Source organism: Gopherus evgoodei, chromosome 2 (genome assembly GCF_007399415.2).
Source record: "Gopherus evgoodei ecotype Sinaloan lineage chromosome 2, rGopEvg1_v1.p, whole genome shotgun sequence".
Lineage (NCBI taxonomy): Eukaryota > Metazoa > Chordata > Testudines > Testudinidae > Gopherus > Gopherus evgoodei.
The window spans coordinates 171669224-171741017 of record NC_044323.1 but is presented as its reverse complement, the minus strand read 5'-3'; the positions used below and the strand labels follow the sequence as shown (position 1 = coordinate 171741017).

The 71794-nt window shown below is 42.8% G+C and overlaps 2 protein-coding genes across 3 annotated transcripts; both read right to left on the bottom strand.

Annotated features, from left to right (window-relative positions):
- Positions 1 to 668: 668 nt before the first annotated feature.
- On the bottom strand, positions 669 to 21031 carry LOC115646446 (leukocyte elastase inhibitor-like). Its single transcript, XM_030552275.1, has 8 exons — positions 20990 to 21031; positions 12565 to 12749; positions 9118 to 9249; positions 8396 to 8539; positions 7733 to 7850; positions 6364 to 6506; positions 1223 to 1378; positions 669 to 1074 (listed from the first exon to the last, which is right to left on the bottom strand). The coding sequence occupies exons 1-8, from the start codon at positions 21027 to 21029 to the stop codon at positions 670 to 672; spliced, it is 1323 nt and encodes a 440-aa protein (XP_030408135.1). The 5' UTR covers positions 21030 to 21031; the 3' UTR covers position 669.
- Positions 21032 to 30269: 9238 nt separating this feature from the next.
- On the bottom strand, positions 30270 to 57386 carry SERPINB5 (serpin family B member 5). Of its 2 annotated transcripts, none has more exons than XM_030549531.1 (7): positions 57316 to 57386; positions 47910 to 48087; positions 42315 to 42452; positions 38539 to 38656; positions 36891 to 37033; positions 34484 to 34651; positions 30270 to 32011 (listed from the first exon to the last, which is right to left on the bottom strand). In XM_030549531.1, exons 2-7 carry the CDS (start codon positions 48081 to 48083, stop codon positions 31619 to 31621), a joined length of 1134 nt encoding a protein of 377 aa, XP_030405391.1. In that variant the 5' UTR covers positions 48084 to 48087; positions 57316 to 57386; the 3' UTR covers positions 30270 to 31618. The 2 variants fall into 2 exon arrangements, with proteins under 2 accessions (XP_030405391.1, XP_030405390.1); XM_030549530.1 differs by lacking the exon at positions 57316 to 57386 and adding an exon at positions 57203 to 57288.
- Between the last annotated feature and the right edge of the window lie 14408 nt (positions 57387 to 71794).

The window sequence follows — 71794 nt, the reverse complement described above, 5'->3', positions numbered from 1 at the left end:
ACTCTTCCCCCCTCATGAGGTCCCACAGCTTGGTCTCCCGCCCAAGCCTAAAAATCTACACAGCAGTTTTAGAGTCCTGCGAAGCTGTGTCAGCTGATTCGGGCCAGACTTGAGTGTTTAATTGCTGTGTAGACGTACCCTATGTGGACAAGGGAGGGAGAAGGTGACATAGGGCCAGATACCTACCAACAGGAGTCCTTGGCTATGCTTTCACAGCAACCGTGTGGCTGCTTTGCAATTGAGTGTTCTTAGCTGGGACCAAGAATGTGACTGACGATGTTAAAGACCTAGTTCAAAGATGGCACATGGCAACTGGGTAGTATGTAGGTTGGTTAAAAGTATAGTAACAGAGCAAGACTCCATTATAACTAACTGATCAGAAGCATGAAGGTGCTATGCCAAGTACTTCTTGAGTTTGAGCTCAGGCTGAACTGCTGACCTATGTTAGTGAAAGGGATTCTGCTTTGTGGGAGTGGTCTGTGCCCCTGATATGGACCCTAATTCTCTCCTTTCTAGGGAAAGAGTCTAAAAAGCTATCACCAAAATTCCTAGCTTGTTATTTCAAAGGATTATAAAAGCACTATGAAAAGAAACCTGTCCTAGTATTTCAGGGTAGAAGAATATAAAATAATCTGTCTGTGCTTGCTGAGGTAGAAAATTGCCTCGATTTCAAGGGGAGCAGAGTTTTCCAAGGAAGAGTATGGTATTGGTGGGATTGTGCTGGATAAAGAAAAGGAAAGGATGGTCAGCCATAAACAGACCACCAGATAGATGGGATCTGTTAACAACAACACTTCCTGTAGCAGCTGCTGCCAAAGTGCCTTCCTCATTAACTTCCACGTAGGCCTTGTGGACAACCTTTGACAGAAACAGCTTCCTTGAGGGAGCCATTCCAGAGAGATCAGCTTTTGATTCCTCAAAGACATCAATCATCCCCATCTCTTGTAAAGGTAAGTTGAGCTCAAAGGTGTCTTCAAGCTTGAACCGGGGCAAATACACCTCCACTTCTCTATCTCTCATACTTTCCAGGGAAGTCCAGCATATTAATTTCTCATAAGTCATTGCCCTTTCAATCTATAGGGTCCAAAAGAGAGACCAAGATAAATGACAAAGGAACTGAGAAGTTCTGAAAATTCAGATCTTTATCCAAACTTAATTCAGATGAAAAGGAGAGCCAAAGTTCAGGCTACTTCACAGATATTCAGTAGTATAATGTCTTTACCTGTTCCAGACCAGTGATGTCATCGGGTAGCAGTATGATCATACTCAGGGATTTTCCAGCATATGGTATCATAAGTATCTGAGCATTCATCTCCTGTATATGGGCAATTTTAAATCTGTCTTTTTGATACATCATCTGCACAGATTTGCTTTCATTCTATTTAAAAGAAAATGATACATAAATACAACTGACAGTGCCCTCCTGCATTTGAACAAAAGACAATGTGAAGTGTTCACAGGAACACTGATTGCAAATAGGATAAATATTTTATGTCACTTATATTAGTAAATGAGAAACTATAAATTAAAGCATATCAGAGTTTTGCTCAAGCTAGTATTTAAAATGGGATTATCATTTGAAAAACAGAAGGTGCTGAAAACTGAACAAAGTGAGGGAATGTAGTAGATTAATACCAGGGACATTCACACCTGAAGATCTGGGGCCTGAAGTAGATCTCAAACACTGCTGTAAATCAGGATAGACTCTAGTGAAGTCAGTACTGATCTGGTGTGAGAGTCAACTCACAAAAAATCAGGCAGCTGAGTTCCAGTGCATAGGCCAAACTCTGCTTTTAGTGCATTGATGTAATTCCACTTGTAATTGAGTTCAGTGGAATTACTCCAGATTTTAAGTGGTGTAATGGAGAGAAGTTGGACCTAATATAGATCACAGACAAGTGGTCTGGCAGTGTTAACTTAGGGTAAAATGTTCAAAAGCTGCTAAGTGACTTAGGCTCCTAAGTCCCATTTTCAAGCATTATTAAGGCATTTAGGAGCCTATATATCATTGAAAGTCAGTGGGACTATTGAATTGATATCAATGACTGAAAGAGAAAAATCTTTATTAACTCTTTCACTGTTCAACAGTGATACGTCATTTTCTGCAGATGCCTTGGATTTACTCTGTTCCTCGACAATCACCCAAAAACATTCATTCTAAAGTTGAAAGTTTATTGATTAAACACCAGAAGGAATGCGACATTAAAATAAGCAATTATAGTGAAACTGGAATTGAGTGTTTATGCAAAACAAACTTAATTAAAACCTATTAAAATTTGTTTCCTTTTGCAGGAGGCGAAATATCAGTTTCTCATATTTCAGCAACTGTTCTTTGATGAAAAGAAAGGGTATGTGAAGGCTATTCACTTCTTTTTTTTAACAGTTCTCTTCACTTCTCTCTTCACTTCACTCTTATTCACTTCTCTTTTTTTTATTCACTTCTCTTCTTTATAATAAACACACAAAGTGGAGGAGAAACAGGATGGAAATGATTGGGGAAACACAGGCTCTTACTTTCTTCTCCACCCTCACTCTCCCCCAAGGTCCCATCCCACTCTGCAGGACCAGCTCTAAGCACCAGCAAAGCAAGCTTGTGCTTGGGGCAGCACAAATTCAGGGGTGGCATTCTGGCCTTTTTTTTCTTTTTTTTTTTTTTTTGCTTGGGCAGGGCAGTTGAGCTCTCAAAGCTTGGGGCAGCAAAAAACCTGGAGCCGGCCCTGCCACTCTGTCCTTACCCCCAAGCCCCCACCCTTGGTCCACCTCTTCTCAACCCAGCTCTGTCCCCTCTCCCCTCCCCAGCATCTCCTGCCCACCACCAAACAGCTGATCAGCAGGTAGTTGGTGGGTGCTCAGCACCCACTATTTTGTTTCCATGGGTGCTCCAGCTCCAGAGCACCCACGGAGTTGATGCCTATGGTGCGGAATACAGCTTTTGTTGATGTTTTTGGAGCACTGGATGGCTGTTCAGTTACAAATAGATGCTTTGGCTGGCAAGTTGACCATGACACCTGTTGCTTGGACTCTGAGTCACATTCCAGTCAGGGACATTGTCTGATTGGGCCTTAGACAGGGCAGGATTGTGGTCATGTTATCAACTGCACTGCATCAGCACCTGGAGATTTCAGAATTTGATGAAAAGCTGAGAGCATGAGAGAGAGGAAGGAAGCGAGGCAGAAAATAACACACAAGGAAAAAGAGGCAGAAGAGGATCTTATGTGCCTCTGTGGTGCTGGTAACTAAGTACCCCATCAATGGACTGAGGACTGGCAGTCATTTGTTTTTCAGGAACAAGCAAAAAACAAAGTTTGCTGAACAAGAGCAAGGTCTACTGGTCTTCTTCTTGGGATGAAAATCTTTCAAGCTGGTCTGTTCCTTCTTTTTTGGGTCAAGGGTGATGAGATGGGGCAAGGTGGGATGCAAGGTAGGAAGGGAGATAAGATTTTTTTCCAAAAAGTCTCCTTTTAAGAACCACAAAAAAGGGAAAAGTTGGCAGCATAGCTTATCCCCTCATTTTTTGTCCAGCAATTAGACCTAATATCCACCATGCCAATTCTGCTTCATTAACTTCTGGCTCCATGTCATCTATTTCATGATTTCAACAGTCTTTGAACCATATCAGCAGGCCTTTTGGTTTGGACTAATCCAGTTTCTCTGTCTTGTTCTCTTGCATGTGTTCGTAACATTCATTGTTGAAAACAATTTGATGTATTTTCCATGGTTAATTTCCTAGCAGGCAAAAAATTATAAGGTATTGCGACATCTTATGAACTTTCTTATACTCTTTACAATTGACCTCACAATAGGGGTAAATTTCAGGCATGATAATCACAACAGGACGAAAGCTTCAAAATCACTGGAGTGCTTTTACCTAGGGATAATGAACACAATCCTTCTCTTATTGGCGTAAATCAAGAAACACTCTATTGAGGTCAGTGAGCCTGGTTCTGTTCTTTCTTACACTGGTGTAAGTAGGAGTAACAACACTGAAGTCAGTTTAAAACTGGTGTAAGTGGGAGGAGAATCAGGTCTACTGGAGTTATGCTGGTATAAAACCAGCATATATGTGATCAGTCCTCAAGTGACAAGATCAAGGAAAATACACACATTCCTACTGGTTAGGTTCACCTTTCTGCTACCTTTCAAACATTTTATGTCATTGGAACTACTTGGCATGAATAAAACAACACAGGAGAGGTGAAAATCACTGCTAACCAGTCATTTAAATAACGTCTCTATGGCACTGTTAGGTAAAGGAGAATTGTAGTGTTGCTGAAAGCCGTACAATAGAAGCTTTTTGGAAGGGAGACTTCCCCCCTACCCATTCTGCCTGTGACACAGCTTCTTCAGAGGCTCCATACAGGAAGAGATCTGGGATGACCTAGGCTGGAAAAAAATGCTGATGTCTGACAAACCGTACAAGTGTAGCCTTCCTGTTTTTATGAACCGTGCAACCAAATCATAGTTTGTCTCCTAGAATCATGAGCACTTCAACTCTGGAAGCTCCCCCTGTTTGTTTGTACCTTGCCCTGTACAAAGACAGAGCTTAATAACAATTATTTATTATTCCTCTTCCCCCTGCGTGAAGAAGATATGGCTTTAAACTGCTAACCCCCTCTGAAGTTCACTGCTTATGCAAATAGAGTAGGTCATTTTAACAAATGGGATTTCAATACCTTGCTGACTTTTGTTTTCCAACATTTGTTGGGAATTCACTTTCACAATTTCTCCCCATCTCTATGGGCTTCTGTATGATGTAGCAATTCAGCACCCATGTCCAGACTACAATCATATCTAGGTTTCCTGGCAGTCATCCATTCATATCGCTCATCTTTGAGAAATTAACATCTTTATTGGGCATCTCATCCTTTTCAATATCTTCGTTTAAGTTGTTGCTCAAGTCTTATTTTAGGTGTAACCAATTTGCTCAGCACGGAATCTTTAAGGTGACACCCTTTTTTACTGTTCAATAAAATTCCCCTCTCTGCTAATCTTTATTAAAATAAAAAGGTGTAGCCAAGATTTGTATGCGATATGGTGCTCACATATGCACTGACTGTTCTCAGCTGTATAACAGACTCTTTTTCCATATTCTGAAGAAAATAGTAAAAGCTTTAGATATAAATGAACCCATTAGATATTGTAGCAACATCATCTTGCTAGTCTCTTAACCCTGCAAAGGAGAGGATGGGGATATAGGTTGCTGACCTTTTTGTTTTTAATTAGTGAAAAACGAGACTCTCAACAAAAATCTGCATGTTTTATTACTGTAGAAATTCAGGTCTCATCTTATGTATTTTGTTTTTCCTAAAAGAACTCATGGATGAGAACTGCTAAGATGCTGGCACAATAGATAGCAAGCAAGCAAAATTGAATTAAGTGAGAGAAATGACTGTTTATTTCTGATAACATCAGTTGGACTCAAATACTGGAAAAATATTTTTGTAAAGATTCAATATGTCCCAACTCTTTTGAACTGGCACCTGAGGCCTCTAAGAACTCAGCTAAAGAGAGAAAGCCAACTTTGACATTCCCTGAAGTCCTATGGCAAACAAAGAAAAAAAGTTACATTTTTCAGACATGATAAAAAAGCAAACACAAACCTGTTTTTTTGTTTTGTTTTGTTTTTTCCTTCACTGTTTGCCTTTGAATGTGATGTATAATAGGCATTTTGTTGCAATTTCATTTTTAAATTCCCAAAACTTACACTTTTCATTAAAGTATAATGATCATTTAATAAAATCTAACACAATTGCCTTAACGTTGTGAGAAATCTGAACTTCAGACTTTCTTGTTTCTCTGACAGATGTGTGTGACATCACTAGTATCATAAACAAATTCATGTCTAAACCCCAACCTTCCTTCCCTAGGTTTCTGACACTTATCTGGTATTACGAGCACCTGCAGGACTGGGCTTAAGATTCTGAAGTAGAAGCTCAAATTTTCTGCATATGCTCAACTTTAGTCACATGAGTCAACGGACCTATGCTGAAATTACTTACATGTTTAAGTCGTTCTAGGATCATGGCCTAAGGGAAGCGGTGTTGTAGATTAAAGAAAAGAAATCTGTATCCTAGTGTTTATACCATGTTCCAAGTATGTATCGTACTAAGCATCTAATCTTGCTACAGTTTTGCTCGTTTTCTTCATTCACTTTGAGATCACTGGTCACTATTGAAAAACAGCCCTGACATCTTTCATACAGTAGAAGAGTCAGGTTATGTTTAATATATACCCACATTTTGCTTGTAAGGTTGATAGGATGCCAATGTCTATAGGTCCATACCTAAGTTGTGTCCCACAGTGACTTTATTGAAGGTGTCTAAGATAAAACAAAGCTAAAAATATAGAATGCTGCTATAGTACCTGGTTTATCCTAAAGTCTTTTGGCATTGTGTATTTTTCTTCAAACGTGTATTCCCAGGTTGCTTTGAAGTAGATTGCATTCACTAGCACCAGCACAGCGGTTGGATCAATAACACCAGAAACAAAGAGTTCCCTGATTTTACCTTAAAAACAGTCAGAGAAAAACAAGCTACATGCAAATTATCATTAGAGACAGATGGATCTAGCTGAACTTTCATATATCAATATTTATTTGCAAGGTTAATTTAACATGGGGAAAATCTAGTGCTTGGCTCTGCAGATTAAATCTTTCTGTTTACCCGAAGAACGGTGATGAAATAGCCAGCTGCACTGTAAGCTTCTCTATGCACTGCTACTAATATGGCTCAGCCCTGATCTAGAACGATTAAGTAGATACTTCACTAAACACATCACATTCAATGAGGGTATAGACATTCACCACTGTGCAGGAGACCAGCACCATTTCAGTTGCATTTTTTAAGTCAAATATGGACAGAATGGCTCCAGTGATTGGTAATAATCTGTGTCATTTTTTACTTCCATTCTGAGGCCTGAAGTTGGAGTTAGCTGATGCACAGCCCTTGGGCTGGTTCTCTGTACAATTATGCATTTCCAGCATTGTGAGGCTGCTTTTGAAATGTGGGCCTCAGGTTCTGATACCAGGAACCTGACTGAAAACAACAACTCTTTCCACATGGGTCATTGGACAGTCATCAGCTGATAACTTCTTATTCACAACTGACTTGTTTACAGAGACAAAGACAAATCTATGACTCAGAGAAAAGCTCCACCACTCAAAACCGGTCCTCTGTGCCATTCTGTCCACATTCAGCTTGAAATTTCAAAGCTTGATTATCTTTGGCTAGGTGAGACTGCAGCCTAGGCAATGGGAATGTGCCATATATTTTGCTCAAGCCAGTGTGCAAGAGATCATTTACTCATGTTTGGGTCCTTAAAGGAGATGGTAACAGAAAATGTATTACTCATGATGGGACTGACCCTCCCTGGCAGTTAGGACATCATCCACACCTTGGGCATTGCTCTGTAATCTCTGCTTCCCACACGATCAGACTCTTGATCTGTCTTCTCCCGTTCTCTAGCTTTGCTCCACCTCACAGCTAGTTCCACAACTTCTGTTGCCCCCATTTATTGCCCCAGCACTGTGGACCCATATTCTTGCTATCAACCAGGATATGAAGGCAATATTATAAAAATGAGGATATGATAGCAAATTCATATTTTTAATGTAAAAATATTTTAGACAAGGACTCACACCCACAGGTGGAAAACCTTTTGCTTTCAAATCCTGGTTCTTGTTTTGTTGAAACAGTGAGAAAAACCAATGACAATCGGACCTATGCTTTCTTACCTTGTGTCTTGCTTTCAACCCAGGAATTTATTTTCTGTCTGGCTGCTTCTGTAGCATTTTCAAAATCAACTGTTTGCAGCATTGCTCCATATAATTCCTTAGTGCATTCTAAATATTGCTGTACAGTAAAATAAAGATCATTAATTAATGTTAGAATCCATAAATCAGATCCTCCGTAAGAAATTGGGTGACTCAAGCCAATTAGAAAAAAAGCCATGCTCTTTTACAATTTGTTCAGGACTGAATTTGATGAGGAAACTAAACTTTAGCCCTGACATCAAGTACTAGAAGTTTATTCATTGAGCAATTGGACATAGCTAATTGCCTTATAGTACAATCATGAACTGGACCCTTATTACATTGGTGATTTTTCATGGAGAATTACTTACCTACAATAAGTGTAAAAATAAGGATTAGATAAGACATAGAAAGTTACTGTTGTTGTTACTTATGTTGAGCATCTGGTGCATTCATCCCACTAACATGTAGTTGAACAAAAAGAGAAAAGTCTCCAGACCATGAAGGAAGATTTCCAAAGGCCACAAAGAGGAGTTAGGCAGCCAGCTCCCACCAAAAAATCTTGTTGAGTTGGCAACCCTGAATCTGTGGTATAAAGGTGAGTTTTGACTCAATTCTCACATGTAACAAACACTGGTAACTTACCTGGTGAAAATTATATCCTTTTTGTGCAAACAGACTGTTGGCCAGACTCAATACATAGCTCTTGTTGAGTTTTTTCAGTTGGGAAAGGAGTGTCTGGAACTCTGTGTGGATTCCTCCAACCAAGTCACATTGTGAAAGAGAAGGCTTCAAACAAGGTAGAAATAAAGACGCTTCATTTTCTCTTTGTTAAATTTGTATAAAAGTTAAAAAAACAGGACCAATACTCAAACATCCGTATAATGTAACTATCTCTATCAGTGTGAGGTAGCATGAATATAAATAGCAGCATAACCATGGTAGCACAGCTAGTGGCAACAAGTACAAGCCTGCCTGAAACTGGTGGGCTTGTATTCAGCATGGCTCAGCAGTGCCTCCACTGCCTATACCTCTGCTCCTGCGGCTACACTGCTAGTTATACTCATGCTAGCTCCACTGAGAGCTAGCATGAGTAATTGTACACAAGCAGGGGAATTGATCCTCCGGCTCTTAGTATAGAGTGTGTGCCCGTGGGGGTGTGTGTGCATGTCCATTGATTTCTCCAGGATTGGGCCTTTAATCAATCAATCAATCAAGTATTTTCCAGATCAAGTATTTTCTAGTACACTAGAATGGCCTCCTGCCTGTGATCATGACTCCTCTAATGGCTGTCACTGACCATTATACAGTCTGCAGCTCCCCTTACAGCTATGAAAACACTACTCAGTCTTGTTCAGAAGAGGTACCTTTGGGAAGTGAGAAAGTTGATGATATTGCCCTTCATTGGGATATTCTGGCTCAGCTTCTGTCGTCCCACTTTCAGAGACAAACCCAGTTTCGAGATTTGCACTTCTTGCAGCTCTATTCAAATGAAGAACCTGTGGTTGAAATTGTAATATTTCTGCAGCTGTAAGTGGCATAAATGCATTCCACAGAAAGGTTTTTTCTTATCTTAAGATGTTCGTTACACTAGATACTAATTACAGCGCAGCAGGAAACAATTTTCCTGTCCTGACAAAATACTTGAGATTTTGAGATGTTTTCCAGTCCCAAATTGGGATAAAATGTCTAAATCTAAAATTTTTGAACCCACAAGCAAATAATAATAATAATAATAATAATAATAATAATGTTGGGTCAATCAAAACATTTTGTTCTGATGATTTTTGAAACACTTCAATTTCTACTTTACATTTTTAAACTATAAGTAGATTGTTTCTAATGTAAGCAGTCAGGATGAGCTCTGGCATCTGGTGGTGAGTTGTGGAAAAGACCTTCATGGGCTGGCCTTGTTTGCAAAGGCACACCCACCCTGCCTAGCAAGAGCCCGCAGCTGCCCAAATGGGCACTTTGTCTGCTGTGATCCCCAGTTTCTCTGTTATTGGGGCAGGAAGAATAAAGCATTGTTACGCTCATTATGTGAATCAAGGACAGTGGAACTGTTTTGTGACAGAAGGACTCACCATCAACTAAGTAGCACTCACTAGATAAGGGACATGGGTTCCAAAACCCAGTGAACTGAGAGAGGCTGGGGGTAAGCATGTGATGCTTGGTGGTATGGGCTTCTTTTGAGGGCCTGAAATATCAGTTGCACCTTCTTCTCTCTCCACTATTGAATAGTAGAACTGATTTTGATTCCCTTAAGAGTCTAGTTACAGTCTGCTGAGCTGAATTCACTTTGGGCCAATGGTGCAGCAGCACTGGGGCTCCCCTACTACAAGCTGAAATTGCTAAAGAGCTAAAATTACCAAGAGCTGAGATCACTGAGTGCTGTGTTAATTAGTGGGGAAGCCTGAAGATATCTTGCTAGGCAGCTGGCAGAGCAGAGCAGTTTGTGGGATGATTGGAGCAGCCCATGGGATGGCAAGTGGAGTGAAGCAGAGTGGAGGTGAGCAGTTTGTGGGATGGTTGGAGCAGCCCACGGGATGGCGAGTGGAGCGGAGCTGAGTGCAGCAGTTTGTGGGATGTTGGAGCAGCTCATGGGATGGCTGGTGAAGTAGAGTGGCTCGTGGTGAAGGCTGCAGCCGAACCCCACGGAGAGGTGGAGCAGTTGGCCTCAGACCACGTAAGGTGCTCAGCCCGTGCACCCCTTTTCCCTCATTTCCACCCAGGGTGGGTAAAACTTTGCAGATAAACTTTTGAACTCTGGGGCTGCACTGACCAGGGACACAGACTTTTGGGATGTTGGACTTTTGGGATTTTGGGTGATTTTTTTGGGTTGCTGGACTTAAGACCCTGAGGGCAAAAGGATACTGCCAAACTTACTTGGGGGTGGGAGGGTGTCTTTTGCTCATGTTGTGTTATGAATGCTGTTTGTGGTGTTTCTCCAACATAATGCCGCATTGTTTCCCTCCCTTATTAAAAGGATTTTGCTACACTCAGACTCCGTGCTTGCGAGAGGGGAAGTATTGCCTCTTAGAGGAGCCTGGGGCGTGGTATGTAATTGTCCCAGGTCACTGGGTGGGGGCTCAAGCCGGTTTTGCATTGCGTTATTGAAACAGAACCCCTGGATACTGAACCTGGCCCTTGTTGCTGCCAACTCAGATGGGCAGAAGGGTTACACTAAATTAGTCATTTTGAACAGGAAAACAACATTTTCATTTTGAAAATGTTTAAGGGGTGAATCTCAGTTTGAGACTGACACTTGAATTCAGAAAGAAGAGACGGTATTAGCCCCTTTCTGGGGAAGATTGGAACTCCATCCCTGTTTTAACATAAGCATATTCAGTATAGCTGTCATGGCCATTGGGTGGGTGAAAAGGGAGCAAGCTCTGTCCTGAGCTTATTCGTACAGCAGTCAGGTTCTACACATGGTAACCTAAGAATACCAATCATAGGGTACGTCTACACAGCAGGATAAATTTGAATTAGCTTAAACCGATTTTATAAAACAGATATTATAAAGTCGATTGTGCGCGTCCACACTAGGCACATTAATTCAGTGGTGTGCGTCCGTGGTCCGAGGCTAGCGTCGATTTCTGGAGCGGTGCACTGTGGGTAGCTACTGTAAAAGAATGAGGCCAATAATGTCGATTTGCGTCCACACTAACACTAAATCGATCTAGTAATATCGATTTTAGCGTTACTCCTCTCGTTTTGTAGGAGTACAGAAATCGATTTAAAGAGCCCTTTAAATCGATATAAAGAGCAGTGTAGTGTGGACGGGTGCAGCATTAAATCAATTTAACGCTGTTAAAATCGGTTTAACAGCGTAGTGTGGACCAGGCCATAGAAATGTAGGGCTGGAAGGGACCTCAAGAGGTCATCTAGTCCAGTGTTTCTCAACAACCTATCCATGGATTGGCATCAGTCCTTGAAATCTCCGTGACACAATTTAGGAAGGCAGCAAGCTGATCCATGGTATCAAAAAGGTTGAGAAACACTGATCTTGTCCAGCCTTTTGTCCAGTCTTTCAGAAGATTTTGACCAACTTTTTTTGTTTTTTCAGCAGCTTTTTGCCAAAACATTTTGGTTTTTGGATGAAAAGGAAAACTTTTTTGACAGAGGAAAAAAATCCTGATTTCTGACCAGCTCTTACAACTTTGCTAGTGGACAGGAAGTTCAAAGGACATTCTGAGAGGATGAGTCATACGCAGTGTTCAAACTTGGGAAAAATAAAGCTGCAGTGGCAAACTAAACTCTGACTTTCTGATGAGCAGTGAAAAAGTAAGGTTTATATTCAAAGGCCTGATTTTCAGAGAAGTAGACCTTCTGCAGCTCCCTTTGACTTCAAAAGGAGCTGTGGGGCTCAGCACTTCAGAAAATTAGACTCCAAAATGTCAACATTGCACAGCTGAGATAACACCTCATTAAAATGAACAGGACAGTTCACACCTCTCAGAACAATTGCTCCAGGCTTTCTGCAGACATCTCTGCACTGCTTATATTTCCAGTTTCAAGGATTTCTTGACAAACATAACTACTAGAAAAATTATTTTTAAAATGGAGCACAAGATGGCGGTAAGGGAATGGTGGCAGACTGCCATGCCACCATGTGACTTAAGTCCTGCCTCTATGCCGCTGAATCCTGAATCCTTAGACAGACACTACATGCAGGTGATAGAAATCATGATGCAGCAAATGCACTTTTAAATAAAATTATCACATAGTTTGTTATTACTTTTAATGTTTGCCTTAACAAAAAAAAGCTTGTAAAATATAAAAGCATGTACAAGTGTTTTGTTGACACTTACTGTTTGCATCTGAGTAGCAGTGTTACCTCTGGCACCCAAAAGGACCATGACCAGGCCAGTAGAGATACTCATAGGGGAGATGAAGATGTTTTTGTTTGCAGCATTTTTGTTCAGTTCATTGTAAAGATCAACGCCCATTTCAGTAATTGCTTGAGAAATGGAGCCCATTGTAAAGTCACAGTGGACTAGAAACAAAAAGAAGAGAACCAAATCTGACTAATTTACTTTGCTCAACAACGTGAGACTAAAACCTGAGTTCAGCTGAAATTACTGTATTTGATTGCTAACCAACAGAAGCTTAGGTGCTCCTGAGCCAAGGAGGCTACTACTGATCATCATCAACCATCTTGTATAGCCATGAGACATCTTCTTTCTACTCTTCTCCACTTTCCAAGGTACAGCTCCTGACTGTGCCCAGCTTAGCACCAAGAATGCAGCTCGCCTGGGCAATGATACTAGATCCAGAACTGAACACGCTCTGATTTCCTAACGTAGTACTGGATTCTTTTCTGCCTTACTGAATGGTCTGCAGTGTTGTTGTAGCCTTGTCAGTCCTAAGATATTAGAGAGACAAGGCAGGTGGAATAATATCTTTTATTGGACCTCCTTCTGTTGGTGAGAGGACCTGAAGAAGACCTCTGTCTGCTCAAGAGCTTGTCTGTCTCACCAACAGAATATTTAGTTCAATAAAAGCTATTTCCTCTTCCATCTTGTCTTACTGAATGATAGCTAAGCGAGTAAGGACTTTGAAAAAGCCCTAGCTAAAATTCTTTGCTTTGCTCTTTCATGATGGGCAGATCATGTTTTTGAGAGTGCATCACTATTAGACTACTCTGGACTAGTGAAAACAGCGCTAGGAGAGAATAAACTAATTATATACTAGATATAACCTACTTCTCCCTTTTAACTATGAATAGTTAGTCACACAGTAAAGGAAAATAAATAGTCTGTTACTGTCTCTAGCAATCACAATAATAGGCTAAGTAGCCATGGAATAGACTTACAAAATCACTATATTTATTACAGGATGAAACACTCAATGGAAAAAATATGAACTATAACTTTACTACTTGATCCTTAATGAAAACTATACTATATACAGAATGTGAATAGCTTGCCGGGTCCCTCATTCTAGTGCGTCCTCCTCTAGTCTGTCTAATTAAATGATCAGAACATGCCTTTCAGGCAGGCTTGTTCATCTGATCTTCACCATGGAAAAAATGAGCTTATTTCAGATCCCAGCTCTGTTGAGCGAGAACCAGGGAAGGAGATCAGTGTTTCTTGCTTGCTGTAGGCCACTGGCCCTGAGACTGAGCTGGGTAGCACCCAGCCCCCAGAAGAAACCGAGTCTGGAGAGGAGCTGCTGAGATTGCCAGCAGCTGACTACCCCTACTATCCCTGGCTACCAGAACCCCTCCCTCGATTGTGGTAGGAAGTAGCCCAGCGAAACCAGACTTGAGTCTGGTTTTGCTGTAAGTGCTCGGTTGGCATATTTTGGTGGTATCCCCACTGACCTTGTAGCAGAGCCCTCTGCCACTGTCAGGGCCCTTGACTGGGACCCAGTGGAGTAGGGTGGGACCCTACTTCCTGCTGCCAACCCCACCCCACCCTCTCCCCACCTTAGGCTGCCTGAGGGCCAGAGTCCCCCTAGGGTGTTGGCTGCTCTGCCCTGCAGAGAAAGCAATTTACCAATCAAATCTCTCTTGTTAATATGGCATCTTAGCAATTAGCCATAACTGAACAATACAAGTTTTAAAATCATTACAATGGAGTAATTAAAAAGCATGGATTTAACCACCAGTCTCCAAGATTCAATTTACATTTTTAAAACAGTCCATAAAACAATATATAAAAATAAAATTATAGAAGTTAGGAATAAACAGATCCATTTAGGCCATAAAGAGCATATCCTTTGCACAATTTTTTTTCTTTTTCTTTTTTTTTTTTGGCTGCTAATGAGGCAAATAGAGCAACTGCCATACAACAGAAACATTATTGCTGTACAACTAATATTCCAGTTTTTGAGTCAATGATGCAAAAGGCTTCTGAGCCAAGATTGGGAAGGAACATTTTGTTATCAAACAGCAATAAAAGTTGCAAAATAATAGGCAACACAGCAAATCTTCAACCTGGCCACGTCACCTGCACACCCAGGTCGGTTAAAAACTTTGGGAGGGAAATACCGCCTCCCCTCTAACACCACCAAAACCTCATTGATAAAAAAAGTAAAACTAAAAGGGGGGCAGAAGGCAGCCTTGTTGCCAGTTGTCATAAGAATGAGGTCAGTTAAAGTGCCTTCCACCCTGTTCTGACCCTGGCCACCATTTGACCATGTAGGGGTCTCAAAAGATAAAGTAACTAAGATATAGCCCAGCCTTCCTTAATTTCTCCCAAAGAATCAAAAGGAGACTTCAGATCAACAGTCACATCAAATTCTCCTCTTAAGGCAACAATATTTATAAATCAGATGTGTGGTTCTGAAACAATTATCAGTGGTTGAGCAGTCATGCCTAAAGCTGGCTTGTTCTTGTACAGAAAGGTCAAAGCTCTCAGCACAGTCCCTTAATCTCCCCTGAAAATAACTGGTTTAGATTTTAAAGAGCAAATTTGAAAGGCTGATTGGCCAGTAATTCCCAGGATTATTTATATCCCCTTTTTGTAAAGAAGGGAAAAAATGCCATCAGACCAACTTATAGGGTATAGGAAGAATCAGGCAATATTTTAAATGATTGAAATATAGAATGGGCTCAAGATGACTAAGTTTGTTCTTTCCCCCCCATGTAAGTTACTTTGTGTTCAGTTTTGAGGAACTGTTAAGTCAGTGTATTGGTGTATAAATTATAAGCAGGGAGTTATAAAACCAACATAAGTTTAAGTGAAATTATACCGCTAGTGAGGTGAATTTATAGTTCTCCTGACTGAATGGTCTCTTCTGGTGTTACACTCTGTGACTATAGTTTACAAAAAAACACAATGAATGGCCAAATTGATACAAGTGAGATACTATCAATGGAATAATTTGTTGTCTCACCGGTTGCTACAATTAGGAAGTTAAACCAAACTAAATGAGTAAGTTAAAGAAAATGCTCCTTTTAAGGTTTTATAACAAGGTTAATGGGAGACTTCATTCCCTTTAACTTGAGTAATTTAGCTCAGGGTCTGATAAAAAGCAGAGGCTGTTACTTTGGCTTGATTTTAAAGTACAATGCTTAAAAAGATTCCCTGGTAGCTTCCCTTTTGGCTACTTCTTTCTACCATTAAACTTTGCTATTCAAAAAGACAGCATTATACTTGGTTTGTTTAACATATTTCCCTTACCACATTAACACAATGCCTGTAATCTTTTCGCAGTCTGGCTCACAGAATGTTTTCTAAGAATCTAGATTTATAGCAGCTTTAGAACGACACTGATTTAACCTACAGATCCTTTGCAGTTTCAACAACAGGCTTGAAGGTTTAGTATCTACTTTAGGGGTACAATGAGTAACACACAAAGATGCACAATCACACACACACATTAGTGGGCATTGGAGCAACTTGAGCATCCTCAGGTTGCTCTTCCAAAGGATTTTTGTTCCTTCTCAGAGTCTTTAGTTCACATGATTGAGCTTAGCTTAGATCTAAATTGATATCTACAGATATCTTCCTTGGTGCCAAGATGTAGCTTGAGCTCTTTCATATGTGGTGGGGTTTGATGTTTACTCTCTCTGTGTGGCACCTCAGGCTTAACTAAGATGGTGGTTGGTGTTCTTAATTTCTCCTTCTCTGGGTGGCCAATCCAGAGCATGGATCAGGATACAAATGTTCCTTACAAGGGAAAAGCCCTGTGTTATGTACAGAAAGCAATTTAAATGACACTGATATCCAGAAAAAAATACAAAATGTGTTTAAAAATCTCAAAATGGAAACAGAAAATTTCAAAAGCAGCACGCAGAAAAAGGTCCTGCTGATACACCTTTCTGAGAAAGCAATTTTCCTGACACAAATACAGTAAGCTAAGTATTTGCACACAGGTACAGTAGCAAGTCTGATGATAGTAACTACAGTTGTGCTTTGATGGTTAATGTGAATCAAAGATGCTCTAAAGATGGGCTGTCAGTTGCTGATATTTGCAAGAAAAGCAAATAGCTACTTGGAAAAGATGTTTTTGGAGAAAACCACCCAGCTACAATCCTTTTGGAGGTAACAAACCTTTCTCCATGCCTTTGTAAAACAGGGAGAAACCCCTCTTATGCAAACCTTTCTATCAAATTTTTGAGTTTTGTACCTGAAATTTCAGTAAATACCATTAGGAGGGTAAAAGCTGTTCCCAAAGAAAGAAAGCTATAATATCAGTAAAAATATTAAATTATACAAGGAACAGAAATGGAAGAAAGAAGGGCTGGGTGCTAGGAGAGATGCCAACCTAGTCTGAGCATAATTGCATATATAATAAGATTTAAAGCAAGTTGGAACCTATTGTGCACAATGCCTTATGGCAGTTTGCATTGCATCAATCTGCTCTCACTAAGCCACTTTTAATGCTCCATTGTTTCTCAGAAAGAAAAGAAGGGGGGAATTTGATGGACACAAAAATATAGGTATGCTTCCTATTCTAAGGATTGTGAAAAGCACATCTAAAAGGCTCTGTTCACATGAAGAGCTGTGCTGGGTGAAAGGGATGCATATATATATATATGGAAGTATTCACCTATGAGTTATGCCTCACCTTGCATCCTCAAAATTTTAGCAGCCTGAATTTTTCAGAGGCTTTGTGAAATCTCGAAGAGCCCTCTTTGTGCAAAATCTCAAAAGACTGTGCCGTTGTAGTGTTTTAAGTGTAGACAAGTCCTTTGTTTTGGCTGCTCGTCTTGGGACACCTTGGGCCTGATTTTCCATAGCTGAGCAGCCCGAATGCCAGTTGTGCCAGTTGGAGCAGTAGGCATTGCACTTCAGTGCATTAAAGCACTTCCATGTGACACTACCTACAGTGACAAGCGCTTCTCTCATCAGTATAAGTAATCCACCTCCCCAAAAGGCAATAGGTAAAATCTGCACCCGAGAGACATAAATGCACTGACCTATCCCGAGTGTAGACAGTGCTAGATCAATGGAAGAATTTTTCCACTTACCTAGCTACCACCTCTTGGAGAGGTAGATTACCTATAGCTGTGGGAGAAGCCATCCCATCAGCATGAAACACTACGGCGCCCGCGCAGGGCCAGCTTTAGGCCGATTCACCCGATTCCTGGGAATCGGGCCCAGTGCCTAAGAGGGCCCCGTGCTTTAGGCGCCTTTTAAATTTTTTTACTTACCCTGGCTGCGGTCTGCTCCAGGGTCTTCCATGGCCCCGCTCCCCTGACCAAAGTGCCAGCGGGAGCAGGGCTGCCCCACAGCCCCACTCTCTCAGCTGGAGCTCTGACCAGAGTGCCACAAGCCCCGCGGCCCTGCTCTCCTGGCTGGAGCTTTGGCTGGAGCGCAACAAGCCCCATGGCCCCAGCTGGAGCTCTGACCGGAGTGCGACAAGCCCCGCGGCCCCGGCTGGAGCTCCAGCTGGAGCACCGCCAGCCCTGCAGCCCCGGTTTCCTGGCTGGAGCTGCAGCTGGAGCGCAGTAAGCCCCATGCCCCTGGCTGGAGCTCCAGGCCCTTTAAATAGCCCCCAGAGCCCTGGGGTAGCAGGGGGCTCTGGGGGCTATTAAAAGGGCCAGGGCTCCAGCTGCCTCTGCCACCCCAGTCCTTTAAATAGCTGCCAGAGCCCTGCTGCCCCCATGCATTCCCCAGGGCTCCCACAGCTATTTAAAAGGTCAAGGGCCGGGTAGAAGCAAGGGAGCCCCGGGCCCTTTAAATAGCCCCCAGAGCCCTGGGATAGCGGGGGGCTCTCAAGGCTTTTTAAAGGGCCGGGGCTTCAGCTGCCTCTGCTGCACCCCCTGCCCTGCCCGCACCAGCCCCGCCCCCCGCTGCCTGCAGCCAGCTCTGCACCCCCTGCCCACAGCCAGCCCCTACCAAACTCCCTGCCCTGTCTCCAGCCAACCCCTGCCACACACCCCTGCCCGAACCAGCCCTGCACTGCCCGCCCTGCCCTGCCCTGTCTCCAGCCAACCCCTGCTGCACCCCCCTGCCTGAAGCCAGCCAGTCCCATACTCCTGTCTCCATCCCTGCCAACCCCTTCTGCACCCCTCTGTGGCCCTGCCTGAAGCCAGCCCACCCCACACTCCCTTGTCTCCAGCCAGCCCCGCACCCCTTGCCCTGCCTTTAGCCAGACCCTACCTCCAGTCAGCCCCTGTCCTGCCTCGAACCAGCCCCATGTCCACTGCTGCCCTGCAGTTCCCAGGCCAGTAACCTGCACACCTGCTTCAACGAGGGGGGCAGGAAGCAGTGAGGACCCACACATGTGCACACCCCCAAGGAGTGGCGGGGACCCACACGGCAGTCATTAATAACCAATCAACAGCATATATGATGCAATGTACATAATATACAATTTTATTATTTATATAGTTATGGAAAGTAAATAATACATGCAAGAAATGGAAGGCTTTTTTTTACACTTTTTTCTTTTTAAGTCGTCCCTGCCAGGGCCCCGCCGAAAGTGTTCGAATTGGGCCTCACACTTTCTAAAGCCGGCCCTGCTCCCTCTTTAGCGTTTTAAGTTAAGATATATCCCTAAACTCAGACAAAACTGTGAAGAGTGGTGACTGATTTGTCTGGGAGACAATATAATCTGATTAAACAAAGGGATCACTCACCAGATTCCAATTCTAATCCTGATGCTGACACAATGCAGCAGATCCTCAGATAATTTACACCATCTTTCTCCATTGACTTCAGTGGAGCTGTGTCAATATATACCAGCAGAGAACCTGTGCCTGAGTTTGTGATCTTGGGCATGTTAATTAATCTCTCCGAACCTTCATTTTTACAGCAGGAAAATGGGGAATTTGAATAATTACCTACTTCATAATTAAATATTAGCAGAGCATTAAAAGAAGAGGGAATAAAACTCAAGATTTTGTGGCTCCTAGTTCTCTGTTTAATCCATAAGTCTCGGTGGTATTGGAAGGGGCCCTTTTTCATCCATATCCTTCTGAGTGGGAATTTGAGAAAAAATGACTGTTTTCTTTTTCAGACATACTTCTGTGAAACAGTATTTCACCCAACTTCGTTCCTTTAAAATTGGTTCAATTAGTGGAAGTTTTGCAAACTAGAAAGCAGATGAAGTACATTTGAAAAGCTGTCATGATAAATGTTCTGCCCAGCTGTAGTTGCAACATAGCAAAGCTCAGAGTGAAGGAATCCTGAGCCCCAACACACATTATAGGGTCACCGTGCTGGTTACTGTTGGGAGCAGGAGTAGAATATGAGCTGTGCACTCCTACTTCCCCTATGTGTTGGTTTGGGGCCAGATAGATTCCTTCTGTGAGAATCATGTCACTAACACTCTCATTTTTATGGACTTCAGCACGAACCTGCTTGTCTTGTTTATAAGATTTATCCCATTAAATAGAACTACGGTCATGAGCAAAGCAAGCAGAGTTCAGCCATCAAAGCTGCCTTTAAAGAGACCTATCATGGGTTTCTCGTTTGTTGTGCCCTTGTTGCTGTACAGGATTTCACAGAGAAACAGCACAGTCTAGTGGGTGTGGCACTGTGCTTAGAGTCAGGAAACTTGGATTCTCATCCCAGCTGTACCATTACCTTCATGAGTGGCCTTGGGCAAGACACTTAACCTCTGTCTCTCAATTTCCCCATTTGTAAAATGAAATAATGCTGATTGTCCTCTTTGGGAAAGCAGTTGGCAGTGCTCCACTAATTAGTAGCTAGTGCCTTGGGAATGCATTCCTTGTGTTACTTTCTGACCCTATTGTTCCTGCATGAAGATCTTTTATATCTGTGTATTCACTTAGATCTATCCTGAGCTCTGTGTGCTTTTTACTAAACATTAAAGCATAATCCAAATATCAAAGCCAACATCAGATATTTCCAGAGCTGACATTAACCTCCCAACCAATACTGAAAAACTGAAGATATTCAACTCTCCCACCTGTCACCTCTAGCTCTCCAAAAGCCAAAGAGAGGAAATAGAATTTTCATTGTGCCATTCAAGTGAACGGACTTGGGTTATGTTATCTAAGGGTCTCCACTAATTACAACTTCAACAATATCACATGCAGCTACATGCATATGTCACCAGAGATTTTATTACACAACATAAGCTTTTAAGAATTTTGAATTTATCTCCTCCATGTTCAGATTTTTCATGGTGCTTTTGTTGCCTAGTTCTCCAAAAGATGAACAACCTAAAAGATCAAATTGTCTGTCCCCTCTGAAACATTGTTTATTTTGCAAACATACAGAATTCCTTAATTTAAAAAGTTTGCTTTTAAACAGCCTTCTTCACCAATCATAGTTCATAATTAAAAAACAAAATTGTTTAAAAATTGTTTACCTTCTTGTCTGCTTCTTGTCTTCTTGTCTGCTGTGTACATGAGCTCCGAGCAGCTTTCTGTGGCTGCTAGAATATAAAAGTCTCTGCCACTCCCCCTGCATATTGTTCCACCCACTTGCTGGAGTGGTGGTGAAATCATTATAATTTAGCCATGTCAAAATCCCATCATCTTGTAGTTTCTTGCAGCGTTTTGGAGGAACATAGTGTCCAACTATCTGCAATGAGAGTTTTATTTTGACTATTTTGCCTGACAAGTCTAACAGTCTATATCTGTTGCCAACATCTCCTGATCACCAAGATTCAAAACCAAGATTCTCTTCACATTGAAACTCAGGATCCAGACCTGCAATGAGCTCAGTGAAGGGGGATCTCTCAGGGGCACCCCTTTGAAGTCAAGGGGGCTCTGCATGTGCACAGAAATCTGTTCATGGAGAGTTCTTTTCAGCGTTGAGGCCTGAGGGTGGTATTATCTTCAGAGACTCCTTGCTTGGAATTCAGTCTAATTGCAGTAATAGAGGAAACAACTGAGATATGTTACTTTTCCATTATCTAAGGCCATCTCTCTTTTTATTTTATTTTATTTTATTTTGTTTTATTTGAAGATAATACAGAAAGCTAGTTTTCATTTGTATTTAAGGATTTTAATCAAGAAGAGAAAATTGCCTCCTTGAACAATAAAAAATAATCCAAAATCAGGGCAGCTTTTAAATCTTAATTACAAGTAAAAATAGATTAGGAATGACAGCTCAAGTGTGTTTCTAAAATATGAACATTTTTTCTGAGTTGTAGCTCCCACTGCAACAAAACCTGATTAAAGTCCACATTCTCCCTGACTCCAGTAGCAACATTAGAAAAGGGAAAGAAAAATCTGATGGGTACCAATGACAGATCTTCTGCATACTTCTGCTGACTACCGTCTTATCTATGGCTATCCCAGTGAGTGAGAACATTGTACATTCCACCACTCAAGAACAGCCAACTCTGTAGTGGAACATGGCAGGTAATTAGTCAAGACAGACTTTAAGGGCATCCAATTTATAAGGCCCCCTCCACATGGTCACATGGGCCATCACAGTCCTCTGAGATTCTGGACATATTAGTGCAGCTAGTTTCTCCTCAGCAGAGCCACAAACCCATCCTGCAGCTATAGAAGGTTTGAGGAAGCTCACTGGAAAGGCAGTTCAGCTATCAAGCACCCAGCACAGGCAACTGGACTTCCAAGGTTTACTGATGTAGAGGCCAACAATGGAACAACAGGCAATGGCTGGTGGAAGGGCAAACACTCCCTTTCCCGTGGCTTTCTGGAAGCCCATCTCTAAAAGGAAACTGCCAGAATTTCAAACCTGAGCAATCACTGTCTTTGCTGCTGCTATCGTGTAGGTCTGCAGGCAGGTGAAGGAAGGGAAGGAGTTTGTGGGGAATGTCATGAGAGGATGTTTGGGGAGGACCTGGGAAAATGTGTGTAGACTTTATGGGGAGAGATGGCAGCTGTTGTGGGAAAAGGACAAAGGCTGAAAGATAGCAAGGCGGTATTGAGAGGGAAAAGAAGCTTCAGAGTAGAGGAGTCAGACAAAACAGGGTTAGAAAATTGGGAGAGCTGAGGGGATGTTTTTAAGAAGCAGTGGATAGATTAATGGACAAAATAGGGTTAGTATAAGGGCCAGGGAGGAAATGTGGACTATGAAGAAAAAGGGAAAGAGATAGGGGAATGTTGGGAATGTAATGAGGAAAGGGGAAAACTGATGGGGGGGACTAGGGGAAAAGGTATAGGAGACTCAATGGCAGAAGGAATTAGGTGGAAAGAATGGACAGTGAAAGTGGCCCAAAGGAGAAAGAAAGATGCTCGTAGCGTGAGAAAAAGGAAAGAGGAATAGGGAAAGACTGAAAGTAAAATAGTATAAGATGACAAAATAGAGAAATATAGCAAGAAAAAAGAGAATGGCTGTGAAATAAGAAAAATATTATGTAAAAGGAAGGAAAAGAAGGAACCAAAGAAATCAAGAAGGGAAAAGGAAAAACAAGAACACAAACTTTTATTTTTTAATTATATTTTGCATGTGTTGTGAATCCTTTTTGTTGATGGGCAATGGAGAAACAGGAGCCCAAGCAACCAGAGTATCATGGCCATGAGAGCAGGGAAATAGAAAAGTTTGTGCAATCAATAAGGGAGCAGGTGGAGGAGAGTCTAGCTTTGCATTACTAATTTTGGACTGTTTTTGGAGATCCCTTAAACATTGCCCCGAAAACCAGCCTTGGGTTTCAAAGAAAGAAGGAAAAACTGAGTACAAGGAGAGTTGCAAACTTTTCACAATGAGCATAATTGCACATTTCATAAAACATGAAATGAGTTCTGGAACCTATGATGTATAATTCCTCAAAACAGGGTGTATCACATCATTTTTCAGTCATATGCTGCTAATCTTCTTAATAGAAGGAAGAGATGGATGCAACTCTTTACAACATCTTTTCCAAATTAATTTGCAGAATTTAGGGAGGAAGACTGGAACTACACAGTTTAGAAATGTGGCCTGGACACAGTGGGTGACATCCTGACCCTACTGAGGTCAATGTAGGTTTTGCCATTGACTTAATGGGGCCAGGATTTCCCCTCGGAGATAGAACTCCAACAGGTTGATATTACTGTATCACCAAAAAGACCCAGTCAGAGACCTGTAGTGTTAGGTGCCAAACACACATGGTCCCTGCTCTAAGGAGCTTACAACCTAATGAACAACATCAGGATCTGAGCAAACTTTCTGCTGGAACACAGGCCTTCCTGTCAGATTCCGGTCAGTGAGCAGCAGCTGGTAAAGCTTACAAGCAGGGGCGGCTCTAGGTATTTTGCTGCTCCAAACATGGCAGGCAGGCTGCCTTCGGCGGCTTGCCTGTGGGAGGTCTGCAGAAGCTGCGGGACCAGCAGACCCTCTGCAGGCAAGCTGCAGAAGGCAGCCTGCCTGCCACCCTCGCAGCAACCGGCAGAGCGCCCCCGCAGCTTGCCGCCCCAAGCACACGCTTGGCGTGCTGGTGCCTGGAGCTGCCCCTGCTTACAAGAGGGAGTCTTGCCCACTTGGGACTTGATTTAAAGCCCATTCAACAGGAGGCTTTTCTCTGACTTCCAAATGCTCACTCCCTGGCAGAACAAATACAATGATGGTGGTTTGTTTGTTTGTTTCTCTTCTTGTCAGCCCCACATAGTCACCAGCCAGGTGCATTCTTCCCCTCTTGTGCAGCATCATCAGGAATAAAAACTCTGCAGATCCAGTTCTGCCTTCAATAATGTCTGAGTGCAGCTCCATTGCCATGGATATCTTTGTTTGCATATGGTTGTAGCTGAGGGCATCATTCAGCAGAATCTCTATTATTGGGTGTGGTGTACAAGATCAAAAGAACTCCGCATGACTCTTGGATCTTGGCGTGAGTTTGCAGGGCTGGCAGCTAGTGAAAACAATAATCTCTTTGTTTGCAGACTGAGAAAATCAAATGTGGTAATCAGTGAGCCACTGGATGTGGAACTGAAAGGTCACTTGAAGTCACTTTTTAGGGGAGAATCAAATTTAAGAGTGGGCTGGAGAACATAGAACAGGATCCATGAAGCATCTTCCTGTATCATCACAGGTTCCCTCCCTCCTCTCCTGGGATCTCCAAAGATCCCCAGGAACTGGACAGTAAAGCAGGTAGATGTTGGGAGAAGTTGGGGGAGGAGGAGAATCAAAGAAATTCAGAGCAGGGAGACACAAGCTCTTACTTAGTTTGTAAACTCTTTGGGTCCGGACCATGTTTTTGTTCTGTGTTTGTGTACCTAGAGCAATGGGACTGTGACTAAGGCTCCAAGGTGCTATAGTGATACAAATAATAGTATTAGTAATAGCAACCTGTGGGAAGACCCTCAGGGAGAATTTGAGAAGGAGGAAAAAGGAGGGAAAGAGAGAAACAGCAAAAAGATGGAAGGAAAGCAACGTGGAGCAGGGAAACAGACAGAAACAGAAGAAGCAAAGGAAATAAGACAATATGATTCCACAGGGTGACCCCAAAAAGTGGAGGTAAATATGAAAGCAGAGGAATGAGAAGAAAGCATATGCTGCTTTTCAAAAGAAGTAGACTGTAAACTTCTTAAAGCCCTTAGGAAAAATCCTTGGCGCAGAAATAATACAACTTAGGCAGTAGGGTCATCAGGAACAACAACAACAAAAGCTGGATGGCTGATGTCAGTATGGGTCAGAGTTACCATTGACCTTAACTGTGGATTCCGTATTTCAAACGTTTGGGTTCTTTTGAGTTTAACCTTCACTCTGAATAATCCAACGGTTGCTTCTTTATTAATGATAAAGGCAATGTTCTGCTAAGCCTTTTTTTACCATTGCACCGCCTATATTTACTTTGCACTCCAGCCTAGCAGCATCTTTGGCTTGGAATACATCCTGTGCTGGTTATTTGACTCCTTGCTTATACAAATTATGTCTAAGCAGGGTCTGAATGAGCTCTCCCCTGACATCTAGTGATGAACTAGGGGAAAAGACTTTAAGAACCAACCTTGTTTGCATAGATATGCCTACTCTGCCTAGGTGCTCAGCATCATGGAGCAGATTTGCCCAAATGATCACTTTTGACTGGTGTTGGATTGCAAGTCACTTTGGTGTTGAGTGCAGGAGTGATGAAAGGTTGTCGTCCTTGGTATGTGAGTTGAGGGCAGAAGGCTGTGCTTGGCCTGCCCTGGCTGAAGGGATCACCCTCAACTGAACTCCACTTGCTAAGCAGGGGGTAGGGAGGCCAAATCCCAGTAAAAGGGAGAAAGGTGTGGGGACAGGTGATTGTACCTGGGGATGTAGCTTCTGCTGAAATCAGAGAGCTGTGTTAAGTGGCGGGACCTCAAGAACCTCCAGAGGTTGTTGTAGGGAGGCTGGTGGCAGTGGAGAAACCGATGGCTCAGCAGCCAACAGCAGTGGCGTGAACAACAGCACAGAGATGGAGGAAACAATGATGCAATAGTGAATGGCAGCATGGAGGTCAATGATGCGACATGAACGATGGCACGGAAGCAGCAGCTGAAGCATTGCTTGATGAATTCCCTCCAGTTTGGGCAGGAGGTGAACTCAATAAATGCATCTCTAAACTCTGAGTCCTCACTAGCCAAGGACCACAACTGTGAGTGGGGTGCATGGAGGGAGAGGGGAACAGTGTGGTAAAAGAACATTAGTTTGTCAGACTTTCACACTGCACCGTGAGAAACTGAGACAAAGGACATTGCCCAGCCTATTCTGGGTGGGAGTTTTGCTTGTGGTTATATGCTTCTGAATCGTGCTTGTGGCATTTTCTCAAATTAATGCTGGGTTCCTTTCCCTTTCTCATTAAAAGTTTTCTTTTCCATACACAGACTGCTCACGAGAGTGAAAGTATGGCCTTTTAGAGGCACTTAGGGGTGCCTCTACTGGGTGGGGACTCAAGCCAGTTGTGTATTATGTTGCTAAGAGGGACCTCTAGATATAGAACCCAACCTTCGCTGCTGCCAGCTCCACCTGGCAGAAGGGTTATATATACCAGCGGTTTTCAAACTGCAGGTCACGACCCAGTACTGGGTTGCAGAACATAAGGCACTGGGTTGCGGCGGCTCTGGTCAGTGCTGCCTGGCTAAGGCAGGCTAGTCCCTGCCTATTCTGACACTGCACTGTGCCCCAGAAGGGGCCAGTAGCGGGTCTGGCTCCCAGGCAGGGGGGCCATGGGGCTCCATGTGCTGCCCTACCCCAAGCATCGGCTCTACACTCCCATTGGCTGGGAACCTGTGGGCGAGAGCTGGAGCTGGACCTGCTGTTGGCCGCTTCTGGTGTGCAGTGCAGTCTGAAATGCCAGGACAGCAGGAAGCCTGCATTAGCACCCCCACGGCACCACTGACCGGGAGCCGCCCAAGGTAAGCCCATGCCCCAACCCCCTGCCCCAACCTCCTGCCCCAGCCCTGAGCCCCTACCCAATCTAGAGTCCCTTCCTGCACCCCAAGCCCCTCATACCCAGCCCCACTCCAGATCTTCCCCCCAGCTCAGAGCCCTGACCCTCTCCTGCACCCCAACCCCCTCCCCCAGCCCAGAGCCCCCTCCCACACTCTGAACCCATTTCCAGCCCCACTCTGCAGTCCTCACCCCCGCACCTCAACCCTCTGTCCCAGCCCTGAGACCCTCCCACACCCCAAGCCCCTCATCTCCAGCTCTGTTGGGTTGCGGGCATCAACAATTTTCTTCAACTGGGTAGCCAGAAAAAAAGTTTGAAAACCACTGATATATACCACTAGTGTTGTGCAGCATAGTGTACGAAAGGGAAATTGATTGGGCCTCTCTGTCTCAGCTGGAGTACAGGCCCTCCCTAGACACTGCCAGACTATCCCTGAGAATGATGACTATTATCACTGACTCATCAAGATGCTTCATTTTGCATGCCTAATGCGTTCCGGTTAGGCAAATAGTTTCAGAAAGTTTTCCTGGGGCAGAAAAGCTGTTGTGCTAAATAATTTCCTCTCTTTGTGCAAAATACTCTTTGCTGTTGTACTACACTCTCAGGTTTTTTAAGAATAAAGTGTAAAGAGTTTCCTTGTTTGGTAAGTGATGTTGCCTTTTTCCTGAGTTATGTGAAGGAATTATGTGGAGAGGCAGGATAGTTCAGTAAGTAGGGCACTAGTTTAGGGCTTGGGAAAGCTGCATTCCAGTTCCTGCTCTGCCACGGGCTTCATGAAGGGTCTTAGGTGAGTCACTTAGTTTCTGTGCCTCACTTTCCCCATCTGTAAAATGGGGATAATAGCACTTCCCCACCTCACAAGGGTGTTGTGAGCATAAATACTGTGAAGACTGTGAGATATCAGACACTGTGGTAATGAGGTCTACATAGAGATTGAAGATGTGTACAATGAAACAGTGCTTGGTATCAGTGAGCAAACCAATCAGTTCCATGGACTTGCAGTAGATGAGGTTCATCACAATTCCATCTTCAGCTGCGTCCTTTGGCGCCCCACTGTGTCTCCAAGGACATCACACCACCTATTGAATCAGCAACTGCACTTTCTACCATACCTGCCAGAAGTGTTCCTTATGAGATTTCCCATCAAATACTGTCCAGGCCCAACCCCAGTTAGGTAGTGAGGTCAGATAATAGCTCACAGTGGGGTGGAATTAGGTCTGAGAAGCCTTGATTTCTAATTGTAATGGGAGGAGCATGTGTGTGACATTCTATTTCTAATTCAAACAGCAAGCAAGTTGCAGCAAGTGAATATTTAGATATATAGGCTCCTAACTTCCACAGATGTCAATGGAAGTTAGGAGCTTAAATTACTTTGTGGAACTGGGCCTTACTCACCAAATAGAATATTTTCACACTCTGTTATTCTGAAACTGGCAGGAGGCGTGAAAAAAGGAATTTGGAAAGTCATAGTTGTAGCCAAAATAATTATTGCTCTGGGTTTCCTGGTCACAAGATCACTTCACCAAAAGGATTAGCCAGTTAGAGTATGTCTACACTACAATTAGACACCACCGCTGGCTCGTGCCAGCTCACTTGGTCTCTCGAGACTCAGTTGCGGGGCTGTTTGTTTGCAGTGTAAATGTTCAGGCTTTAACGGCAGCCCAAGTTCAGGGACCCTCCCTTCTCACAGGATGCTAGAACTGCAGGGTTTTTATTGCAGTGTAGTCATACCCTTAGTTGTTCCTCACTTTATAGCACAGTGTTAGCTGATTGTCATTGAGAACATCCATTCAGAAGGAGAGAGAGATTTGCAGGCTGCTGGGAAGTGAACTATTTCCCTTTCTGTAGGCCCAAACAAAGATTCTACTAAATGTTTGCCATCCCTCATTTTCCGCTGTGATGGCTATGTATTATGGTAGCACCTACAAGCCCTATATAGTCTCTAGATACACTTAGTAACATAAGTAGGGTTATTGCCACCATTTTAGACATGCAGAAACTGAAGCACAGGACTTACATGGCTTGCCCATGGTTACACATAGTCTGTGGTATAGCTGTGAATAAAACCCAGAACTCCTGTCTTCAGACCAGCTCTCTAACCACTAGACCCCGGGCTTTCCCTGTGTTGCAGAAGTATTGTTTCTGGAAGATAGATGCCTATATTTTCTGAGGCCATGGCTGCACTAGAGAACTTACAATGTCACAGTTGTACCTATGCCCTGCTCTAAGCTCTGTAGTGGAGCTGCTCTAAGCCAATGGGAGAGAGAACTCCCATTACCCCCAATGAGCAGCGGTAGCTATGTCAGTGGGAGAAGTTCTTCCTCTAACATAGCACTACCCACATTGGAGTTTAGGTTGGTGTAACTTAAGTCACTCAAGGGGGCTTATTCACAACCCTGGGCGACATAAGTTATACCGACATAAGTGGTAGTGTAGACATAGCCTGAGTCACATGCATTCCCTCTGAGAGGGGCTTTGGGAATCCCCTTTGGCTTTGTTTTCAGTTCATGAGTCTCTTGCCTGTAATGTTGACATCTGTTTGACTTACTGCAAATTTTGAACCATTAGTGTTGTACATTTGACAGTGAAATGCTGATATATTGGTTCCCAGGATGATCCAGAAATATTAGGTCTGTTATCTTGGCTCATAAGCTGAGGGGAATTTTCAGAAGCCCACAATCTATCAGAAGACAAGGACCAACTGCATCATACTGACTTTGGAGGCAGGGCCGGCTCCAGGCACCAACATCCCAAGCATGTGCTTGGGGCGGCCCTTCTCAAGGGGCGGCACTCCAGCTTTTATTTATTTATTTATTTATTTATTTGCGTCAGTGGTGGCACTCCGGCTTTTGTTCTGGTGTTTTTTTTGTTTTGTTTTTTTGCTTGTGGCAGCAAAAAACCAAGAGCCAGCTCTGTTTGGAGGCTTTGCAGGCATTTTGCTGAAAACTCATTCCTAGAAAAATGCAGAACTCCAAATAAAGCTCCAGTTTACATTTGATGTGAACATCTGGAAGAGATGCACTATTTAACCAACCATTTTTATTGTGTATCTCTCCCCATCAGTCATCCATTCATCACATAACCTTCTTTAGCGCAATATCTTAAAAAACTCATTCAATATTTGGAGATGCAGTAACCACTTTTCTCATCTGCTGTTTTGACCACACAACAATTTTTTAACAAAAAAATATATCCAAAGTGTGTCTAGATCCTATCTGTCTGTAATATTGATAGTTCAGGATTAAAGGGTGGGCATGAATATAACAGAAACCAATTTTTGGCCTCTGAACTATAGTATAAAAGTAGACGACACACACTTCTTCTGATAATGCTTTATTCTGAATGGTATAAGGTAAACTAATACTGAACACATGCAGCAGGAAGACCTTAGCCAGAAATTAAACCTACTTACAGTGCTGTTATGTTTCGCTTGAAGACCCTGTTCATAAAAAAATATCATTTTTTCCATTCTTGCATCAGGAATTAGATATATTAATCCATGTTAATTTCTGGATTTCCTTTTTACACATCACATTCACTGTGGGAATCGTCTTTAAGGACTACTCTGAAGTCAGAAATGATAGGGCAACACAAGCCTGAGAGGTATGGCAGTTCTCGCTCCATAGCAAATGTTTGGTACATTCAGTATTTCCAGTTTTCATTTTCAGAATACACACAACCTAGGCTCTTCATAGCTGGAACTGTCACTGAGCAGTAGCGTAGTCAAGGGTGAACTGAGTTTACTCACTTCTCATTTGGGGAATATAGAGTTCAGTCTAGGTTAATTTAGCCACTTCTTTTTTTATCGCTACATCACTACCACTTAGCTAACTTACACTGCTAACTTGATTTCATCATTTAAGGGGCATCATTAGGGAATTTCCAAGCTACTGGGGCCAGATCCTACATTAATGTAAATTAACATAGCTCCACTGAGGTTGCCAGCTGAGGATCTGGCGCTTACAGTAACAACTGTAAGTATTATCATTAATTATTTTATTATCTAGTGCATTTCTTCCCTAGATATCGCTGCAGTTTATGAAGGTGAATAAGAATTGTTAACTCCATATTACAGATGGCAGCCCCATTCCTCCAATAGACTGTGTAGACGCATTGCTCAAACCGAATGGAGTCTCACTGAAGCCAATAACATTCCACTGAAGCACAGCACTGTGTCAGTGCACAGTCACCCAAAGGATCAGAGCTATAATCCCAAATGTCAAAAAACTTTTTTTTTTTTGGATGTAGAAATACACTTTGGAAAGATTCTGGACACAGCACAAGGTAAATTTATAGAAAACTTAGCTAGCTTTCATTATGAAATTCCAGATCCTTCAGCAATTCCAATTCACCTTCCTCCAGGAAAATGGACTTTGATTTAATTTTCTTTTAGAAAATGAAATGCATCAGAGAAACATGAATGTATGTTTGTTGCTGGAGATGGGGTATTTCCTGATGAAACACGTGAGGGTTCCTGTGTGGTGCTAAATTCCTTATTCTAGGTGAGTGAAACAAAAGGAGTTAAATTGCATCATTTTATATGACTGCTGCATGTGAAAAGTATGTGGTGCTGCCTGTTTGATATATGAACATCTTAGATTACCTTTCAATGGTGGTACTCAGGATGCAAAGCTTTACAGAAATATGAATCACAACAAATGGATTCTGCTTTTTTCAATAGATATGCCCTATTTAAGGAGAACAGAATCTGCCAGAAAGAATAATGTTGCGAGTTTTGTTATGCCTAAACAAGAAGATAAATGGATGGTCAGCTTTAAATTCATCTTTGTGTTGCAGGATCCGATATCCTGGTACCTCACTCAATTCAGCACCTTCTTCATTTACTTCCAGAGAGACTCTGTGGATGATCTGAGACAAAACCACACCCTTAGTCTCAGACATTTCAGAGAAGTCTGCTACATTCTCGTTAAAAATATTTGTCATTCCCAAGCTTTCCAGAACAGGCTTCAGATCATAATCCCCTTCCACCTTAAATTTGGGAAGAAACACGTTCACTTTGGTATTGGCCATCACGCTGGGATTGGTCCACTGTACTAACGTCTCAGGAGTGAGCGCTCGTTCAAGCTGAAATAATAAAGCAAGGGAGCATATTAATGGTCAATTTAAGGGGAAAAAAGACACTCCCCACTGTCCTCCTCCGTTCAAAAACCAAAGATAAGGGACTTAAATTTGCCCTTGATATATAGTAATTATCATGTCTAAGGGTAAATAGGGCTTTCAGTTCCATTGATGGCAACAAAGAATCCTGTGGCACCTTATAGACTAACAGACATTTTGGAGCATGAGCTTTCATGGGTGCATGCATCTGACGAAGTGGGTATTCACCCACGAAAGCTCATTCTCCAAAAGTCTGTTAGTCTATAAGGTACCACAGGACTCTTTGCTGCTTTTACAGATCCAGACTAACACGGCTACCCTTCTGATACTTGAGTTCCATTGATATCACTCTGGTTTAACTCACTGGTGTAGGTTTCTATAGTAACTCCATTGAATGAATATAATCTGGTCCTTAGCACATTACAAGTACTGTGTGAGTAATCATCACAATAGCCCTCCAAGGTAGGTACCTCAAGGAAATTGGGAAGGACAGCTTAAGTGACTTGCCCAAGGCTACACAGCAAGTGAAAAAGCAAAGCTGATATGTGAGCCAAGGCCTCTTGATTCCCATGCCCACGAGCAATGGAATTACTAGCCTGTTTGCCAGAAGCTGGGAATGGGTGACAGGGGATGGATCACTTAATGATTACCTGTTCTATTCATTCCCTCTGAAATGTGGCATTGGCCACTGTCAGAAGACAGGATACTGGGCTGGATGGACTTTTGGTCTGATCCAGTATGGCCATTCTTGTGTTCTTGTGTTAATTTGAACTAGACAACAGACTCAAGCTTCAAAATTCTGATCTGGATCTAGATTAGGGACAGTCCTGATACTTGGGGCTTTTTTTTATATGGGCTTCTATTACCTTCCACCTCCTGTCCCAGTTTTTCACACTTGCTGTCTGGTCACCCTGATCTAGATCAGCTTTTGTCAGTGTTTCCAGATATTTCATTTGGCCCAAAGTCTGAGGGGTGTGCAGAGCAGGAGATTTCATTGGTATCCATCTCGAACTTGAATTAAAGGCTGTCTCATGATCTGAATACAATTTCCATGTATAAATCATAGTACCCACAAAAATGCATGTGTTTACGCTAGTGCTAACACAGTTAGGGCCAGATTCTGAGATTCTTACTCACAGTGAGTAGCACACAGGTAAGTGGGGTTACTTGACCCTTAATGTCTAAACTGTGAATTGGCTGCAGTTCACCGCTCCAGGCCAATGGGGTCAGCACATCCCTTGGCCCGCACCACTTTCTGCAGCCCCCATTGGCCTGGAGTGGCGAACCTCGGCCAGTGGGAGCCACGACCGGCCCAACCTGCAGACGCAGCAGGTAAACAAACTGGCCTGGCCCGGTCCTGCCAAAGGTTGCCGATCCCTGCACTAGTATCAGGGCCGGCGCTACCATTTAGGCAGCCTAGGCAATTGCCTAGGGCGCCAGAATAATTGGTGGGCGCCATTTTGCTGGAGGAGGCGGCAGGCGGCTCTGGTGGAGCTGCCGCAGTCGTGCCTGTGGACGGTCGGCTGCTCGCGCGGCTCCGGTGGACCGCCCGCAGGCACCACTGCGGCAGCTCCACCGGAGCCGCGGGACCAGCGCGCGGGGCAGCGAAATTGCCGTCCGCCTAGGGCGCTCAAACCCCTAGCGCCGGTCCTGACTAGTATATACCCTTTGACAAATGAGGGAGACTGAGACATGAAAAGTGAAGTGACTTGTTTTTTTACTTTTGAACAAGTTCAGGCCAGAGCTGATAGGAGAACCTAATAATCATGACTGTAATGCCCAGACCCACAAATATAGTTAGGTTCTAACAACCCTGTATTTCAGTAGCAAGACAGGGTAGGTGAGATAATATCTTTTATTGAACCAACTTCTGTTGGTGAAAGAGACAAACTTTGAGAACTCTGAGTTAGTTCTAAAGCTTGTCTCTTTCACCAACAGAAGTTGGTCTGATAAAAGCTATTACTTCACCCACCTTGTCTCTCTAACATCCTGGGTCCAACATGGCTACAAATACACTGCAAATTTTAATTTCATGAAAATTAGAGGCATAAATACCTTTGTGGTTCTGGGCCTAAGTGCTTTGCTATAATCACCAGGCTACACGTACATTAACGTGGAAACTAGATCTCTGGGCCAGATTTTTAAAGGTATTTAGGTGCCTAAAGATGCAGTGAGGCACTTAGTGGGCTCTATAAAAGCACTTGGTCCTAGACACAGCACTCGAACCGATTTCCTTTAGATGAGTTGGCAATGCAATTTCACAAACATGACATCAGATGCAGAGAAGCAGAAGGAGACAATTAACTCCTAAGGAACCACTATCCTGTTCCCTTCATAGTAACTTGAGAGTAATACAGAAAATATACCTTAGAGGCAGAATTATTGTAAATGGAATGCTTCCCTTGCAAACAACATTTAAACCTTGTCTATTTCTCTTACCTGTTCCAAGCCAGTGGTATCATCCTCAATCTCTTTTGGTAGCAGAATGAGCATGCTCATGTGCTTGTTGAGGCAAGGGAGCTCAAGGATTGCAGTTTTTAATTCCTTTACATAGCCCAGGCAAAATGTAGCTTCCAAGTTCATCATTTGCACTGGTTTTGTTTCAGTCTGTAAAACATACAGGATACAACTTGGCAGCCCCTTTCTTTCACAAATGGGATGAAGGAAGGAAAGTATGTGTGCTTGGATGAGAGTTATACCTATGCATCATTTCTTTGGATTGGGGCATTTGTTTGTCTTCATATACAGTGAAACCTGTCTGGCCTCATTCCAGAATGACAAACATGGGCGGAAATGGCTTTTCTACAAATGGTGGATCAGGATTCTACTTAATACACTGGGGCACACTTTGAGGAGGTTTCTGAAGACAGGAGGTTGCCTCAGATTGGTGGCCTCTGGTAGCAGTTTCACTGTAAATTACAATGTATAACATCTAAAGGGCATTTCAATATCAGTGAGCCTAAAGCACTGAAGATATGCCAATGATGGAGGCACAACATAATCAGCATGGGGCAGCAAAAAATTGGCAACACCTCTTCTATAAGCAGAAAGCAGTAAGAGTGCCCCTTTTTTTATAAAGAACCTTACATTTTCCACAAACTCCGAGGAGTCCGGTGGCACCATAAAGACTAACAGATTTATTTGGGCATGAGATTTCGTGGGTAAAAAATCCACTTCTTCAGATGCATGGAAAAAATGGGGTTTTTACCCATGAAAGCTTATGCCCAAATAAATCTGTTAGTCTTTAAGGTGCTACCGGACTCCTTGTTGTTTTTGTGGCTATAGACTAACACGGCTACCCCTCTGATTCTTATTTCCATAAACTGTTTTAGTACTAGTCCAAAAGGAACTTTTGGGGTCCAATCATACAATACCGCCAAATGTTTCCTGTCATTAACATTTTGACTACTGTCAAACAAAACTATTAACTAATCCTGAGCTGGGCCAACATATCATTGACCCAGTAAGAAAATAACAGTCCACATTACACAAGTCAAGGACATGCTATTTCACTAGATGACATAGTGAAATACTGTGGCCTGAAATGTTCCTTGTTTGTAGATGACCTTCAGATAGGCTTTCCAAAGCTCTAGCATGAAGATCTAGATCTAGCTTTGCACCACCTCCTGGCTGAACCCAGACACTGTTGTCTGTGCTTTCCCTGGAAAACACCAGCTTAGTGTCTCCACTCCGATAAAATGGAAGTGTTGCTGGTGGGTAGGGGCAAGCATTTAGACTGAGGAATGGGCGGGAACTGTGAGTATGCCTTCTCTGGGAAGTGTGACTAGTCTTCGTCAGTGCTGTTACCAGTCTCTGGGTTATGATGGAGTCGTTGATGTCTCTGGATCATCAGGAGTTAGCTGCAGTGTGTTGTACTTTTTTCTGTCTCTGCATGGCCTACAGACTGTGACCATTCCCTTTGACACAAATCCCACCACAGTGATCTACTGTTCTGTAACTTCTAGACTAGCTTTCCGCAATGTGAGCTACTTGAGGTTACTTCAAGGGTATCTGAAGTCTTCAGCTAGTGCAGTGATTTGTCTCGAGCTGGGGAGCCATTCTGAGTATATAACACCAATATTCTGTGCCCTGCACTGGCTACCTCTTTGGTTTAGGATGCAGTTTCTGGTATTGGTTACAATCTCTGGGGTGCAGTTACCTGTGAGATTGCACTTCTCCCTCATTCACATAATGGCAGTTAATGGTCACCCTTTCTGTCAATGACACTCTAGTCATAATGTAGTACAGTGGTTCTCAGCCAAGGGTCTGGGGCCCCCTGGGGAGGCGGCAAGCAGGTTTCAGAGGTCCTCCAAGCAGGGCCAGTGTTAGACTTACTGAGGTCCTGGGCATAAAGCCGTGCAGGGCTGAAGCCCGGGACCCTGAGCCCTGCTACCTGGAGCTGAAGCCAAAGCCTGAGCAACTTAGCTTTGTGGGTCCCCAGGCAATTGCCCTGCTTGATACCTTCTAACACCAGCCCTGGCTTTTATATGCAGAAAAAGAATTGTTGGGGCACGGGTGGGATGTAGAGTTTTTATAGCATGTTAGGGAGGCCTCAGAAAGAAAAAGGTTGAGAACATGTGTAGTAAACGTCACAGCATAGAGAAAAATATATCTGGTAATTTTTCTTCAGATCATAGAAACTGATGAGGTTGGGTCTTTGAAAGGTTTATGTAAAACCACCAACACACTAAAATGTTAACTGGTTTATGGCACCCAGGACACAAAACAACAAGTCTCAGTAGAAAGCTCCATGACAGCCTAGTAATACTGAAGATTTCTATTTCAATTCTTCCAAACATTTACTTACTTTGAAACAGGATAATTTAAATGCCTTTTTAAAACATACCTTGTTGATTTTAAAAGGACATTCTTTGATTTGTGCCTCTGGGAACTTCTTCATCCAGTTTGTTACAAAATAAGCTGTGTTAACCAGGAGGATCTTAGTCTGGTCATTTATACTCCCCTCATTCAAAATGTTCTCCATTTTACCTGTGCACATGTTTTTTTAAAAAAAGCACATCATTAATAGAATACAGCAATATTGTTGTTCGAATAGTTGAATACTCTGCCTGTTTACAATACTAGGGTTGGCTAGATACTGTACTCATAGATAAGGAAATTTAATTCAAGAGGGAGACACCCTACTTGTGATTTTAGTATTTGTAGCCTAACTTTGGGGGGAGGGGCGACCTGAACTTCCAAATGATGCAAAATATTTATTTTGTATTTTAGGTGGTGTTGGAATCCAGATGATTTTTCCTATATTGGGTATATTATAATAAAAACAATTCTTAAACGCTATTGATCTTTCATTTTTAGTGAAATAGTTACAGATGGTTATTTTATTTTTATAATTGGTTACATTTTTACAAGGACTATTTTAAGGACTGTAGACCAAATTCATATTTGGTATAACTATCTTGGAAGTAATGGAGTTTAATTAATTTGATCCATTGCGGTCAGGGTAAATAGCAAATGCTATTATGAGAGAGCTGCAGCCATTCAGACACTAGATACAAAAAGGTAATGGCTAGAGAGCTGCAGGCTTCTATAGCAAGTTTCTACGAGATACAGTTTGTAATTTTGGAAGCAAAAGGCAAATTTCAAAGCTAGTTGCTGCTAATTTCAGATTGAGATGGTATCAGACAAATGGGAAAAAGCAAGAAGTGCTGTTTCAGTTATAGCACACTACCTAGTACTGCATGGTATGCTTTAAAGTCATAGAAAGGTAATTTTGTTGTTTTCCAGACACTGTAAAATTTTAGCAATGTCATGAAAGGAACTGGATTGACAGCATTCTAGACTCATAACTTCTCTTTATGCACAGACTTAGGCACAAAATAGGCAGTACAAGCTACCTGCACAATTCCACCTGTCTGGAAGAATGAAAACCTGAATCATGTACATCTAATTTCATAGTCCTACCACTGGGGGCACTAGTGACCAAGAAATCCTGTGAGCGCTCAGTAAATACCCTGTGCTATCAAGCCCTGTGCTACTAAACTCAGCAGCAGGCTGGCAAGAGCTGGGAATGCAACCCCTCCCCTAAGGAATTCTGCATGCTCTGTCCTGGGACCCTTAGTCTCCTGCTCACTGATTCAAGTCTGGTATCCATTGGTGGTGTCCAAAACATCATTAACTTCTGACAACTGTTTGGTGGCCTATTTGATATGAGTAAGTGATCTCAGTCCAATTATTACATAAAGACATATCTAGATAAGGAAAAATCACCACCATTTGGCATCTTTATGTCAGCAAATGGGCCAAGGAATGAATGGACTTTATGAAATTAATTGGGAAAAAACCCACAAAATTTGGAATCTGGGAAACATTTAACATCATTAATTTTAAGGATCACACTAAAAAAGCATGTTCCCATTTCTTTCACTATATAATTTGTCTGAAAATGTTAACTAAAAATGTCACAAGGGAACAGAATTCTCATTTCTCTTCAGAGACGTTAAGTAGGGTCTCCTGGATTAAACTATACTTGCCATCGGTTAGCTCCGAAACAGATTTGTTGATCTGCTGCCTGGTTTCCTCCGTTTTTTCTTTGAAGTCTACTAGTTCCAGTTCAGATGGAAAGGGTCTCTTGGTGGCATTGATAAACTCCTGAAAGACACAAAGAGTCAAATACATCCCGGGTGCAATCCCACTGATTTAATATTCCTACCACATGGGTTCATTTGACACAGAGAGATCCTGTGAATGTCATCAGCTCAGAGGTTCAACAGGAGTCAAGATTCAATTATATTACATGAGGGAATAAATTGACCTATGGCCTTTAAGAAGTGCCTATCTTACCATAATTTGAGATGATAAAATGACACCACATTCATGGTCTTCCTGTTGCAAATTATTAGTAAAAACACAACTATTCACACAATCTACATCCTCAACATCCTGACAATATATTTGAAGAGTTTAATGGATGCTATTAGGTCTCCACTCAAATAAAGCTGAAAAACAGTTTACATGATTATAGCTTTGTTTTCACTGGATTTTAGCTTTCTGAAAAAAATCAGCTTTTGGGCTGAAATTTTCCATGCTTGAGCTCTGTCCAAAGGAGTGGTGGTGGTGTTTTTTGTTTGTTTTGTTTTTAATTTGAATGAAATCTCTTCAGCCATTTTTTAGTTCTGCTAGTTGAAAAAGCAAACAATCACTTTCCTTTCTTTTTAATTGTCACACTTGGTTTTTTCCCCACAAAAGTGAAAAAACAGCTGAGCTTCCAAACCTGACATACGTAATCATAGTGTGTGTGTGTGTGTGTGTGTGTGTGTGTGTGTGTGTGTGTGTGTGTGTGTAAATTAGGGGCACGTTTACACACTACCTTTGGACTCATGAGTTTAAGATCAGAAGAATTTGAGGAGACAAATCTTTAACCCAGTATAAATGCCTATTGTACCTTAAAGCCTTTTTACTGTAAAGATTTCAGGTAGTTTAAATATTTATGCAGCTGTAAGGAAGCCGACATTCTTATCCTGACATAAATGTTTAAGTTAGCAGAAAAGGTTCTTAACCATCTTAATCATATGAGGTTATTCTGAGAGTTGATGCTGCCTTAATGATTTTCCTTTTTAAAAAAATCTGGCACATTAAATGCAAATAAACCCTGTTAATGCAAAGTTAATTGCACAGCGGAAGTCTCCAAAAATCAGGAAATGCCTAAGTTAAGGTTCCAGATGTAATGTTGGTGTACCCGTATTGCATGTGGTAATTCAGCTCCTGTTTGTCTGGATAAACATGTGCAGCTTAATATGGAGCTATTCATCATAAAAGACTTAGCATAAAACCACACCACATGTGCAATGCAAAAGTGTTAATGCTGCTACTAGAAACTTAACTTTTTCATTATTTTTAAACTTTTTTTTTAAGATAAAATTACAATAAAATTTTAACATTCTACATTGCACATTATTTAATTGATGGTGTTACTTATTTGACACAATGTTTCCATAACACATATTACTACTAAACAAATAGGGAGCAGATACAATAATACTTATATAGCATGCAGCTTATAGGCAATTTTATTTATTTTTTTACAATATTGTAATTCTATAATGCATGCCTATTTAAGATCATAACACTATAGCTCTTCCTGCTGACCCTAAAAATTGAATGGTCCTCAGTGCGGTGACTCTTTATAGGAGTCAGCAAGTGATACAGATCTGACAAAGTCTAATATACCCTCTAAAGACTATATCACAAGATACTTTTATTTAGCTTCCACTAACCAATCAATACTTCAAATTAAAACTTCAAGCCTGATATTAGGGAAAAGAGATTGTAATTGGTGGAAGCTATAGAGTAATTGTTGGGGGGAAGAGTACTTTTTTCTTTGGTCTTGTTTTTCTTAATTTAAAGTGACACTAAGTTGATATCAAGTCAGTTTCCAGATGTGAGTAAAAATTAGTTTCAGGTAACAGACTGCCCCTGGCTCCCCATTCTAATTATTGTGGTTTTACAATCACAAGGAAAATAACCCATAACAAAAAAGTGAAACTGACTCTATAGAGGAAACAGTGAAACAGACACTACACAGAATCCTATTAAATCAGGGGTTCTCAAACTGGGGGTCGGGACCCCTCAGGGAGTCACGAAGTTATTATGTGGGGGTTTGTGAGCTGTCAGCCTCCACCCCAAACCCCGCTTTGCCTCCTGCATTTATAACGGTGTTAAATATGTAAAAGGTGTTTTTAATTTATAGGGGGGGGTCACACTCAAAGGCTTGCTATGTGAAAGCAGGGCCACCCAGAGGATTCAGGGGGCCTGGGGTCTTCAGCAGTGGGGGGCCCCCTCTTTGACAGTAATTCGGCGGTGGGGGGTCCTTCCGCTCCTGGAACTGCCACCGAAGTGCCCCGAAGACCCACAGCAGGGGACCCCTGCCGCCGAAGACCTGGCACTTAGGCAGCGGGTCCTGCTTCGGTGATAATTCGGCAGCAGGGGGGGGTCCTTCCACTTCAGGGCAGAAGGACCCTCCACTGACAAATTTCTGCTGAAGACCCAGAACGGAAGAAGCTCCGGGGGCCCGGGCCCCATGAGAGTTTTCCAGGGTCCCTGGAGCGAGTGAAGGCCCCTGTTCCAGGGGCCCCGAAAAACTCTCATGGGGGCCCCTGCGGGGTCTGGGGCAAATTGCCCCACTTGCTCCCCACTCTGGGCGGCCCTGTATGAAAGGAGTCACCAGTACAAACGTTTGAGAGCCACTGTGTTAAATGTTCAACCTGGAAAAACAGAGAAACAGATTTTAGCTATCTTTAGGTGATTACAGTCTCCTAGATCAGTGGTTCTCAATCAGGGGTTTGGGGCCCCCTGGGGCACAGCTAGCAGGTTTCTGGGGGGTCCTCCAAGCAGGGCCGGTGTTAGATTCACTGGGACCCAAGGCAGAAAACTGAAGCCCCACCGCATAGGGTTGAAGCCCAGGTCCCTGAGACCTGCCACCTGGGGCTGAAGCTGAAGCCTGAGCAATGTAGCTTCACTGAGGCTCCTGTGCTGTGGGCCCCAGCCAATTGCCGTGCTTGCTACCGCCTAACACCAGCCCTTGCTCTTATATGCAGAAAACCATTTGTTGTGGCACAGGTGAGCCATGGAGTTTTTATAATATGTTGGGAGGGCCTCAGAAAGAAAAAGGTTGCGAATCCCTGTCCTAGGTAAAATAATTTCAGACAGTAACATTTTAAAGTTGATTAATACTGTTGCTATGTTGTGCAGAGTCTTCAAGGCACAGAAAAGTCATTTATGTTTGAAGGGAACGGGAGACCCAGGGGAAGGGAAAAAAATTGATGTGAGCATATATTTAAAGACTATCATAATGACTGTGCACAAGGAGGCAGAGTTAAGGCAGCATGGGCAAGTTTAATTCTGGCATTTTGTAATTTCTGAGCACTTGACTTTGTAACTTTGTTTTTTTATTTCAGCAGTCCATGCTAATGTATAGCTAGACAGAAATTAGTAAACTGCTATTATATCAATTTTAAGCAAGGGGGCTTACTTTCTAAAGTTACTAGAACAGCATGGAAAGGGAGAGATTTTTGATTATTAGTAATTTGTTTAATGTCAACAGTAAGCTAGGCATTTTGATAAGTCGGCTTGATTAAAAATTTTTTTAGAAAGAAATGCAGTTTAAGTGGATAAAGACATTTTAATTCCGAGGCCAACACAGTAACATCCAAACAGAGACAAGCTATTATGTTAAAATAACCATAAGGCCTGTATAGCCAGTCAATACATTGGCCAAGCAGCCTATCAAATGTATTCCTTAACTACTTACCGTGGTAGGGTTCAGAGACTTTTCTACATAGAGCCGTTTGACCATTTTCAATGAAAAGAAAGAGCTGAGTCTGGAAATATCAGACGTTACTGTTTGAAACCCAAACAAAACATCTTTGACGTCTTCTAAATGGAGTGCCTGTTAATGAACATGTTAAGACATTATGCATCTGTCTTGGCTTAAAATCCCTAGCTGTTCAGTAATAAACAGCACTAGTATGTGGCCACTGTCATTGCTCCTTATATTTACAATGGTAACAAAGCTGCTTTCTCCCCTTATAAGCCCTGTCTGCAAATCTCACATAAAGCTAAAGTCCTGAGCCTGCAACGTTATTTGTGGAAATAGTCCCACTGAAATCAATAGGACTACTCATGCAAGTGATGCTAATCACGTTTGTCTTTTCAGCACTGGGCTGTCACTGTGTCCACAAATTCCAATCCCTCCAAAAAAACTGAGTAACCTCTTGTAGCTTTAGAAAACATCATTCTTATGATCAGGACAGCTGAAACTTTTTAAAGATTTGAAGCAAATTACAGAAGCTTTACTGATTATAACTTTAAGGCAAGGAAATATCAGTAGTTCAAACTTCTTATGCATTTACACCTCCCAAAGAATTAATTAACAGGGAAGAGCAGTTTTTAACAGCATAGTGGTATATAAACTATTTGGGGGGTGAAGCGGGAGCAGAAGCAGAATTGCTTAAAGAGTAATCAGATGCCAGCAGCTACAGTGACATGAAAAATACAGCTGACGATTGAGTAGCTAAGCCCTCGTCCAGACTAACCCGCGGCATCGGCGGGTTAAAATCGATTGCTCGGGGATCGATATATCGCGTCTAGTCTGGACGCGATGTATCGATCCCCGAGCGCGCTTACATCGATTCCGGAACTCCATCAACCCGAACGGAGTTCCGGAATCGACACGGAGACCCGCGGACATCGATGCAGCGCCGTCCAGACGGGTGAGTACATCGATTTTAGAAATTCGACTTCAGCTACATTATTCCCGTAGCTGAAGTTGCGTATCTAAAATCAATTTTAATATCTAGTCTGGACGTGGCCTAACTCAGAAATGCAAAGCCTAAGCATTCAAAAATCATGAGTCGGGTTCCAAAAGGTCATGAGATTTAAAAAAAAGGATTGGATTCTTTTTAATTATCTTCTGGTTTCTGAGCCTTTCAGGTACACTTCGGTCACATTTTTATGCTTTTCTCAGCAACTATTAGGGCTAGAAACTTTCTTTTTAATGTAAGCAGTGGGGCTTTTTACTAATCACCTTCCTCTAAGAGCCAGGGCTTTAAGAAAATCACCAAATATTACGAAAGTCACAATGAAATCCTGAGAATTGACTATACTGCTACTCCTTTAAATGTAAGTGCTGATTTTCGCTTTTGGACAGTGGGAGGAGAATTTCTAGCAGTTTCAATTTGAAGATCGCCTTCTAAATGTAAACTAATCAATACCATTAAGTTTGTCACACTGCTTTAAATAAAAAGCCCCGCCCAGCTCTCATCGACTCCCCACTGGTCATTACAGTATCTGTTTCAAGTTCCTGAAATGAGGGACAGGGAACAGTAGAGTGTATTTGCCCCTTCCCCACATCATTCCTTCCCCTGTAGATGTAATCCATTCACTGCCAGCGTGCAGACACTATGTCCCCCGCCACCTTATTTATTCCCCTGCAAGTGTAACCCTTTAAGTGCCCCATTTCAGCAGATATAAGAGAGCACACAAAATGATTGATTAAACGTTCAAGGATGATTCCAGAAATTTGACTGGCTAATATATAGGGCATTATCTCTATAGAGATGTTGTATCCCGCATGCCAATGAGATGCGTATCCCCCACAGAAAAAAGAAAAGCTCCAAGCCTATGTCCTCTTCTTTCCAGTTTGTCCTTGTAACCATAGCGAAATTATCTTGGCCAAGCCGCACCCATTATCTCCTCATGAAGAGCCCCACACCTTGATTGCTATCGTTTAAGCATGGGAAGTATATCTGTATGGCAATTACAGCAAACGTGAAGCAGTTAGTAAAGCTGCAACCCTGTTAGTTATCCAGCAGTGGGAGACTCTTCAGCAGTTTGCACATAGCAATACTTCCAGAGCTATATCAGGGATTATTTCAGGGGAGACTGGCACCTGGCAAGGAAGGCTTTACGGCACACTAGTTTGCCACATAGTAGCACCCAGGGTGGACACTGCTACAGGGCACTACCAGTACATCAAAGTGCACTGCTACAGTGCACAGCAGTACATCAATGTGCACTACATACCTTTCAGTGCACTGTAGCTATGTCCACATGGGCCATCACTGCTTGTTCTACTGCATTAAGCCTCTCTTGACTACTTTCAGGGGAAAGGGTGAATATTATTGCCGAGGGAATTAAGTACTTTTATAGTAGAACCTCAGAGTTATGAACACCAGAGTACGAACTGACTGGTGAACCACACACCTCATTTGGCACCAGAAATGTGCACTCAGAGCAAAGCAATAGGGACAAAAAAGGGAGAAAAAAGCAAATACAGTACAGTCCTGTGTTAAACAAAAACTACTAAAACAATAAAGGGAAAGTTAAAAAAAAAAGATTTGACAAGGCCAAACTGTTTCTGCGCTTGTTTCCTTTATATTAAGACAGTTAAAGGCATCGTTTTTCTTCTGCATAGTAAAGTTTCAAAGCTGTATTAAGTCAATGTTCAGTTGTAAACATTTGAAAGAACAGCCATAACGTTTTGTTCATTTATGAACATTTCAGAGTTATGAACAACCTCTGTTCCCAAGGTGTTCATTCATAACTCTGAGATTCTACTGTACCACTAATGGATTTTGGCAAAATTTGTTTTGTGCCTGTTTCCCTAGACATCCCTGCAACACACCCTGCAGTTAAAACACCAGGCCTATCCTGAGTAGACATTGCCAATCATGCTGAGTTGTGCTGTAATAAAAAGCCATTCTCCAGAAAGTTCAGTGGTCTCAATTGTGCAGTAAACTGCAGTAGAACCCTGGCACCGCTGGGAGAATTCTGCACCACTGCACATGGACAGAATTCATGTGCTGTGCAGAATTTTTTTTTTTTTTTACAGAGAATACATTCTGCTGGAAAGGCGATGCAGTTACTCCTTTTGCCCACCAGGGGCTGCCAGAATACAGCAACTGCTCCCAGGTGGAGCAGCCCCAGCTGTGGATAGAGAAGAGAAAGATGCTGCCTTGCTCACAGCATCCTGTCCACGGGGCCAGGTCAGGAGACACGGTATATATGGGGACAAACAGCATGGAGCTGCTGGGTTGGGGGGGTCACAGAATTGGGTTCAGAGGGCTAGATGAGGGGACAGACTGGGGCAGGGGCTGAATGGGAGTGGGGGTACAGGGACACATGGAGATGGGGAGGGGATACAGGAATGCATGGGGATAGTGGATGGCTGAGTGGGGGTGAAGGGCCACATGGATATGGGAGGAGTAGGTGCAGGGCCACATGAGGGGAGGGGTGTGGCTGAGTGGGAGTTCCAGTCCACATGGGGATGGAGGGAGGGGTGGCTGAGTGGGGACACAGGGACAAATGGTGACGGGAGAGAGAGTCAAGGGATGCATGGGGATGGGGAATGGGGCTGGCTGACTGAGGTACAGGACCATGTGGGAGGAGGGGATGCAGGGCCACATGGGGCAGGGGAGAGGGTGGCTGAGTGGCGGTTCAGGGACACATGGGGACAGAGGAGAGGGGGAGAAGGGGTGGCTGAGTGAGGATGCAAGGACACATGGCAATGGATCAGGGATCGGCAACCTTTGGCTTGTGGCCCGTCAGGGAAATCCGCTGGCGGACTGAGACGGTTTGTTTACCTGCAGCATCTGCGGGTTTGGCCGATTGCAGCTCCCACTGGCCGTGGTTTGCCGTTCCAGGCCAATGGGGGCTGCAGGAAGTGGTGGCCAGCAAATCTCTTAGCCCACGCTGCTTCCCACAGTCCCCATTGGCCTGGAATGGCGAACCACGACCAATAGGAGCTGCAATCGGCCAAACCTGCAGATGCTTCAGGTAAACAAACCACCCCAGCCCACCAGCGGATTTCCCTGATGGGCCACGTGCCAAAGGTTGCCAATCCCTGCGATGGATGGTGCAGGAACATATGGAGACGGGGCAGATGTGCCTGACTGAATGAGAGAGGCTAGAACTACTTGAACTACTTTGTATGAGGCCAGTCAGGACTCTGGTGTGGCTTCTTCCCCTCTCTGAGTATACTTTTGCCAGGACAAGAAGCTTACACAGCTTCAACCTTCCTGGATCTGACCTCAGAGCATTCAGCAACCCCTTCAACACTGTGTGCTTCCCACAGCGAGTCCACCCGGGCAGGTCTCCTGGGGAAGCCAGAGGGCCCTGCACCTCAACTCCACAGTCAGACGTGACTCTCAGCCAACCAATAAAACAGAAGGTTTATTAGTTGACAGGAACACAGCATAGAACAGAACTTGTTAGCACAGAAATCAGTGACTTTCAGCCAAGTCCATCTTGGGGAGTCCTGAGCCAGAAGCCCTGGACTCCCTCTCTTTCAGTCCCCCCAAGCAGACTACCCAGCTTCCAGTGACCCGAACTCCAACACCCCAATTGCTCCTCCTTGTCTTTGTCTTGTTTCCCAGGCAGAGAGTCACCTGGTCACCACCTGGTTGTATCCCCATCCTGGGTCTCAGGTTATGAAGGGTGTATGTGCAGGCAGCTGGAGCAGCCTCACCTGCCCCAGAGGTCTCAGCCAAAGTCACACACCCCTATTCCCACCACCGAGGTATTGGTGCAGCACACAGGGAAACTGAGGCACACATCATATTCATGCAAAACAGTTAGACTCACCTATAACATAACAAGGGAAAATCCCCACTTCATCACAAGGGGTCAGCCAGAGTCTGCATGGTGAAGGCTCCCTAACAATCCCTTCCCTCTGCCAAAAAATTGCTCCATACTTCTCCCACCCATACCCAACAACTCTCCAAGTTCACACCCATGCTCCTTCCCAGCAATTATTTCCCTCTCCCTAAGCTCCTCTATTAACCCTGATTCCCCCAAGCCTTTGCACTGCTTCTGAGGGGTGGGGGAAAATATGGTTTTGTAATTTAGTTTAAATGAATTATTACTCAGAGTTCTGTATTACTATGCCTAGTAAGTAATCTATTTGTCAAAAAACATTACCTGAATCTTATTTGTTGTCTGCATTGTTATAGACATAGTTGCTGTTAGGTATTTTTAAATTAATTACAAAAATAATTGAAACTGGCATGATTACATTATGTTATTTTGACAAATAACATATGCAAAATTTTGCAGAATTTTAAAATATTGTGCATAGAATTTTTATTTTTTGGGTACGAAATTTTAAATTTTTTACACAGAATTCCCCCAGGAGTAAGCTCTGGTCTGAAAGAGATGCAAGCCTTGGTGCAATAGACCATGGTATCACTTAAACCATACCCTCACCCACACATACACATGTTGGAAGAGCTTTTACTGTATACTATTACCTAGCAGGGGAGTTCAACTTTAAAAAGAATAAGTAAATACGTAGTCTATAATGGCCAGTTGCATACTTTTATACCTAAAAGTGAAGCTAGAGGCTCACCTTTGCCATTTGGGTTGCGGTGTCACCTTTGGTAGCTTTATATGCCAGAGCCAGAGAAGTTGAAGTACACAGTGGAGCAAAAACAATATTGGCTGTTTTGTCTTTCTCACACAATTTTTTGAACATATCAACTGCAAAGGCAGTGTTTGCTAGACGCAGAGCATCGATAGCCATTTTCCTGAAACAGAAAAAAATAAGACCAAGGTAACTAAAATATCTACCACTTGCTCATGCTGTAAAGATTTCTGGGGTGCAACACTGATTTGTTCATCATAACACCAGCAGGAAGAAGGGGAAGTTTGGTCAGATCAAATAAAACAGTGCATGTTGAGGCACAAAGGGCCAAATCTGTATTTAATCTATTTTTGATGTATACAGTTGAACTACACAGATTTAAAAGGTACCTCTCCTGTGCTCTAGGAACCCCTGATACTGAAACACGCCTTTATTTGTTTCATTGACCTTCATTTCTCTTGGTTTACAATGAACTGTTTCATCAAAGCCTATGATTAATTTTTGTGCATGTTGATCTTCTAGCACAGAAGTTCCCATTCCCAGATGGTGACTGGTGGCTCCCTCATTAGTGCTCAGCAAAGAGCAGACTGGTCCTGTAGGCTGGGATTTTCAAAGAAACCTAAATGAGTTAAGTTCATTTTGTATCCTTTTGAGACTAAATCCCTTTGAAATTCAATGAGAGCTGGGTACCAAACTCCCTTAGGTTCCTATGGAAATCCCAGCTATCATGCTGACTTATCATTTCCAACTGTTTACATTGCAATTACTTTCCTAAGATTTTGATATGTAATCAATTACTGTCATTGCCACAGGGATGTTTAGGTGATCTGTGAAATCAGGAAGGGATTGTCCATGAGACAATCTTTGTATTAAAATGTGGTCCTTGCTATGAAAATGTTTGGGAACATTTTGATCTTGTAGACTGTCAAGTTATTGGGAACAGATTTGGGCCAAATTCAGCCCTCGTGTAAGGAGGTATACCTCAGCTGTACTGTAGTCAATGAGCCAAATTTGAATAGTAAGATTTAAGCATTCCTCTGGATTTATAGAAGGATATGGCCCATTGGTTTAGTTAATTTGGGTCAGATCTGTCTGCAATACTATGAAGTATAGCAGATGGAAATGAGGAAAAACTCACTTTAACTGCTCCACAGTTTTTCTGTGAAGTAACACAGAAGGAGACAGAGAAACAGAAATTCTGAAACATTGACATTAATGGGAATCTTGCCATTGACTTCTGCGTGTACCCTGAGACCTTAACAAAAGTCACTTAGCTATGTGCTTGAGATGAACTAGGAAATACTTGTACTGTTTTGTATGAATACAGTGCATGTCTCTCTGTGGGTCGTTTGTTATGGGTTACTTGCTATAGAATTAGATCAAAAGGGAATGTTAAATGAATCAAGCAGGAAAGGCAATGTAAGGCCTAGATAAGATGCATCCCAACAAACACTCAAACACAATAGCCAGGTTTATAACTACTCCTCAGCCTCAACTCTGGGTGACACAGCACAATGTTTCCTCAAGGCTGAGGAGAAAGAGAGAGATGAACGAGAATACTAAGACATTACAGGACATCAAGCCGTGAAGCCCCCTTACCGAGTGTCAGAGCCCAGGCTCCAGCCCAAGGAGGAATTGCTGCACTGCTATTTTTAACTCTGTAGCATAAGCCCAAGTCAGCTGACCTGGACTCTGAAACTCTGCTGCATTCTCAAACATTTACTAAGCTATTTTACATCTCTGTCGTCATAACCGATCCCATTAGGGTTGCCAGCTTTCTAATCACACAAAACCGAACACCCCTGCCCTGCCCTTCTCTAAGGCCCCACCCCCATTCCCGCCTCCTTCCATTGCTTGCTCTCCTCCATCCTCTCTCACTTTCACTGGGTTGGGGAAAAGATTGGGGTGCGGGAGGTTGTGAGAGCTCCAGATGGCAGTACAGACTCTAGGGTGGGGCTGGGGGTGCAGAAGGGGGTCTCTGGGCTGAAGTTGAGGGGTTCAGAGTGTGGGAGGGGGCTCAGAGCTGGGGCAGTGGGTTGGGGTTCGGAAGGGTCTGCAGGCTCCAGCTGTGGGTGTGGGCTCTGGGGTGGGGGCCGAGGATGAGGGGTTTGGGGTACAGGCAAGAACTCAGGCCTCAGGCAGGGGGTTAAGGTGCAGGAGGGGGTGCAGGGTGCAGGCTTTGAGAGGGAGTTTGGGTGCAGGAGAGGGCTCAGGGCCAGGGCAGGGGTTGGAGTGCAGGCTCTGGGAAGGAGTTGGGGTGCAGGAGGGGGTTCTGACCTGGGGCAGGAGGTTGGGGTGCGGGCTCTGGCCAGGCAGCGCTTACCTCAGGAGGCTCCCGGTCAGCGGCTCAGCAGGGCTGAGGCAGGCTCCCTGCCTGCCCTGGCTCCACACGGCTCCTGGAAGCAGACGACATGTCCCTTTGGCCCCTAGGTGGAGGGGCCAGGGAGCTCTGTGCACTGCCTGTGCCTACAGGCACCATCCTCGTAGCTCCCACTGGCTGTAGTCGAGGTAAATAAGAGCTGCAGAGTCAGCGCTCGGGGCGGAGTCAGCGCATGGAGCTCCCATGGCCATTCTTGCGCCTAGGGGCTGCAGGGATATGCTGTCTGCCTCCAGGAGCCGCATGGAGCCAGGGCAAACAGAGAGCCTGCCTTAGCCCCACTGCGCCACCAACCAGACTTGTAACGGCCCAATCAGCTGTGCTGACCAGAGCCACCAGGGTCCCTTTTCAACTGGGTGTTGTGGTTGAAAACCAGACGCCTGGCAACCCTAATCCCAAGCAGCAGCAGAGTATGTTGAAACTGCAATAAGAACCACTAGCCATGTGGACAATGGACTGTCTGTAATCAGGTACCTGTTCAATATTGCATGTAGCAAATTTATTTTTTTTTTTGCACATTGTGAAAGAATTTGTACATACTTACCTCCATATACATAGTAAGTGCAAAGACTTCTGACTGTGTAAATTCTAACGTGTGTACAAACTGTGTAGGTGTGGTATGGGTGTGGTATGCATGCACATTGCTGTGTGTACACAGAGAGATGCTGCACAGGGGACCCTTTGAAAATGTGGCCCTTACTGTTTAGTAGAGATTTCTAAAATAAACAATAGTATTTGTAAATGTTATGGGAATACATATGTGTGCATATTAGTGTCTCCTGTACACTAGAATTAACTTGTTTTCTTAATAGTCAAGGCTTTTTTATTAGAGAGGGCCTTTTATAAGAAAAATAGCTTTGATTTCTTTTTAATTAACTTCTGTATTTAATTCTAGATTCACTTTTGTAAAGCATTTGGAGATATCTTTAGTCTAAAAGATGCTATGTAAAAAGATTATTGAAATATATTGCACAATTTAATTACCAGTATATGAGGCAACCAGATGGCATCATACCAGGTCCCTGTTTAAAAAACACACCTAATTTATGCTGCATTCTTGAAAGGTTTTCTCAGCATCAGTGAATATTGGCAATGGATTAATTTCCTTGCAAGACGCACCTGTTTCCCAGCAACCTTTCAAAGTATACCAAATGCTTTGGTAAACATATGCCATGAGTGTTCTATCATATTTTTACCACAGCTGTATGCCACACTGTGGTGTGCATGGCGAGGCATTGGAAACGTGCCTTAAATGCTTTGTGAGGCATAAGGAAGAGAGCCACTTGTCTGCTACCACCCAAGTGTAGCTGGGTAGTGACCCACTCCAGCCCTGACAGGGTTGGAACCAGCCCTCAGAGAGGGCTGGCAGGCTGGGAGAACAGCCCAGGCTGAGTGGGAAAACAGCCGCAGCTGTGGCCATGCCCCAACCGGACTCAGCTGGCCCTATAATGGGACTGCTGGGCTGAAGCAGTCTCAGTTTCTCTCTGCCTTCAGAGAGAGAATGGCCTGGCTGCTGGAAGCTGAGAGGGACAGGGAGAGAAAGAAACACCTGAGGGAAGCAGGGCTGGGGAATAGGGCAGGGGAGCTGTAGGGCTGTGCCTGGTAAAAAAAATCCAGGCTGCGACCTAGTGTAAAGCCAGACAGGTACTGGTGCTACAGAGGGGTAGCCATGGATAAACCGAGGCAGCTGGTCCAAACCCCTTTGCCTGTGATGAGTGGCTGATACACTGCAGTCTGCCCCAGGGAATTGGGGCTAAGTGATGACTGCCAGTAGCCAAGACTAAAGTGAGGTGAGAGTAGTGGGTTGGGGGCTCCCCAGGGAGGGGAGACCCAGATCAGTGGGGTACTGCCAGGGGACAGCACCCCAGTTAAAGAGGCACCGGGGTCCAGGGAGGGACATGAGGGGCCAGAGGACAGGTGGATCACTAGCCTGCAGAGGGCACTCCAGAGCTGGAATGAGCTAATTCCTGGAAGTCACCAGCAGGAGGTGCTGCAGGGCTGAGTCCACTCATCTATACCAAGAATTGCAACCAAATCTATGCCACACACTCATACTCACAGACAGGCATGGCTTATTCCTAGCAGAGTATAGCTCATTCATTTTACATTTTGTATTGAGCTCTTACATAAATGTTTTTAAGTTCTGAGACCCAAAGGTCATGCAGTGTATCCTTCCATTGTGAGAAAAGCATTCATAGAAAATAGCAGAGAAAAGATTTATAAGTACTTATTGTTTTGATTTATTAGCTTTTAAATTTCTCTATCTTTTTCCCTTTCCCTGGACTATTTAAATTTCTTCTCCATGCCCTAAAAGCCAGGCTGCCTTTTCAGTAGTAGTTTAGGGCTCAACAGACACTTTAAACAAAATATGGAATATAGAACAGTTACAAGAAATAGGGAGGAAAGAACAGGTTAAAACTGTCCTTTTATTTCTCCTAGAGTCTTTCTCTCTTATGCACTTGCTAGTTACACCCATTCTCTTTTGTGTGTGTGCATATATGTAAAATATGGCATATCCGCACTCCTTCCCAGTGCTGCCTGTATTATTACGTACATGCCTCCCCCTCCACCAGCACACACATTTTAACTTGTTTCTGCACACTTCTGGCATAATTAAGGTAGGGATTATTTCGTTTCATTTTCAGTAATCTGGCCCCAGCCATGCATTACTGGGAGTTGGTGTATAATTGTGACATCATCAAAAAGACAGTGGACAATTGGCCTCCTTGGCAAGACTTAATGAAATGTAGAATGAAATGTGCAACTTATCTGAAAGATTTTCTTCTTAAATGCTAAACTATTCACCATCAGAATAGAATACTGTACCTGACTCTGGTCCTTCAGGATTGTAACTAAAAGATTCTACAAAGCCATGATAGAATTATTATTCTCATACTTAATGCACATCGTTCAACTGTGGAAATGCATGTGAGTTAAGTGTCTGACCGGTTTCCAGAGAGTAAGAGTACGAAATTTTTTTTCAAAATTGAGTGAAATTCTTCTTCCTTATTCCAGTAAAAAGCTGAAACATATGACTTTGAAATCCTTCCCTTCCATCTCTATTCCTAACTCCACTAGTGTTGGAGAAACATGAATGGATATGACCAAATATTCATGCTTGTTTTGTAGTCAAGTGCATTCCTTACTGAAAATTGGAAGAATTGCATGAAGAACCTTTCATTGTACTGTATTTTGATCCAATAATTAGTGCTGAGAGACTTTTTACAAAACAGATTCTATTTTTGAGCTGATAAACTACTCAACATTTATAATTTTTTTCTAGTGATCTGATTGCCATCAGTAAAACGTAGAATGTTTGTTTCAAAAGCTTCTAATGTTGTCATTTTCCCTAAGACACTGTATTGGGATTGGAAGAAGAGTGTTAAATCCATCATTTTTTCCACTTGCAAAGATTGTTGCTGTGGGTTATAAACCAAAAAGGTTTTCATCTAGTTCTGTTCTTTCTGGTAGGATATTACTCTTCTTTGGAGTTTCTAGGGCCAGCAGAAATCACAGATAGTCTCCATTAGAGAGAGGTTTATGATGCCCTGGCCTAGGGAGAAGTTGGAGATTATGAAGGAAAAACATCAGGGAAGGCACAGAGCACATACAGCATCTCACTTGATCTCCTAGTACAGTGGTAGGCAAACTATGGCCTGCGGGCCATATCCAGACCAGTGCTCCAGGCAGCGCAGTAAGGGGGCATGGAACAGGAGGGGACTGGATAGAGGACAGGGGAGTTTGGGGTGGTGGTCAGGGGGCGGGGGTGTGGATGGTGGTTGGGGGGGGAACAGTGGGTTGAATAGGGCCAGTGGTCTTGGGGGGCAGTCAGGAAGAAGGGGGGGTTGGATGGGGTGGCAGAAGGCAGGCAGGGGCAGGGATCCTTGGGGGGCCATTGGGGACAGGGCGAAGGTGTGGTTGGATGGGGAAAGGGTCTGAGGGGGGCAGGAATGAGAGGAGGGGTTGGATGGGGCAGCGGGAATCCAGGGGCAATCAGGGGACAGGGAAAGGGGTGTGTGGATGGGGCAGGGGTCCCAGAGGGGCCGTCAGGGAACAGGGGGGGTTGGATGGAGCAGGAGTCTGGAGGGGGCAGATAGGAGGTGGGGGCTGGGCCACAACCCCATCCCCTAACCGGCCCTCCATACAATTTACAAAACCCCATGCAGCCCTCAGGTCAAAAAGTTTGCCCACCCCGTCCTAATAGGTGGGCAAGAACTTTCTTGAATGAATGATAGTTAGTCAAGGAGTGGCTGAGTTGGGCAGTGTGTCTACAGACAAAACTCCTTGGCTGATAGCTCTTGAAAATGGAGCCAGGAAAAGGCTGAACCTCACCCTTCTTTCTGGTATTTGGAGTGAAGAGGAAGGGGAAAGGGTCCCCAGCAATACCCTTTCCCCACAAGGGTGTAGTTTTATTTCTTTCTGAAAGTGCAGGAATCTATTCCTAATGTCCCAGTCCTCCCTAACTGGCTGGAGCCCTGCAAGTGTTACTCAGCATTAGGGTTGGGCTAATTCTTGCTTCCTGAGCATTCCCACTGAGAGGAAGCAAAAGGCACTTTCATTCTGGTGACACCCATTGCACTCTCTTGTCTGCACTAATTGGGGTGGATGAATGAGTTTGTAAAAATACCCAGCCTGAACTTCATCCTAAACCTTGAGCCAGATAAAATTCAAATGTTATGGAAGGTTTGGATCAATCTGGATAAACATCTGTGATCAAAACACAGCAGCTGGCCCAACACAAATCTTTAAACTTAAAGTACTGTGGTGTCCTACAGGAGTCAAAGACACACACAGTTGGTTTCCTCTGAGCCATGGAATCCCAGCACACCAGATCTGAAAACAGTAATTAGTCCAGGTCCAAGAGAGACTGGGAGATCTGCTGAGGCCTCACCATCCCCCACACCCAACTGATCTGGCAGATTGTTAGCAAAGATTATGATCCCTATTGATGGTAGGACACACCTTGGAGCCACACCAAGATTATAGACAATAGGGAAGAATTACCCTGTGTCCAGATCAGAATGATCAGTCTATTGATCTTTTGTATTCAGAGGGAAGGGATCAAGGTGGAGGAACAAGTGAGGGAGGGAAAAGATGGAATCAGAAGAAAATAATCTATCTGGGTCAAAAAGATGGCAGAAGCATGTGAATCAGATAAGCAGGGAGGCTAAAGACCTCAAGGTGAAGAAAAGCTTAAGGTAACCAATCAAAGTCTGCATTATCTTCCTTAATAAAATCATTTCAGCATCATGCTGAACCAGCTTCAAACTCTATCCAAACGCTCAGATCACTGGTTTTAAATATCCTTTCACACGGTGCAGCCATGGTCAGATTAGGGTGAATGATGTTCACCTATCAGAGATGTATGAGATTTAGAGGCTCTTGATTTGATATCTAAGTTTGAAAGGACGCTACTATATTAAATATTATGAAATATCAGGGCCCTTTAAAGGTTGGAGAGCCTTGGGATTTGTCCCTCATTTCCCTGCCATTAAAGCCTTGGGAACAGGAATAGCTAAAGAGAGGAAGTTTGGGACATCTACTAAGGGAAAGCCCATTAGCAAACCTAGAAAGACTACACTGGTACATTTCTAAAAGAAGCAAACTATAAAGAGACCCAGCTGTTGAGCCATTAATCACAGGGAGGAGTCAAGAAAAAATTGAATGAGGATTTAAAAAACTGCAGCATAGACTCCTGTTGCATCCTTCCTTCCCCACCCTATGGAAATAATAGGTCAGCCATGGAGAAGGACCATCTATTCTGAGAAGCAGTCCCCCAAAAGAAGCCTGGGGCACCCTTGTGTCAGCAGTAGGTGGAACCCTGTGTTGCTGCTATCTACACAATCCTGGGAATAATGATTGGGATTGAATTTCTGGAGCTGTCAATATGACCAATATGTTCACTTCAAGACTGAAACTGAATGGAAGTTTTCACTGAGCAGAATAAGTAGTGTCAGCTTCCCATGTCCATGCCTGACATGTAGGACATTGACCTTTAAAACAAAAATGGGCTCAGTTCAACCCTTAACCAGTTTATATTAAGGAAGAAAGAACTAGAAGGCTTTTGTGTGTCCTTTTTAAAAGAAGAAAATAAGACTGGTTCTCTTATTGGCAGATCATGCAGTGATGTATAAAGGACAACATGTGAAAGACATGATCGCCTCTGAACCGTCATTTCTTTAAATTGTGCAAAGTACAGGCCTGCTCTGTTGACTTCAGTGTGAGCAAAGAGTTTTACACTGATTTTATTGAAAGAAGGATAAGGTCCTGTGTCAGAGGATATGAAAAAGAAAGGAACTTTGGGAAAAGGAGAAAAATTGAACCAAAAAATGTACTGTGCCTAGTATATAAGGAGTGAATTAAGGAGACTAAACAGCCAGGTGGAAAATCAAAATGATTATTAGGTTAATGTCCCCAGCCCCACAGCACAACCTAGTCAGGATTAATCATAGTACGCAGAAAGCAGAGCAGGGTGTACACACCCATATAGAAACTGACAGGAAAATTTCTTCTGCAGCAGAAGTTCTTACAACAATCTAATAGTCTAAATCCTAAAACACACATGAAGGCTGCCTTGACACAATCAGTCTGTCGTAAAACAGGGAAAGTAATTAATACAACAGAAAGTATGAAGATTTTAATCATTCCTACTCTTTACAACCACGGCTGCCTGATCTTATTCACTATTTACGATACACCATTTCCGTGAAGAGGAAGGTAACTTAGGAAAAGCAATTGGCTTTGGGTGGAACTGAAAAGTTCTACTGAATTAAACAAAAGAAATACATGCAGCAGTTTAAAATATTCATTTTTTTTTCTTACCGGCCTTTCTATCCCACTTGCTGATATTTTACAATGGATATTAGTTAGAGATGAGTAAACAATTTTGATCTGCACTTACCTTGCTAGGCAATAATCCTGGTAAACGAAGAGACAAAAATTAAATCGGCACAGCAGAAAGAACTAAGTGTTCGTGGTACCACCTCACAGAGCAGAAAGAATCTATTAACTCACCTGACAAGTATCGCCACTCCCACTTTCCCAATCTTAATTTGTGCATAGACTCTCTCTTTTCTTTTTTCCTTAATCATCCTTCTTGGCAACTCACACATAGTAGGAAAATAATGATTCACACTGGTGTTGCTGTTGCTTGCACACCTCTCATAAATGACAACATGCTCTAGCAGGCAGCAGCAGTCTTTGAATGTTGCCTTCAGATTACAAGAGCACTGGAGTAGGGGGAAGAGTCTAAAAGGTAGAAAATAGGAGGGAATGAGCAATTAAACGATCTTCTCACCAAAACCAGTGCTCCAGGATACATGTAAACTCATGCCACTTGGAGAAATGACACAGAAAAATAAGCAAATTACATGTGTCTCATGGCTAGTTTAAATCCTTCCCTTTTTTTTAGCTCTCAAGTAATGTTTTACTATTTTAGATTGGCCTCTGTGAGCATTTGACTTTCTTCTTAAAAAGCACATGGCCAGATTGAGACTGGTCTCTGTGCAGGTGCATAGGGGAGAGAACCACTTGCACACCTCTTCTTGCACCTCTAGTATAAGGGTTTACTGAAACTACATACCATGCTCTTGTGAATGCAAGGACTGCACTGCCCACTGGGACACTAGCTACCCAGGAGGCAAAGCCTGGGTCCCTTTCCCCCACACCTTTGCAATGACCAGCAGATCTAGCTTCCCGCAGAGGGGAGCATATGCACCTGTGCTTCCCTGGAGCTCCTGGAAGCATCATGTATTTCTGTGGTACAATGGCTAAGTTTCTTTTGAGGCAGTAGAGCTCCACATCACCTCCACTACAGGCTAGTACTTAATAGCACAATGTGGTCATATGTACAGGGACCATTGGTTGCTATTGCGATAGAAAAAATGATTACTAAAAATAATGATCAAAGTCTGTTTTCAGACTTGAAACTCTGACATTTAGAGTTGTCTAAAGCGGGGGTTCTCAAATGGGGAGTCAGGACCCATCAGGGGGTTGTGAGGTTGTTACATAGGGTGGGTCATGAGCTGTCAGCCTCCACTTCAAACCCTGCTTTACCTTCTGCATTTATAATGGTGTTAAATATATTTTAAAGTGTTTTTAATTTATAAGGAAGGGTCGCACTCAGAGGCTTGCTATGTGAAAGGGGTCACCAGTACAAAAGTTTGAGAACCACGGTCTAAAGGGAAGGAATAGGAAACGAGAATTTCTTTCCATTCACTTCAAATGTTATACGTACTCAGACACAATCAGAATTTGAAAGCTGAGAGCAATATTATGAAGCTGCCGTTTCTCATTTCATTTTTCACATTGCTCCGATTAACAGCCTATGCTGTGACTTTCTAATTAGCTATACTTGCTCCCAAAGAGGCTCTTTGAACCCAAACCCTCCAAATGAAATCCTGTTGAATTCCATAAAGTGACAAGGGATTTGTTTTCAGTCACTTACCCAGAGATTGAAATGGAAAGTGTTTTCATTTTGCAATAATAGGTGACTTCATAACAGAGAAAAAGGAAGTAGTGTGTTTAAAGAAGCTAATTAAAAGGTCCTGCAAGTCAAACCTGCTGTATGAAGCTATGGAACCTTTGCTTTTGTTTTCCCCTTGTGTGAAGACAACAGTCATTTGCTCTCAGGCTCATTGCAGCACCCACAAACAAACATATGCATGCTCTCTCAAAGCTTTGCTTCTTTTCTTGTTTTTCCTAATGTAAAATAAAAGGCATTCTCATTGCAAATACATTTGCTCTGTGTGAATAGAAAAACATAGCAAACACTTAATGAATTACCATAAATTAAAGACCACAGCACCCCTGTATCTCCATAGTAAACTTGGTGACCAGCCAGTATAATATCATTACATATCTATTTGTAGTTTCCGCTGGAGAAATTATTGCGGAATTAGAACAGAGTCTTGCCTGCTGCACGCAGAAGGTACTGGGTTCCACTCAGAGAGTGTACAAGTGATGCAAGGCCAAAGCTTTCAGCCTTTATTAAGGCAAAACTTCCAAAGACTATAGAATTTCGTCCATTTTGAAGGAGTTTGGAAGTTTTCAGGATGAGAGGCTCCATGAACCATATCTTGATTCCATTGAAATCAACAGCAAAACACATATCCACTTCAAAACCCTGGCAAAACCCTCTAAAGTTAGCAGAATCTATACATAAGTTATTTAGCATACATTTAATAATAATAATAATAATGAGGAATATACTATGTTTGCAATTACTATGATACCAACAGGCTGTATTGGGATTATGATGCCTGTGAATCTACAGATGTAATCATATGACAATAATGCTGATATCATATGGGTTAGGTGGAATATCCCACACCACCTCCTATGGATATGCAGAGCTTCCATGATATGAGTGCTAGTGCTAGCATGGCAGTGAAATTCTGACACCTTCATATTAACAATATGTGGTTTCAGGAGCAGGGTTTGAATAGCCTTAAATGTTGCTCTGTCAGGGAGAAGGGAAAAAGCAAGAGAACCTAGCATGAAGTCTTTACTTGATCTTTGCAGGGGACACCAACTAAAACTTGCTGGCTCTTTCTTAGCAAATTTTCTCACTCTGTTGACTGAATGGTTGGTTCCACCACCTTCTACAACTACCACAGGCCATATCTACCCTTCATTCAATTATTTTTGTTCAATTTACTCTAAGCACTTACAAGACTTGTACATTCTGACCTGTATCCCCCACAGTATGTTAAAAATAAATAGATTCAAACCAGTTTTTTTTACTAATAATGTAATAACCAATATCTTCCCTGTCATGAATGAGAGAGAGAGAGAGAGGGTAGATGAGATAATACATTTTATTGGACCAACCTCCGTTGATGGAAGGCACAAACTTTTGAGTTGCACAGAGCTCTTCTTCAGGTCTGGGGAAGGAAACCAGTGTGTCTGAGATACATACAAGTTGGGACAGCCCCCTCATGCTTAACAGTCTATCGCAGCTTATATTTAGCTCAGATACTCTGGTTTCCTTTCCCCCAACCTGAAGAAGAGCTTTGTGAAGTTTGAAAGCTTGTGCCTTCCACCAACAGAGGTTGATCCAATAAAAGATATTGCCTCATCTACCCTCTCTCTCTCTCTCTCTCTCATATCCTGGAACTAACATGGCTACAACACCACCACAAATGAATTAGAGGGCTCATATTTAACTCCTTTAACAAGGAAAACAAACACAATTTGAAAGAAACTGGGTAGCACTGGAGGAGTGGAAATGTCATGTGAAACCATTTTAAACATAAAGTCTAAAACTTTGGATAGACTGGAATTATAATCTGTTGTCATATTCCAATGAGTCTTTTTTTCAGATAATTTTCCCACCTTTAATAGCCCCCAAAGTTTTCATTTTAGAAACAGTTCTACCATATTTTTAAAATGTACAGTGGCACATACCCTTTTCGCCTCAAAGTTATTTTACAATTATGTTTTTTTTCCACTTTCACTTTGTCATCACTTACAAATGATGTGTTTGAGATAGCTGATAGGCTTAATGCATAGCCATTGAGCACTCCTCCCTGGAGTTTTTTCAAAGCATGAGCTGATGCTTCATTGGGAACTAATAGTCAACAGATACACACCAGGGGCATATAGGTTTATTTAATAAAGTGGTAGATGGGGTATTTTTCTTTGCATGTAAGAAGTAACCTTATAACTGTTTGCTCATTTATTTACTCAGCTTTCCAGTCTAGTGATCTCTTGACAGACCCTCCCTGCCACTCCCTCAGAACACCTCATGAGAGCTTTGTTCCAACATGCTGTGACAAAAAACTTTTTTCTCTCCAACCCTTACTTCAGCAAAATCATCAGACAATTCTGAAACATACTCCATTAGTAAAATGGAGATAATACTGCTGTATTCCTGCTGCACAGGATGTTATGAAGATTCATTCCTTTATATTTGTAAAATGCTTTGAAGATAGAAAGTATGCTGTATATGTGAAGTATTATTAGTATCAATTCTTAGGGGACATTTTTTCTCCCATTGATGTTCAGGGGATTAGCATGCCTGACCCCTATTAATGATAGCTGGGCTTAGGTACAGGATAAATTACCCATGAACTGAACTGATGAGCAAATAAAACAATTTAGTGTACACTTTAGTACACCCCATCCTGAAATGTAAAGTGTCTTGTAATCCAATTAAGACTTTTGTTTAAAAGGGTGCTGCAAGGGATTCAGTTTTATACAAAATAATTTTTACAATTTTACTTTGATTTGCCAGCTTTTTGGTTTTTTTAACTAAATTTTAAAAATATGTCTATAATAAAAATAGCAGGGGAGGAGGGGGTTAAGTCTCCAGTTGTGTATGTGGTTTGTATTCCTCAAATAACACAGGTGCTGATCCTTGTTTAACGTTAATATCTCCTATAAGTGATTTAGAAGAAAATAGACCAGGAGTGATAATGTATTATACCTACAGCTGCATTGAAAAAGACATAAACATGACAGTAAATGGTTAACTCTCTCATTTTTCTCTCTTCTTCCTAAAGTGTTAGCACCTATGGCAGGGATGGGCAAACGTTTTGGCCTGAGGGCCACATCTGGGTATGGAAATTGTATGGCAGGCCATGAAGGCTCGCGAAATTGGAGGTTGGGGTCCAGGAGGGGGTGAGGGCTCTGGCTGAGGTGCAGGTGCTGCGGATGAGGGGTTTGGGGTGCAGGAGGGTTCTCTGGGCTGGGACCAAGGTATTCATAGGGTGGGAGGGGGATCAGGGCTGGGGCAAGAGATTGGGGCACGGGGGGGGTGACTCATGGGTGCAGGCTCCAGGCAGCACCTACCTCAAGCAGCTTCCAGAAGTAGCAGCATGTCCCACTTCTGGCTCCTATGTGGAGGCGTGACCAGGTGGCTCTGCACATTGTCCCATCCACAGGTGCCACCCCTGCAGCTCCCATTGGGCACAGTTCCTGGCCAATGGGAGCTGCAGAGCCACCGCTTGGGGCAGGGGCAGCGTGCAGAGCCCCCGGATGTCCCATCCCTAGAAGCCAGAGGGGGGACATGTCGCTACTCCTGGGAGCCGCGTGCAGCCACAGCAGGCAAGGAGCAGGGCAAGCCTCCAACCCCTACTCCCAAGTGGGAGCACAAGGGCCGGATTAAAGGGTCTGATGGGCCAGACACGTAGTTTGCCCACCTATAGCCATGTAGATTGAAGTCCTCTAGCCACAGACAAATATAATATGGAGGGTAGCAATTAGATTTTTACAAACCTGCCTTTTGATGTCCAAGCACTGTTCTAGAATAACTCCCTTTAAGAACAGGAGAATAGTTTAGCGCAATGTTTCTCAAATGCAGCTGCCGTGCCGCATACAGCCACCAGGGGCTTTTCGTGCAGCCACAGCCTCCTGGACAGTGATTGTGGGCAGAGGGGGAGCAAAGCAGTGTTAACAAACATACAAATATCACTTTTCACAGAAACAGACTTACTAGCTAGCAAGTCTTTAAAAAAGTAACCAAAAAAGCAAAAGAAACAACAACAACAAAAAGACAAGAACGTGCAAAGCACCGTATTTGTTTCTATTCTGGTTAGGTCCAGTAAAGCATAGAGACAATTTTACATTATTTTTATTATTGAGTCTGCAATAAAAACCTACATAAATAAATTATGATTTGGACATGTGTATGTGCGTATTTATTTGCTTTTCCTAAAGTTAATTAAGTATTTTAGGAAAAATTGTCAGAGCAGCCATCAGCAAGTGTTGGTGGCTGCACTCTGAGGCCACCAAAAAAATTCTTGTGAGACCTTAGCATTCATGCCCACTTAGCTTTGATGCCTCTTCTGAGACTGCCAATTGTGATTGTATTGTGAGGAAGACCAGGGGTGAAAGTAATTTACAGGACTTACCGGTACTGCCAAAGTCCTGAGTGGGGCGTGGTCTCATCTGAAAGAGGCGTGGCCTCTCAAGATTTAAAGGCCCTGGGGAACCAGCTGCGGCTGGGAGATTCAGAGCCTTTAAATCAACCAGGGGCTCCCAGATGCAGAGGTGGCTGGGAGCCCCCTGGGGCTCAGGGGCAAATTAAAGGGCCCGGGGCTCTGGCTGCCAGGGGGAACACCGAACTTTGCGGGGCTGGGTCAGGGAATTAAAGGTCCCAGAGCTCCTGCTGCTGAGGGAAGCCTGGAGCCCTTTAAATCCTGGCCCCAGCCCGGCTGCCAGAGCTATGGCTAGGATTCAAAGAGCTCTGGGCTGCCTGCAGCCACGGGGAGCCCTGAGCCCTTTAAATCATGGCCCCAGCCCTGCCGCCAGAGCCACGGCTGGGATTTAAAGGGCTCTGGCCTCCCCGCAGCAGCAGGGAGCCCTGAGCCCTTTAAATCCCAGCCGCGGCCAGGATTTAAAGGGCTCTGGGCTGCCTGCAGTGGCGGGGAGCCCTGAGCCCTTTAAATCTCAGCCACGGCCAGGATTTAAAGGGCTCTGAGCTGCCCGCAGCCCAGAGCCCTTTCAATCCCTGCTGTGGAAGTCGATGCAGTCCAGCACGGCATACTGGTACCGGACCGCACTGGCTTGCTTTCACCTCTGAGGAAGACATGCATCTAATAAGAATAGGACTGAAACTTCTTGCACACAGGACACCAAAGAGCTATTGAATGGCAACAACTTTTAGTCAGAACCAAACTTTGATCTGGCAAACTGGAGGCAAATGGTTCCACATGCAAAAATCAATCTTAAAAAAAGACTGAATCCTCTTCATTTAGAAGCCTAAGTACCTAGCACACATTTGGTGCTATTGTAATGCAGACAGAACCCAATCTCAGCAGGCGGGATCGAACCTCTGGAGCTAAATGAGCCTCTGCTGCATGAGTTAAAAACCGTAAGGCTCTTAGCTAAGGCTGTAGAGCAGACTCATTAATCTCTCTCTAAGTGGAGTTGCTGCCACTAGATGGGACAGAACACTACACCCAGGAGGTGTGGGGGTTACCCTATGCAAGTAAGTCACTAAATTAGATGCTTTGATAAAATGATGGACGTGACTAATAATTTGGAAGGGCATGCGGAAGTAGTACAGCAATTTGACCCGGAAATCAAAATATAAAGGAAAATAGTGCATATCTAAAAGATAAAAATTCCCTGTCACATAAACTTGGTATTAATCTCTTCCTTCACTATACAAGCTGCAAAAACTATGAAAGAGATATCAGAACAAGCTGCAAGCAGATGTCTTCAATCAGGAGAGGCACTGAGCACTAAGACGTGTCCTCCTAATTCCAGAAGGAAATGAACCTTGCACTTGTAATATCAGGCTAAAATGGGGACTTAGATGAGAGCAAACTGCCTACTATGTCCAGAAAAAAGGTAGATGATATTTGGAGAGAACAATGTAAGAGTGAAGCAGGGTTAATTCCTATTCCGCACAAGTTTTATTAAGGAGGTATTAAATGTTACTTTTGGTTCCTTTTTGCCTTGGACTCATGTATGGTTTCAGTGACATGGGTATTTCGTTCCATCTATGCTTTTTTTACCATGGTGACTGCAGTCTCTGCAGTCTCTGCTTTCTGATGTGGACCTTGGCTTGTTATCCATGCTGTTGTGACATAGGACTAAAGCAATGCACTCTGTGAGGGGCCGTCTTGAAGATCATGAGTATTGTGAAAAGCTTTTCTATTCATTCAGGACTTTGCCTGAGACAGGGTGGTAGGGAAGGTTCTATGGTTAAGGGTGGCCACATTATTCTTTAATGTGTTATCTCTGGGTGTCTGCATTTTGCATTATGTGTTGGTGGTGGGGGTAAATTTGAGAGATTAGATTGGCAGCACAATAATAAATATTGGATTGTGTTCTTAATTTTTGTAAGTGCCTTGAGGCTCAGGCAATGGGCACATGCAACTTTATAAATATTAATAGCTGATTATTATTATTGTACCATAGTAGCATCCACAAGCCCTAACATCGTGGCCTCATTGTGCTAGGCACTGTACATACACACAGTAAGAGATGAGTTAGTCCCTGTCTTGAAGATCATGCACTCTAAGCAGATAAAAAGGACACAAGGTGAGAGACAGGAAGTAGTGTTTTCCCCAGTTTATTGGTGGCTAACTGAGGCACAGTGAGATTAGGGGACAGATGTTCAACTGTGCTCAACACCCACAATTGAGGCTAGATTTTCCAGAGCAAATACCAAGCAGCTTTGTTTGAGAACAATGGGATTTACTGCATGCTGAACACTTTTGGAAACCTAGCCACTGAGAGCTGAGCTCTTTTGTAAATTAGGCCATAAATGACATGTCTAAAGTGACACAGAAAGTCTATGGCAGAGTTAGGAAGTGAACCCTATTTCCTGAGTCACAATCTTATGTCTTAACAACAATACTATTCTGAACTAGTAAAGAGGGAAACTAGTGGGAGCTAAACCTGAATGGTAGAAACTAATTTAATATACAATATGTAGAAGCAAGGACAGACGGGAAAGAAAAATCTCATCTGCCCCACCCTTTGTTAAATATTTATTATTCAAGCCATGAATTGAACACATGCATGCCAGAAAATTACAGCTGTTGGCGAGGCATCGCTGACCCATTTTCAGAATAAGTTACTAAATAGTCTGAGGTAAGATGAGTTAGAAAACAGTCCACAGGAGTTAACATCCAAATTCCCTCACTTCTTTCTTTAGTATGTTCTGAGTTTGGGTTTTTTTTCCCCCCTCTCTTTTATCCAGTGTCGTCAGCAAAGCTATGGACTGATGAGTCAGTTTAGTCCAAAATCCAGGCAGTTACAGTATGTCTGAGTGATTAACCTGGATGAAGAAATACTCCTTCCCAAGTAGTTGGGTTTTTTTGGGGGTGGGGTGAGGGGGAGGAATCAACAAATTCTGGTATAATTTTGTTTCCAGAATATCTGTACTTAAAAAAAAAAACTCTTTAGCCTCAATATTTATTAAATGTTTCACTAAAAATGGGGCTGAATCACAAAGTCCTGGTCTGAATCTGGAGCTCAGTTTTCTCTTGCTGAGTGTGTATATTTGGAAGGACAGCATTATTTGGAGCCAACACTCCAATTTAAGGCCATGTCTACATTTCACCCAAAACAATGGTATTTTATTCAACGATCTTACAGTATCTGATTTTTCAGATTTCATTACTGGATTGGTTATCACAATTGCTTTGCATAAATTCTTATACAAGAAACAATTGATACTCACATACTATAACATCAAAATCTGCTCAAGCTTTCCACACCTTAGATTTCATTTCTAGTCATAAGGCTTTCCTTTGTCAATTAAATGGAAAATAAACTTGGCGTTTTTCTCTACAAAAGGTACCAACTGAAAAAATCAAATAACTTCTCGTTTGAATTTGTGTTTTAGGAATGCAGGCAGGGCTAGGTAGGTGCATGTTGTTTCTTGCTTCTGCAGTTGGTACTTGACAAGTCTGTTAAGGGCAACAAAAATCACACTCTGCCCTTTGAAGTTTTACTTTAAGGAACACACCCTCTGCATTCACCTCTATATAATCAGATACTCAGCAGATTTAGAAGTTATGCATGGAACGTATTCTTGATTCCCAGATGTAAGATTTATAATAAGCGGCCAAATCCTCAGCTAGTGTAAATTGGTGTAGCTCCCTTGAAGTCAATGGAGTTATACCAATATACACCAGCTGAGGATCTCGCCCAATCATCCCAGTATCTCTAAATTTCCACCACAAAATATGCTTGAGAGAGTATTATATTACCCATTATAGGACACTGCCATTCCATAATTTTATAAAAGACAGCACAAGGAATTGGTGATGGATCTAGATAACAAATGTTTTCTGGACAGGGTTTTTTTTCCGCCCCCAATAGCATTTATTCAGTAGGTGGATAAACTATTGATACATGTCCGTCTTCATTTCTTCTGCATTGCAACAAGCCCTGTTACTGTTTATTGGGAAAGCTTCTGAAGACATTTAAGGTGCTGCACAGTGAATTAACATATTTTATAGTAACATTAAAAAACTGATACCTTGAAAAGAGGAGCTAGGAAATCTGAGATTGGGTCTATAAGAACTCATGAGAGAAGTCAATTTTTAATTCAATGTAAAATAGAAAGATTCCTATTGGCTTTAAAGGCCTTTGGATCAGGCTACTAGTGATTTATGACTGCGTGAAAGGAGATGAAATAATGAGCAGGGATGTGTTGCCTACCTACTGCCAGTAAGAAGTGTACTGAATGAGGAAAAGGCTGTGGCATACCTGTATTTGGATTATACGTTTGCTAAAATGATATGGAAAGTGTTACTGAACGTCGTTTAAAAGTTCTTCTGCTTTAGATGAAGATTTTTTCCTAAGAATGTTCTGACTAATGAGAAAGAGAAAAGGACTACTACATTTAGGCACCTCCCAGTCCCCATGCAAAGCACAATTAAAAGGGCTTTGAGCAGAGAATCAAAGAGGGATTGGAAGGGAAAAATAAATCTTCCCTTTTCCAGCCCGAGTGTTTGATGGGGACTAGTTGCTAGACACTGATGATCTTACTACAGAAATGGAGCCTCTGTGTGCCCCCTAGAGGGGTTTTGGGCACATGGATCTGCAAAGTGGTAGCTGGACTACCAGCTTGTTCACTGCTTACCTACTCACTCAGCCCTACCAAATTAATGGCCATGAAAAACATGCCGCAGACCGTAAAATCTAGTCTCCCCTCGTGAAATCTAGTCTTTTGTGTGCTTTTACCTTATACTATATAGATTTCATGGGGGAGACCAGTGTTTCTCAAATTGGGGCTCCTGACCCAAAAGGGCATAGCAGGGGGCTTTCAAGGTTATTTTAGGTGAGGGGTTGCAGTATTGCCACCCTCACTTCTGTCCTGCTGCCTTCAGAGCTGGATGGCCAGAGAGCGGTGGCTGTTGGCCAGGTGCCCAGCTCTGAAGGCAGTGCCCCACCAGCAGCAGCACAGAAATAAGGGTGACAATACCTTACCATGCCACTCTTACTTCTGCGCTGCTGCCCTCATTACTGGGCAGCTTCAGAGTGGCAGCTGCTGACTGAGGGCTCACCTCTGCAGGCAGCAGTGCAGAAGTAAGGGTGGCAAAACCACACCATGCCATCCTTACTTCTGCGCTGCTGCTGATGGTGGCTCTGCCTTCAGAGCTGGGCTCCTGGCCAGCAGCTGCTGGCCAGCTCTGAAGGCAGTGCCGCCGCCAGCAGCAACGCAGAAGTAAGAGTAGCAGTACTGCAACCCTCCTTACAATACCTTTGTGACAACCACACAACTCCTTTTTGGGTCAAGATCCCTACAATTACAACACTGTGAATTTTAGATTTTAATAGCTCAAATCTTGAAATTTATTATCTTAAAAATCCCATGACTGTGAAATTGACCAAAATGGACCCTGAACTTGGTAGGGCCCTACCCATAATGATACATTCCTACTACTCCAGTACTATAGAGAGAGGCACTGCATTGGCTTGCAGAGACCCTCATGGCCTCTCCATGCTTACACACTTCCCCACAGATACCCAAATTCTACTTAAGGCCTTTTGCACCCATGGAGCGGAGGGCAGATTTAGGCCCTTATTCCTTAAGATACCTGATTCAAGAAATCAACACAATATGTACTAGTTTGAAAGAAAAATGGTTCAAAGGGTTCATAGTAGAGCCAAACATCTGGTTAATTTCTTTTCCCATTTATTCCCAACTCAGTCATTCCAAAAGGTTTCCCTTGCAGTCATAAAAGTTATAAATGTTTTGGTGTTTTTTAATTAAAATTTAAATCCTGCAGAAACTGATGAGGTAGCAGAGCAGTGTTAGGACAGTGTGCCATCTCCTACTGGCTCCTATCAGGACTCTGTTCTGAAACAGCTTAGGTAGTTATTCCACTGCATGCTTCAATGGTACAATTTTTCTTCCATAATTTGTCTAGAGGGATTTGGTTATCTATTTATGGAAAGACTAAGTCAACATGATTGTCTTTCTGTTTGCTGCTGTATTCCTATACATCTTAAGGTTGTGTTATTATGATAAGAATGTGGACTCTGGTTTGCACTGGAAGGCAGAACCCCACAAACAAGATTTTGCTAGATTTGTAGATTCATAGATTTTAAAGCCAGAAAAAATCCTTATAATCATCTAATCTGACGTCCTGCATAACACCGGTCACAGAATCTTACCCAATAATTTCTGCATCAAGCCCGGAATTTCTGTTTGAGTTTTTAGAAAGATATAAAGTCTTGACTGCAAGTAACGGAGAATCCACCATATCCCTAGATAAGTGTTTCCAATGGTTCTACAGGTCATCAAAATATTAAATGCGAGTAATGTGGAACAGGTTTTATAAATATGCATTTTAAACCAGAAAAATGCTTCTTGTAGAAACTGAAGCCTCACTTTTAGTCTCTGAAATGCTCCCAACTGAATAAGAGAAGCTAGTAAAGATATTTTAAAAGAAAAAGAGACAAGAGACTGCACTTAACTGAACAATGTACACTACAGAATCCACATGGTAGAGGAGTCAGCAGCTGTGGTTGACAAAATCTTTCTAACTGAATACCCCAAATGAGCAACAATGAATCAACTCGGACGTTACTCAAGTATGCATCAGTGGTAACACCACAAAATATAAGAATCCTACTATTAACTCAATTGTACAGAGTTGTTTAGATTATTTGTATGAAGCAGTATGAAAAGGAGGCTTGGATTAATTTTTTAAGTGAATCTAGTAAGAACTGCAGAAAGAAAAAATGAAACTCCAGAAAACATGATCTTCTCCAAACAATGTGCCTCTTCACATTTCTAGAGGAATTACCCCTCGGGGCAATCAGAAAGTTCAGTCTATCCCAGGTTTGTTCTTGGCCTTTCTATAAAGATTTCCACTGAGCAGAGCCAGTGCTAGGCCTAAACAGACTCTGCAATTGCTTAGTGCCACGAGCAGCTTGTGGGGGATGGCTATTCACTTTTTATTATGTGTTTTGTGGGAGGGGGCCCAAAAATATTCCTAATTAGGGCCCCAATGGACTAATACTAGCCCTGCCAATAAGGGTGCCAATTAGTGCCAACTGAGAGACAAATTTGTGATGAGGAATTGGTTGCAGATCACCAAACTCACTTCATATAGGCCAAGCAACTATCAGGTAGTAAGGTTCAGGCCCCTATTGTACTCGGCACTGGACAAACGTGCAGGAAAGTCCTGGCCTATAGAGTTTACAAGCCAAACAAAAAAAGCTAAACTTTTTGTGGCCTCATTCTGTCAAAAGATCACATGAACATCTGCACAACATTCCTTACCTCCTGCTTTATGTTTATCTATTCAACCTCTTTTACTGATGTTCTGGACTAAATTCAGTTCTTAATCACTTCTGTGTAAAACTCCATTAACTGTAGTGGAGATACTCTGAATTTATACAGGTATAATTTCACTGCTTTATATCAGGGATGAATTTGACCCACTGACACTTGTTTAAACTTTAAAAGAAGGGTTAATTTCACTTGTTTGTATCTTTGATTCTTTTTTCTTTCTCATCCTCAGGTAACATTGATTTACTGCCTACAAAGATTTATTATGCTTTTTTTCATCTTACATTGACATACAGTAGTACTGTTATCCTACAATAGCTGTTGTGTCTTTAGTGCAAAAATTTTAGTAAAGAGTCATTGAAAATATAATACCATGTGAAATGTGTCGATGAAAGAAATTAAACAGCCCACATTTCCTTTAAAGTTTAGCATTTCACACTCAGGGCAAAATATTTCTCACACACATATGAATCAAAGCCAAATCTTGTATTTTCGAGGCAAAGGTATAGTATTACAAGGTTAGTTTCTCATCACAACCATTTGCTGAAACATTTTCATATTTTGGCCTGCACATGCTTATAAACTGGAGCAGTAGCTGAACCCAAAAGTCCAGGGAAAAGGTGCGTGCTGTCAACCCAAAATGGCAATTTTTCTCTTTTTCCTCACCTAAAGGAAAAAAATTTTAAAAAATTGTTGCAGGTCAAATGAAACATTTCCCTTCCGATTAAATTGCCAACAAAAAAAAAAGTCATTTAAAAATGAAAAGTCAAAATGTTTCATTTAGAATATTTCCCAGAAAAAAAATCATTTTTTTTCTGTCAGAACTTTTTACTGAATTCTACTTGAACTCATGAACAGTTTCGGTTGACCCAAAACTGCATTTTTCAATTAATAAAATATTTGCCAAAAAAGTCACCTAGCTCTATTACAAACAAAAAAAGTTCAAATATTAGCACATTCAAAATACAAACACAACTCAGCTAAACACTGCTAAGGCAGCGACAAATCCAAAGAAATGCACAATCCACACCAAAATGTAGGAAATAACACCTTCATTGTATAGACACAGTGGGGCCTATTGTAATAGTCGTGGAAGACATCTGTATGGCTATTTTAGAGTTTTATACTGCCACCTGTCACCACAGTAGTGAGTGCTCGCCAAGGCTATGTACACAATACAGATTACGTTGTGTGGCAAACTCAGGACACTGAGCTACCAAGCGTGGGGTAGTAATTAGTCCCAGAAGGCTTAACCGTGGAGGAATAAGGTTCAGCTGGAAC

Bases quoted from the DNA above. Each gene is read 5' to 3' on its own strand.
- LOC115646446 (XM_030552275.1), bottom strand. From the start codon at position 21,029: ATGTACACAGCAGACAAGAAGACAAGAAGCAGACAAGAAG. The intron at 9,250-12,564 runs GTAAGTGTCAAC...TTTCAACCACAG, and splicing joins CTGCTACTCAGATGCAAACA to GTTCTTCATTTGAATAGAGC. The intron at 8,540-9,117 runs GTACCTCTTCTG...CCTTGTTTGAAG, and splicing joins AACTTTCTCACTTCCCAAAG to CCTTCTCTTTCACAATGTGA.
- SERPINB5 (XM_030549531.1), bottom strand. From the start codon at position 48,083: ATGGCTATCGATGCTCTGCGTCTAGCAAACACTGCCTTTGCAGTTGAT. The intron at 42,453-47,909 runs GTGAGCCTCTAG...GTTCATTAACAG, and splicing joins CCGCAACCCAAATGGCAAAG to GCACTCCATTTAGAAGACGT. The intron at 34,652-36,890 runs GTATGTTTTAAA...TATGTTTTACAG, and splicing joins GTCCTTTTAAAATCAACAAG to ACTGAAACAAAACCAGTGCA.